The 72,089-nt window shown below is 42.9% G+C and overlaps 1 protein-coding gene across 1 annotated transcript; it reads right to left on the bottom strand.

Moving 5' to 3' along the window:
• Nucleotides 1–20,355: 20,355 nt before the first annotated feature.
• On the bottom strand, nucleotides 20,356–26,958 carry LOC127293129 (uncharacterized). Its single transcript, XM_051322685.2, has 7 exons — nucleotides 25,299–26,958; nucleotides 23,402–24,698; nucleotides 22,942–23,221; nucleotides 22,051–22,158; nucleotides 21,648–21,926; nucleotides 21,076–21,219; nucleotides 20,356–20,969 (listed from the first exon to the last, which is right to left on the bottom strand). Exons 1-7 carry the CDS (start codon nucleotides 26,272–26,274, stop codon nucleotides 20,781–20,783), a joined length of 3,273 nt encoding a protein of 1,090 aa, XP_051178645.1. The 5' UTR covers nucleotides 26,275–26,958; the 3' UTR covers nucleotides 20,356–20,780.
• Nucleotides 26,959–72,089: the final 45,131 nt, after the last annotated feature.

Below are 72,089 nucleotides of genomic sequence, written 5' to 3'. Positions count from 1 at the left end.
TCACTCCGTAAATTATCCGTGTTATCGTTTTACTTGCTCGGGACGAGCAGAACTAAGCTTGGGGATGCTGATACGTCTCCGACGTATCGATAATTTCTTATGTTCCATGCCACATTATTGATGTTATCTACATGTTTTATGCACACTTTATGTCATATTCGTGCATTTTCTGGAACTAACCTATTAACAAGATGCCGAAGTGCCGATTCTTTGTTTTCTGCTGTTTTTGGTTTCAGAAATCCTAGTAAGGAAATATTCTCGGAATTGGACGAAATCAAAGCCCGGGGGCCTATTTTCTCACGAAGCTTCCGAAGTCCGAAGGAGAGACGAAGAGGGGCCACGGAGGGGCCACACTATAGGCGGCGCGGCCCCCCTTGGCCGCGCCGGCCTGTGGTGTGGGGCCCCGTGCCGCCTCTTGACCTGCCCTTCCGCCTATAAAAAGTCTCCGTGACGAAACCCCCGGTACCGAGAGCCACGATACGGAAAACCTTCCGGAGACGCCGCCGCCGCCGATCCCATCTCGGGGATCCAGAGATCGCCTCCGGCACCCTGCCGGAGAGGGGAATCATCTCCCGGAGGACTCTACGCCGCCATGGTCGCCTCCGGTGTGATGTGTGAGTAGTCTACCCCTGGACTATGGGTCCATAGCACTAGCTAGATGGTTGTCTTCTCCCCATTGTGCTATCATTGTCGGATCTTGTGAGCTGCCTAACATGATCAAGATCGTCTATCTGTAATTCTATATGTTGCGTTTGTTGGGATCCGATGAATAGAGAATACTTGTTATGTTGATTATCAAAGTTATGCTATGTGTTGTTTATGATCTTGCATGCTCTCCGTTACTAGTAGATGCTCTGGCCAAGTAGATGCTTGTAACTCCAAGAGGGAGTACTTATGCTCGATAGTGGGTTCATGCCTGCATTGACACCAGGACAAGTGATGAAAGTTCTAAGGTTGTGTTGTGCTGTTGCCACTAGGGATAAAACATTAGTGCTATGTTCAAGGATGTAGTCACTAGTTACATTACGCACCATACTTAATGCAATTGTCTGTTGTTAGAAACTTAATACTGGAAGGGGTTCGGATGATAACCTGAAAGTGGACTTTTTAGGCATAGATGCAGTTGGATGGCGGTCTATGTACTTTGTCGTAATGCCCAATTAAATCTCACTATACTCATCATGATATGTATGTGCATTGTCATGCTCTCTTTATTTGTCAATTGCCCAACTGTAATTTGTTCACCCAACATGCTGTTTGTCTTATGGGAGAGACACCTCTAGTGAACTGTGGACCCCGGTCCAATTCTCTTTACTGAAATACAATCTACTGCAATACTTGTTCTACTGTTTTCTGCAAACAATCATCTTCCACACAATACGGTTAACTCTTTGTTACAGCAAGCCGGTGAGATTGACAACCTCACTGTTTCGTTGGGGCAAAGTACTTTGGTTGTGTTGTGCAGGTTCCACGTTGGCGCCGGAATCCCTGGTGTTGCGCCGCACTACATCCCGCCGCCATCAACCTTCAACGTGCTTCTTGGCTCCTCCTGGTTCGATAAACCTTGGTTTCTTTCTGAGGGAAAACTTGCTGCTGTGCGCATCATACCTTCCTCTTGGGGTTGCCCAACGAACGTGTGAAATACACGCCATCACTGCGGCAATTGTGGCTCGGGCACTTGAACGTGTCAGACAGCTTCCTACGAGGCTGCGGCATAGTCAAATGACAGTAACTGGAACAGGAAGAATTAAGCTGGAAAGGAGAGAAGTACAGTATAATCGGTTCCAAGAACTGGGTGCAGGGCTAGGTGATACGTCCAATTTGCATCACTATTTTATATCATAATTTGCTGTTATTCATTGATATATTTCATATTGGGACACAATACTTATGTTATTTCATCTATTTTGCATGTTTCATCATTATTGGAGGATCAAGCACCGGAGCCAGGATTCTGCTGGAAAAAGCACCGTCAGAATGCAATATTTCGGAAGATCAACTGTGGAAGGAAATTATACCAAAAATCCTATTTTTCAAGATGACGAAGGAAGCCAGAAGGAGGAGCTGAGAAGGCCCAAGGTGGGGCCAGACCACAGGTCGGCGCGGCCCATGGCCTGGCCACGCCACCTTGTGGTGTGGGGGCCCCACAGCCCCTTTCGCCTCCTTTTCTTCGCGAAACCCTTCGTCCCGAAAACCTAAGCTACAGAGGGTACCTCGCGAAGAGCCACAGCCGCCTCTGCGGGGCGGAGAACACCAGAGAGAAAAGAGCTCTCCGGCGGGCAGGAATCCGCCGGGGAAATTCCCTCCCGGAGGGGGAAATCGACGACATCGTCACCGTCATCGAGCTGGACATCATCTCCATCACCATCATCATCATCTCCACCATCATCACCGCCGTCTCCACCGCTGGACACCGTCACCGACGTAGAAATTTGGGTTTGATCTTGATTGTTTGATAGGGGAAACTCTCCCGGTATCGATTTCTACTTGTTGTTGATGCTATTGAGTGAAACCATTGAACCAAAGTTTATGTTCAGATTGTTATTCATCATCATATTACCTCTGATCATGTTCCATATGATGTCTCGTGAGTAGTTCGTTTAGTTCTTGAGGACATGGGTGAAGTCTAAATGTTAGTAGTGAACTATGGTTGAGTAATATTCAATGCTATGATATTTAAGTTGTGGTGTTATTCTTCTAGTGGTGTCATGTGAACGTCGACTACATGACACTTCACCTTTATGGGCCTAGGGGAATGCATCTTGTACTCGTTTGCCAATTGCGGGGTTGCCGGAGTGACAGAAACCTAAACCCCCGTTGGTATATCGATGCAGGAGGGATAGCAGGATCTCAGAGTTTAAGGCTGTGGTTAGATTTATTCTTAATTACTTTCTTGTAGTTGCGGATGCTTGCAAGGGGTATAATCACAAGTATGTACTAGTCCTAGGAAGGGCGGTACATTAGCATAGGTTCACCCACACAACACTTATCATAACAATGAAGATTATTTAGCCGTATGTAGCGAAAGCACTAGACTAAAATCCCGTGTGTCCTCGAGAATGTTTGGTCATTATAAGTAAACAACCCGGCTTGTCCTTTGCGCTAAAAAGGATTGGGCCACTCGCTGCAATTGTTACTCTCGCACTTTACTTACTCGTACTTTATTCAACTGTTACATCAAAACCCCCTGAATACTTGTCTGTGAGCATTTACAGGGAATCCTTCATCGAAACTGCTTGTCAACACCTTCTGCTCCTCGTTGGGATCGACATTCTTACTTATCGAAAATACTATGATACACCCCCTATACTTGTGGGTCATCAAGACTATTTTCTGGCGCCGTTGCCGGGGAGTGAAGCGCTATTGGTAAGTGGAATTGGTAAGGAAAACCTTTACTGTTTGTGCTGATTTTATTTACTTTCTTGCTATAAGTCATTATGGAGAGATCTTCTCTTCAATTTCTATTTGGGAAATCTACTACTACTGCAACGGTAGTGGATGAGGCGCCAGGTGAGGAAGTGATACCATATAAAATACCTATGAAAATTATTGAACGTGTTATGGATAACCGCTATGAAGGGGATGGAACTGTCCACCCTGGAGATCATTTATTGTTCTTGCATGAATTATGCGGTTTATTCAAGTGTGCAGGTATTGCTATGGATGAAGTGAGGAAGAAACTATTCTCTATATCACTGTCTGGTAAGGCGGCGCATTGGTATAAATTACTGGATAATGGGGATTCTCTTGAATGGAATGATATTGTGCCCCGGTTTTATTCTAAGTTCTATCCTCCAAGTGAAATTCACAAAGATCGTAACCGCATATATAATTTCTGGCCTCATGATGGAGAAAGTATTGCCCAAGCTTGGGGGAGACTGAAGTCTTTAATGCTCAAATGCCCCATTCATGAGCTTCCTGGTAATGTTATTATTGATAATTTCTATGCAAGACTTTCTTTTCAAGACAAGACCTTGCTGGATACTTCTTGTTCTGGATCATTTACACGCAACAAAGAAGAGTTTAAAAGGGACCTTCTTGATCGAATCCAAGAAAATACTGAAGGTTGGGAGAACGACAAGGATAGAGAATCAGGTATAATTTATGATTATAAATGCATTGAAGCTTTAATGGATACTGATAAATTTCGCAATATGAGTGCTACATATGGTCTTGATTCTCAAGTTGCTGCAAATCTTTATAAAGCTTTTGCCTCTCATTATGAATTGCCTAAGAAGAATTTTGATAAGTACCATGAACCGTATAAAGATAAAATTGATTCATCTATTAATAAATGCGTTGTAGTTGAAACTGCTGATCATGTTATTCCTGAAGCTTATATTGAAAAAACTCCTTTCCCTGCTAAAATGAAGGAGTACTCTGTTATAAATAGTGCGGTTCATAAAAGTGAAAAGAAACCTGTAGAACCTGAAGAACAAATAAAAGTTGAACCTCTTTGTTGCAATAGTTAAAGATCTTGTGACTGAAAATGTGGAGGATGGTCATATTATTTTCTGTGAAGATGCTTCTAATATTGTTTCACATCCTAATAAACCCAAACAAGTTAGTGTTCCTATGCTATCTGTTAGAATTGGTGATCATTGCTATTATGGTTTATGTGATATTGGTGCAAGTGTTAGTGCTATTCCTTATGAGCTTTACACGGAGATTATGCACGAAATTGATTCTTGTGAACTTGAAGATATTGATGTGGTTATTCAGCTGGCTAATACAGAAACTATTTCTCCAATTGGTATTGTTCGAGATGTAGAAGTTCTATGTGGTAAGATTAAATATCCTGCTGACTTTTTGGTACTTGCTTCTGCTGCTAGTGATTATTGTCCTATCATTTTTGGTAGACCTTTTCTAAATACTTGTGGAGCTATTATAGATTGCAAGAAAGAGAAAATTTTGACTAAATTTGCTGGTGAATCTTAGGAGTTTAACTTCTCTAAATTTACCAAAACTCCTTATAAAGCCGATTTGCCTAGTGATGATTTTAAAATGGAGCAGTGTGCATCTATTGTTCTTGTTCCTAATAATCCTTTGCAGCAACATTTGGAGAATAGCGAGAGTGAAGTTTTTAGGAAAGAAAGAGATGAGCTTGAGGAAATTTTTCTTCGCCAACCTATTCTCAAGCATGATTTACCGGTGGAAGATTTGGGTACAACACCGCCACCAAAGGAAGATCCTGTTTTTGATTTAAAGCCTTTGCCTGATAATCTTAAATATGCTCATATTGATGATAAGAAAATATATCCTGTTATTATTAGTTCTAAGCTTTCAGAGATTGAGGAAGAAAGGTTATTGGAAATATTGAAGAAACACCGAGGAGCTATTGGCTACACTCTTGATGATTTGAAGGGGATTTCTCCTTCTATTTGCCAACATGCTATTAATATGGAAGATGATGCAAAGCTCGTTGTTGAACATCAGCGTCGTCTAATTCGAAGATGAAGGAGGTGGTAAGGAATGAGGTATTAAAACTTCTTGAAGCTGGTATTATATATCCTATTGCTGATAGTAGATGGGTCAGTCCTGTGCATTGCGTTCCCAAGAAAGGAGGAATGACTGTTGTGCCTAATGATAATGATGAGCTCATCCCTCAAAGAGTAGTTGTAGGGTATAGAATGTGCATTGAATTTCGAAAAGTTAATAAAGTTACTAAGAAAGATCATTACCCTTTACCATTTATTGATCAAATGCTAGAAAGATTGTCTAAAAATACTCATTTTTGCTTTCTTGATGGTTATTCTGGGTTTTCACAAATTGCTGTTAAAACTAAAGATCAAGAGAAAACCACTTTTACTTGTCCCTATGGAACTTATGCTTATAGGCGTATGCCTTTTGGTTTATGTAATGCTCCTGCTACTTTTCAAAGATGCATGTCTGCTATTTTTCATGGCTTTTGTGAGAGTATTGTGGAAGTATTCATGGATGATTTTTCCGTCTATGGGAATTCTTTTGATAGTTGCTTGCGAAACCTTGATAAAATTTTGCAGAGATGTGAAGAAACTAACCTTGTTCTTAATTGGGAGAAATGCCACTTTATGGTTAATGAAGGAATTGTATTGGGACATAAAATTTCTGAGAGAGGTATTGAAGTTGATAGAGCTAAAGTTGAAGCAATTGAGAAGATGCCCTATCCGAGGGATGTTAAAGGTATTCGTAGTGTTCTTGGTCATGTTGGGTTTTATAGGAGATTTATTAAAGATTTCTCCAAGATTTCAAAGCCTCTTACTAATCTTCTTCAAAAAGACGTACCTTTTGTTTTTGATGACGATTGTAAGGAAGCTTTTGAAACTCTTAAGAAAGCCTTAACAACTGCTCCTATAGTTGAACCTCCTGATTGGAACTTACCATTTGAAATTATGTGTGATGCTAGTGATTTTGCTGTAGGCGCTGTTCTTGGACAGCGTGTAAATAAAAAACTAAATGTTATTCATTATGCTAGTAAACTCTTGATGCTGCTCAAAGAAATTATGCTACAACTGAAAAAGAATTATTAGCTGTAGTCTTTGCTTGTGATAAATTTAGATCTTATATTGTTGATTCAAAAATTACGATTCATACTGATCATGCTGCAATTAGATACCTTATGACAAAGAAAGATGCTAAGCCGAGGCTTATTAGATGGGTACTTCTTTTGCAAGAATTCGATTTACATATTGTAGATAGGAAAGGTGCTGATAATCCTGTTGCTGATAATTTGTCTAGATTGGAAAATATTGCTTATGATCCTGTTCCTGTTAATGATAGTTTTCCAAATGAACAATTGGCTGTAATAAAGGTGAGCTCGCGAGACAGTCCTTGGTATGCTGATTATGCTAACTTTATTGTTTCCAAGTACTTGCCTCCAACCTTTTCAGCTCAGCAAAGGAGGAAATTCTTTTATGACTTGAGGCATTATTTCTGGGATGACCCACACTTATATAAAGAAGGAGTGGATGGTATTCTACGAAGGTGTGTTCCCGAATATGAACAACAAGAGATATTGAGTAAATGTCATGGTAGTGCTTATGGAGGACATCACGCCGGAGAAAGAACCGCGCAAAAGGTTCTACAATCAGGTTTTTATTGGCCAACTCTCTTCAAGGATGCGAGAAAGTTTATTTTATCTTGTGATGAATGCCAAAGGGTTGGTAATATCTCCATACGTAATGAAATGCCTATGAATTATACTCTTGTTATTGAACCATTTGATTGTTGGGGATTTGACTTCATGGGACCTTTTCCGTCTTCAGAAGGTAACACTCATATACTTGTTGCTGTTGATTATGTTACTAAATGGGTGGAAGCCATACCTACAAAAAGTGCTGATGGTGAGACCTCTTTAAGAATGCTTTTAGACATTATTTTTCCTAGATTTGGAGTGCCTAGATATATTATGACTGATGGAGGTTCTCATTTTATTCATGGAGGTTTTAGAAAAACTCTTGCTAGGTATGGTATTAATCATAGAATTGCTTCCGCTTATCATCCTCAAACTAGTGGGCAAGTAGAATTATCAAATAGAGAGATTAAATCTATCTTGCAAAAGACTGTTAATAAAACTAGAAAGAATTGGGCTAGTAAATTGAAGGATGCACTATGGGCTTATAGAACTGCTTATAAAAATCCCATGGGAATGTCACCTTATAAAATGGTTTATGGGAAAGCTTGTCATTTACCTTTAGAACTAGAGCACAAAGCTTATTGGGCAGTTAGAGAATTAAATAAAGATCCTAAACTTGCTGGTGATAAGAGGTTGTTGCAATTAAGTTCTCTAGATGAATGGAGAAGTGAAGCTTATGAAAATGCTAAACTCTTTAAAGAGAAAGTTAAAAAATGGCATGATAGGAGGATTATCAAAAGAGAATTTAATATTGGGGATAAAGTCCTATTGTATCGGTCTCGTCTCAGATTCTTTGCAGGGAAATTACTCTCGAAATGGGAAGGACCATACGTTGTTGAGGAGGTGTATCGTTCAGGAGCAATTAAAATTAGCTCTCTCCAAGGCAATGCCACACAAGTGGTGAATGGACAAAGACTCAAGCATTATATCTCAGGTGATTCTTATAATGTTGATGTTGATATTATTCGAGTGGAAACACCGGAGGCTTTCATCAAAGGACAAATTGACAAATCCGCTGAATTCGACTTTGAATAGGTAACAGTACTGGTAATGAAAAGTTCGCAATTTACTTTCCGAACAATATTTTTGCTGTTTTTGGAAAATATGAAAAATTACGAGTTCGAAACGGAGTGGAAAAGACGCACGAGGGCGTGCCACCATAGGCCGGCGCGGCCTGGCCTGGGCCCGCGCCGCCCTATGGTCTGGCCGCCTTGTCACCCCTTTCCGACTCTGGTTCGATCTGGTACTTTCCTTTTGCCGTGAAAATTTTTGCTATATAATCCCCCGGACCCCTGGAGGTCCGTATATCGTTTTCTCGACGTGTTTTGTTTCGAGCTGTTTCTGCCAAGATCTGTTTTCAGTTTAGAAGCACCATGGTCTCCAAGAACAAGGGCAAGGAGTTTCCGGATGAAGATAATCGAGATCTTGGGTGGAAAGAGGAGGACAAGGACGTCAAGGAAGAGGATGAAGAAGAGGTGGAGGAAGATTCGCGCGCACACCCGCGTGCTACCATCGCAAGCATCAAGGTGGTGGACAACCCTTTTAGTGCAAACAAGAGCGCAAGAATTCGCACTGGAGGAGCGGTTCCACGTCATTACCTAGCTCCGAAAACATCTTTATCAGGCATTCACCATCCCTTCCACAATCTAATTTTCAATAATCAAATTGAAGGGACTCCCAAGGCAGCATTGCCTAGCAATTGGGATATAGATCGCTCTAACACTGCAGGAAGGAGGAAGCCTGAGGGTGAAGAGTGGGGAAATAACTCCAAGAGTTGGGACTCGCCGTCGGACAGACTTCTTAACTGCGTCGAGCACAATTCGGAGATGATACGCAATCTCACATACAAGATTGATGAGCTTCAGGAGCTTATTGAGAAGCTTGTCAGGAATTCATCACCACCATCGCCGAAGGAGTAATTCATCATCGGTATTGGCATCCCCTTGGTTTGTTCCAAGCTTGGGGGAGTGCCGCGGTATCACATCATCACTACCTTTTACTTTTTATTGTCAAGTAGTGTTATATCATGAGTAGGGAAGTTATCATATAAGATGGGTTGCAGTTTGGAAGTATCTCTCCTTTAGTTGGTTATCTATGTATCCCTTGGTGTGAGTTATCGTTATGGAATATTAATGAGAAGTCTTATCATTTACATATTGCACATCTTATTTTAGTTTGCAATCTCTATTATATGATTTACCTTGTTGTTAGTATTGGTATCACTTTGGGAGCATTGAATAAATCTATTTGGTTTTGGCAAACTTAGCATTGGTCAATAGCAACAACACTTTGAGGTTTAAGTAGAAAAGAGAAATACATGTAGTTATTTCATTGTCTTTCTTTCTTGTTAGCTCATAGCTTATTATTCTGAAGTTAAAATTGTTTGTGCTTACAAGGAAGATGCATGATTGTTTCTATCACATGTATATTTGTTTGTTTCCTTCAACTCTTATGCTTGCTAATTAGCCTTGCTAGCCAAAGATTTGTACTGAGAGGGAATACTTCTCGTGCGTCCAAACCTTAGCCCAAACCTATGTCATTTGTGTCCACCATACCTACCTACTACATGGTATTTTCTGCCATTCCAAGTAAATACTTCATGTGCTATCTTTAAACAATTCAAAACTTAGTATCTCTTATTTGTGTCAATGTTTTATAGCTCATGAGGAAGTATGTGGTGTTTTATCTTTCAATCTTGTTGGGCAACTTTCACCAATGGACTAGTGGCTTCATCCGCTTATCCAATAATTTTGCAAAAAGAGCTGGCAATGGGATTCCCAGTCCCAAACTAATTAAACTAATTAGACACTCCTCCATGTTATGTGATTGATGGACGGCACCCGAAGATTCGGTTAGCCATGGCTTGTGTAAGCAAAGGTTGGGGGGAGTGTCATCATAATAAAACTAAAATAAAAAGGCACTCCTTCATGGTATGAGATTGTTGGCAGGCACCCGAGGATTCGGTTAGCCATGGTTTGTGAAAGAAAGGTTGGAAGGAGTGCCATACAAAATAAAAATAAAATGGGAGCCGCTCTTTGAAGGTTGTCTGGCAAGGGGGTTAGAGTACCCGCTACCAGTCGTTGACAACAACAAACACTTCTCAAAATGTTACTTTTATTATCTCTATATGATTTCAAAACTGAAAAAGCTCTAGCACATGATTTAATCACTGCTTCCCTCTGCGAAGGGCCTGTCTTTTATTTTATGTTGAGTCAGTAAACCTATTTCCCTCCATCTCAAGCAAGCATTTGAGTAGTTGTGATCAAACCATTATATTGTGATTTGCTTCATCATGTCTTTTATTCTTCCTTGTTTAGTACAAGTTTTATCTGAATGAATATAGCTTTGCAAGTTCTCAATGATCATGAGGAGACTATTATGATTGAGTATGCAAGTTGTGCAATATAAACTTTAACATGAGAGCGCTGCTCAATAGATAAATATAACATGTTAATTGTTCTCTGACCAAGAACGAAGTTTGCCATCACCAACTATGATTTCTTATGCACCTTTATTTGTGATTACCTTATACTTGTTTCAAGTTGAATTATATGAGGAAGTTGTTTACTAGAATGTCTTGTGTGAATGAATATGATGCTTCTTGTCCGTATTTTATTTATCGACTCTTCACTCCATAAACATGTGGTCCTGTTCTATCGAGTTCGTTTCGCTTGGGGACAAGCGAAGTCTAAGCTTGGGGGGAGTTGATACGTCCAATTTGCATCACTATTTTATATCATAATTTGCTGTTATTCATTGATATATTTCATATTGGGACACAATACTTATGTTATTTCATCTATTTTGCATGTTTCATCATTATTGGAGGATCAAGCACCGGAGCTGTGGATTCTGCTGGAAAAAGCACCGTCGTAACGCAATATTTCGGAAGATCAACCGTGGAAGGAAATTATACCAAAAATCCTATTTTTCAAGATGACGAAGGAAGCCGAAGGAGGAGCTGAGAAGGCCCAAGGTGGGGCTGCACCACGGGCCGGCGCGACCCATGGCTCCGGCCGCGCCACCTTGTGGTGTGGGGGCCCCACAGCCCCTTTCGCCTCCTTTTCTTCGCGAAACCCTTCGTCCCGAAAACCTAAGCTACGAGGGCACCTCGCGAAGAGCCACAGCCGCCTCATGGGCGGAGAACACCAGAGAGAAAAGAGCTCTCCGGCGGGCGTGAATCTGCCGGGAAATTCCTCCTCCGGAGGGGGAAATCGACGCCATCGTCACCGTCATCGAGCTGGACATCATCTCCATCACCATCATCATCATCTCCACCATCATCACCGCCGTCTCCACCGCTGGACACCGTCACCGCCGTAGCAATTTGGGTTTGATCTTGATTGTTTGATAGGGGAAACTCTCCCGGTATCGATTTCTACTTGTTGTTGATGCTATTGAGTGAAACCATTGAACCAAAGTTTATGTTCAGATTGTTATTCATCATCATATTACCTCTGATCATGTTCCATATGATGTCTCGTGAGTAGTTCGTTTAGTTCTTGAGGACATGGTGAAGTCTAAATGTTAGTAGTGAACTATGGTTGAGTAATATTCAATGCTATGATATTTAAGTTGTGGTGTTATTCTTCTAGTGGTGTCATGTGAACGTCGACTACATGACACTTCACCTTTATGGGCCTAGGGGAATGCATCTTGTACTCGTTTGCCAATTGCGGGGTTGCCGGAGTGACAGAAACCTAAACCCCCGTTGGTATATCGATGCAGGAGGGATAGCAGGATCTCAGAGTTTAAGGCTGTGGTTAGATTTATTCTTAATTACTTTCTTGTAGTTGCGGATGCTTGCAAGGGGTATAATCACAAGTATGTATTAGTCCTAGGAAGGGGGGTACATTAGCATAGGTTCACCCACACAACACTTATCATAACAATGAAGATTATTTAGCCGTATGTAGCGAAAGCACTAGACTAAAATCCCGTGTGTCCTCGAGAACGTTTGGTCATTATAAGTAAACAACCCGGCTTGTCCTTTGCGCTAAAAAGGATTGGGCCACTCGCTGAAATTGTTACTCTCGCACTTTACTTACTCGTACTTTATTCAACTGTTACATCAAAACCCCCTGAATACTTGTCTGTGAGCATTTACAGGGAATCCTTCATCGAAACTGCTTGTCAACACCTTCTGCTCCTCGTTGGGATCGACATTCTTACTTATCGAAAATACTACGATACACCCCCTATACTTGTGGGTCATCACTAGGTTTATGAGGAGAGGGAAGTAGGTGCTGCCTTCAGTCTCTCCTCAACGTGGCTGGCTTTGCTAGTTCAATGCCACTGAGTGGAACAACTCATGGTGTATATATAGCTGAGATATTTTTTCTTTAGTTACAAAACAAAAGTTGGAAATTTGTAATCAGTGGCCAAGAGATAACTTTTCTTGGCTCCACATGATAAACTGACTGTATGGAACATTGGTTGATTTAATTGGGTCCATCTAAATGTGGACAAACGTAACGTTCAATTTTAAGTTCACCTTTTTATACCTCAAATTTAGAAAGAAGAAAATCTCAAATGAATCAGGAATAACAAGACCTGCATTCAGTTACAATTTTGCTAATCCTTCAAACTTAAAAGCCTGAAGTACAAGAAAAAAGAAGTTGTAATAAATCTGACAGTACGAGAACTTGTTCAACCTCTCTCTGAATGAACAAGGTACATTCTGTACGGTAAAACAAACATTAATGCGGTGTGTGCCATGCATGGTGACCGGACGAAAAGGGAGCGGACAAAACAGAAAAAGGAATACAGCGGTGTCTGTCATAGCTAGAGGGTAATCCTTGCCCTTTTTTCTTCCGTCACATAGCTAGATGTAAACAAACATAGCCAGGTAAATAATTTATGCATGGACACAGGGTGAGAGATTCAGGAAGTAAACAACTAACCGTCAAACAGCAGATTGATTTGTAGAGGATGAACTGCTAGACCTTTTGGTTCTGCACAGGTTGGAACAAACAATTAATTGAAGCAGCCAAGGAACCAGTAATTGAGAACAAGGAGAGGATGAACAATGAATAGTTTAATCAGAAATCTTAATCTGCAGAAAACATAAAACTCACCGTCAAACAGCAGTTTGATTTGGAGAGAATGAACTGCTAGACCTTTCAGGTTCTGCACATGTTGGAACGAACAATTAATAGGAGCAACCAAGGAACCAGTAATTGAGAACAAGGAGAGGATGAACAATTAATAGAAATCAAATTAGAAAAAAGAGATATCGAAGAACAGAAGAACTTTGATCGGAATAGAGGGGTGGGACGTACAGTTTAGAAAGAACTGTCTATGCCTGTGATTGAAAGAGCGGGGTGGGAATATAGGGGTGGTCGAGCAGGTGGTCGAGCAGTTATTCCACCCACGATCGATCCCACTTCACCTGTTCCCACGTTGCTTTTAAGGCCCAGGGAAATAAAACACTTAACTTCCGGCCTAGTGGGCTTGTTCTGTTTTCCCCAAGGCCCAGGGAAGTAAAACACTTAACTTCCAGCCTAGTGGGCTTGTTCTGTTTTTTCCAAGGCCCAGGGAAGTACATATTACTTTGCAAAAAATGAACAATTAAAATCAGTGAAAATTGAACTGGCAGTAGAAAAAATGCAGGACCAAATAGTCAATCAGAAAGTGTACCCCCTGCACAATCCCACTATACAATCCCTTCACACAAGAGTTAGTGTACCCTCCTACTGCCAGATTGAGAAATTTTATCCTGGCACACATGAACTAAGACTAAGAAAGACAAATGATTGAGGAACAGAGACACTCCTCCTTTATCAAGAAATTTACAGATACCGAGAATCAGAGCAAAAAACTTAAAATATCGCTCAATACTGAGAAGAAAGAAACAGAGAGACCCTCCTCCTTTATCCGGGCTTGGGACCGGCTACCGAGAATATGGTAGGCGGAGTTACCCCCCAAAACCCAAATAAAAAAAAATCAGAAATATAGTCTGCATAATAGATACTGCGACATATATAGTCATACAAGCGGCCAGGGTAGCGAATTGACATAAACACACAATGGGCACACACAAATTGTAGACTAAAACAATTATATCATATGATAAAGATTATATCATATGATATCAACTGAAACTTCAATACCACCACGGCCGCCCTGGTTGAAAAGAATGAGAACAACATTCCCAGATTCAAAGTTATACTCCTTAGCAAACTCCGACCAGCTGGAATCGAACTTCATCCTTCCATCAGTAGTAGTGTAGTATGCACCCTGAGGGTGGTAGCCATAGTCATCAACAAAAAAACATGCCTCCCCGCTTTCAGAGATATTCAAGGACCTAACAACTTCCTTCGGTATACGCTGAATAATAAAAATTAAATTATATATGGGAAGGATATAAAGGATAACTAAGATTACATAAAGAAAAGGATAATTATACCAGTCCATTGCCCTTCAAATCAGTATTCGTCAAGGTGTGCACAAAAACAACACCAAGACCAAGACCACGCTCACGGAGAAGTTGTTCCTTCTTCAATGTTTGAGCAGTAGTAAGCATAACACCTTTAGTGTGGACAACTGCAGTTGGAATTTCTGCATACAAATTTAAAATTAATAAAAGAATAAAAAAAAGAGGAGATATAACATCAGTTATATTAAAAAAATGGGCAACACATGGTAAAGGAGAAAACAGAATTACCATCGACACGATGCTTTTCAGTGCCATCAGGACCTTCTGCAAAAATCCCAAACAGTTCAGGAGCACTATCAAACCCAAACATGATACAGTCACCAACTTTCAGGTCGTAGTCATGAAGAAATTTTTGGTATCCACTTCCAAAAACACGTGTCTTCGAACTGCCTTTCTTAACATGAAATTTGTACTTCACTTCATCCGATGTAACGACAAAAAAGACATTACCAACAAGGTTGTTGAACTGCCTCCTCACAAAACAAGGCACAGTCTGAAAAAACAGTAGAACAAAAATGCAGAAAATAAGGATATAGTCTACAATCTGTCAACAAAAAAGATACATTCTAAAAAAGGATATATACCATAAAGTCATCAAATCTGCTTCCAAGATAACAACGAAATGAACTGAGAGTCTCCCGCCTCTCATGACAATGATTGCCCATCGAACCACAAACAACACAGTTCATCCTGTGTATATTTAGCAATTACCAAAGCTAGTAAAAAATACAGGTAGGTAGGGCATATTCATAGAAATCTATCCATAGATCTGAAACCATACACATATATCCATAGATCTGAACAAACAAGATTATTCAGAGGACAAAAAGGATTTTCAACAAACAGAGAAAAAGGAGGTGAGGTGAAGTAGTGACATGTAAAAACATATTTTCCTACCTCTCAAAACAAACAAAAATCTTCAGAGAGAAAAGAGTTTTTCAGCACAAAAGAGAGAGAAAGAAGATGAAGGAGACTTGCTTCATATTTGTTGATATATGAGAAAATATGAGACTTATATTTGTTTCTTGATTGTTTCTTGTTCAACTTGATTTAATACAATTACTGTATATGGTAGTGCAATTATATATTCAGCTAGATTTTAGTTTTCTACCTCGCATAACAGCTTTTGTACTTTTGCAAGATATATGTTTTGCTGCCGACTTATAGAGCATGAAGCAACACGACCTAGTTGCTTTAGTTTGCCGGTCAACCTGGCAGAGATCTCATTTTGCCAGTACTTGATGATTTATTCCTCCGTTACTGAAATTATTCTTGCCAGTACTTGATGATTTATTCCTCCGTTAGTGTAATTAGTCTCCAGTCTTGTCCTCTGAGCAAACCCGTCGTGTCGTCTCCAGTCTTGTCCTCGGTGTCGGCTAGCCAGGTGATCCGGCCAGGTCCAGATCCAGTTGACATGAAGAACCATATGTTAACTGGATCTTGGATCTTGGAATAGGCTATTGCAAAATCCGGGTGTTTGATCTCCTCCATGATACATGTGTTAGCTAGGGCGCATCTAGTGGTGGCTGGTGTGGCCTGGCCAGGATCTGTGTGAGTATGTTTTGGTCGCCGAAAACGCGGTGCTGCTTCGGATCCATCGGTGGCGTGGTTTGGCCGTGTTTGCCAATACTTGAAGATTTATTCCTCCGTTACTGAAATTATTTTTGCCAGTACTTGATGATTTATTCCTCCGTTAGTGTAATTAGTTGTTACATCTTAATTGCTCAATATTATTTATTCCAACATCTGTTGTTTGACACATTCAAGATTGGTTCCTTGTAGGTAACTGATCCGGCAATCGATAGAACATCGGCCGAGATTGCGTGTACACTTGAGAAGAAGTTGAAAGCAGTTGCATCTACTGCTAAGAAGAGGAAGGGTGCAAGTCAGAAAGACACTGCTTAGATATTGTCATCAGATTCTTTGCATAGTTAATGCATAGTTCTTTGGATTAGTAGATTATCGCATAGTTCTTTGCATAGTTCTTTATCAGTGTTACATAAAATGCAAAACTGCTTAGACAAATGCCTCCAAAACAACATTGACTTATACCTGCCTGTGCCTGTTAGTACTGTAATATGACTTATACCTGTCTGTGCCTATTAGTACTGTAATTTGACCAAATCTGTGCCTGTTAGTACTGTAATGTTAATAGTACTGTAATATGACCACTGTCATGCTTGTAGTTTTAGGGGCATTTTGTTTACTAGCTTGTAAAGACATTTAGAGGCACTTTTCAAACTGCCTCTAAAAACATTTAGAGGCACTTTTCAAACTGCCACAAACTTTAGAGGCAAAACACTAAGTGCCCCTGAAAACCTTTAGAGGCACTTTTCAAACTGCCTCTAAAAACATTTAGATGCACTTTTCAAACTGCCTCTGAAAACATTTAGAGGCACTTTGGAAACTGCCCCTAAAAACATTTAGAGGCACTTTCGAAACTGCCCCTAAAAACATTTAGAGGCACTTTGGAAACTGCCCCTAAAAACATTTAGAGGCACTTTCGAAACTGACCCTAAAAACATTTAGAGGCACTTTCGAAACTGCCCCTAAAAACATTTAGAGGCACTTTCGAAACTGCCCCTAAAAACATTTAGAGGCACTTTGGAAACTGCCCCTAAAAACATTTAGAGGCACTTTCAAAACTTTTCATTTAGGGACACAAGCATCCGAGGCACTTTTCATAGTGCCCCTAAAAGTAATTAGGGGCACTTTGACTACCTATTGGGGCACTTTGAAGTGCCCCTAAATATGGACCGTACAGTAGTGCCGTGTGCGTCACGTCGACCGCGCCGTAACATAGCTGATCACGTACCCTCGCTGAAGCTCACTAGCTTCCACGCGAGAGATGCGCAACGAACGTGGTCTGGTCGCGTTGTGGTGGACGTTACTGCTTATTAGGTTCCGTACGTGTTTAGCATCGATCCGCCAGAAAAAACAGGCGTGCGCGACGGAACGTCATCGCCGCCAGCACTACTCAGCTTACCTCGCAGCCCAACGTACATAGGTCCTGGCCTACTGCTGTGCACGCAAGCAGGTAACGCGACCGCGAACTATCTATTTACCCTCTGTAGCATTTCTCTTCGACCGTACCGTACAGTTAGAGACACGGCCACGGCAGGACATTTATACATCAAGATTAAATTTACATGAATCTGTGGTATTCTTTTGGACGGAAGGAATACATGTATTCCTCTTGGAGGGTGGTTGTACCCTCAACTAACCTGAATTCAAACCACAAGTTTGACATACGTGTGTCTCGTAAAGTCAGAGCTTTTGTCGATTGACTCGTGGGACTCTACTGAATTCCAGCATGGGTGTGATAGATTGCTGACGTGAAACTGGACCTCTATAAGTGCTCTACATGGCCGGATCAAAGCTATTCTAAAAACGAGATCCATTGGAGTGGGAAGTACTCAAGATGTAGAAGAGGACTCAAGCAGGTTTGGTCCTCTTTCTCTGATGTGTTCTTAGAACCCACTACCCTCCCTCCTAAAAGACCATGTGACCATCGGATTCACCTCACGATAGTCAACCAGTGAATCAAAGGCCTTATAGGTATTCACACCACCGGATGAAATTGAAGCCATAATCAAGGAGTTACTCTAGAATGGTAGCGCATATCGAAGAGTTGGAGACTTCCTGCCACTACAGAAAAAAGCTGTTGATGGATCAATTTCTGTAGGTGGGTCTCAACTCGGATCGAGACATTCGGATTTGCCGATGAAGAGTACTGCCTTGGAGGGGTAGGGGTTGTAGGGGAAGAACCAACCTTTTCGGGTTACGGGAAGTCCTATCGAGCGACTGGACTAAAGCAATAATCAAAAAGTAAAAACAACAACCTACCGACCCAGCGCAGTGCCTATGAAGAATAGTGAATGTAGACCGGATAGGAATAGGACTCTTTAGGCGGAGTGGCTTTCTCGAGGCCTTTCTTCTTCAAAACTAGAAATTCGTTTTTTCAAACGAAACAGGGCTATAGCCTTTAGAAGGCCAATTGACATTTACTTTTTATAGTTTCAGTTGCTTACGAAGATCCAAGTCCAGCTACTTACGAAGAAGGGCAAACAGACTACGCCATTCCCATCCCTGCAAGCGAGGTGTTTGTGGTGATTTCGTCACTTTCAAGATCCAATCCACCGAATCAGTCTTTCGGAGGTGCTCATAAAGGTAGGGTGTGCGTATGTACGTTTATAGGAGTGAGTGTATACGCGTTGTATGTGTGCGTCTATGTTTGTACTATGTTTCTATAAAAAATTAAGGAGCGAGAGCACAACACTAAAACAACGGCTCACCCTACCGGCATCAAATAAGCTCATGCGAATATGCGCCGGCCAAAAAAAACAAAGATCAGCCTCATGCTGAATCTCCCCCTAGGAATAGGATTGCCGAGGGTGTTACGTGCTTTCTTTTGAAGACAAGAGCACTACGCTCATTTAAAATTTCCCACGAAGCGAGGAGCTTCACATAAGCTGAGCCTTTGAGCTTCATCATGATGTGCCACCAAGAGAAAATAGATTGCCCCGCCAAGCCTCAAGGTCGATGAAATGGAGCCCGAGCCAATCCTTGATTATGCCCCAAAGTCTCATGGGTATCTGTAATGAATAAGCAGGTGGTGATCTCAAAAAGAAAAAGAAAAAGGAAAGAAAAAAGAGGTGATCCACCGATACATGTACACGTTTGCAAAGCGGGTAAACCGCATAATTCGGCCATCCCCTCTTATAGAGACAGATGGGGGTTCAAATCCTATCCAAGCGAAAAACTTGATTTTGGGATGATCTCAAATCTTCCAAACCGAGGAGCTTATAAGCGAGCATGTTGCTCCCATGAAATATTGCTTTGTATGTGGATTTAGCAGAATATTGCCCATTTTCGGTTAGGTAGGTTCCAAGCAATATTCGTCCACCACACAATCTTGAAGATTGACATGCCAAAGTTGGATCCGAAGTGAGCGGATGTTGTCCATTGAAAAGTCCACTTTTAGGGCTTCTTTGATTCAAAGGATTTGCATAGGAATTGTGTAGGATTTAGTTCCTATGGGAAAAATTCCTTTACATGTTGTTTGATTCCTAGGAACATATCCTATAGGAAAAATTCCTATAGAAATCTTGTAGTGTAATTCCTATAGGAAAAAAACATTAGCTCATACCTCATGGAAAAATTCATTTGCTACAATCAAACAAACTTCATCTTCCTATAGGTTTCAAGTAGACATGTCATTTCAATCATATACCTTTCCTATTCCTATGCTTTTCCTATCCTTTAAATCAAAGGAGCCCTTATGTTGGAGATTCATCCTTCATTATTTAGAGCTAGCTTGACATTCCATTTCTTCATTGTAGAGATCTTGTAGATAAGGGAGCAATATCTTTAAGCTTTTTACCATCTAGCCATGGCGGCTCTCAAAAGTGAGTTTTCTCTCTGCTCCCCTACGAAATTGTAGTGGTGCCATAAAAAGAGCTCACTTTTACCCCTACTGTCAGTATCATTGCGAGGGTTGTTTCCAAGCCAATCCAAATCTTTTGAGCTCGTGTTTTCAATTCAGAAGTCCGACGCCACATCTTGTATGTTCTCTTCTGTCAAAGAACCGAAATATACTTGTTACTCGTAGGAAAGGGGAATGGACAAACAAGCACGCGGTGCAAATTGACCACCATTTTTGCTGCAGTCCTTAGCTGACTATTCCGAGAAGAAAAGTGACTATATGACTGGCTCAAGAAACGGCATGACTGGTATGCTTCTCTGCAAAACAGGCTTGGAAGGCAATTTACCCAAGCACTTGATGGGTGATGGTGCAAAGATATACAGAACCTTGGGTTAGAGCCATAAAAGAAGTGCACAGCATGGCACAAGGTTCAACAATAATCACACACCATGTACAACATGACAGCCCTATTCCTAGAAAAATGGGTTTCAAAAGTATATCTAACCAAATGGCCTGTTACATTGGAGCCAGAAATAGACAAAACCGGAGTTATATTTTACACCACAACACATGGCTGCATTTCTAGTACAGGGAGCAAAGACCATCCCAGCTGTGACACATCATGATGGGTTTGAATCAAGATTGCGCTTCAATTCTGAACTTGATCGGTGCTCTCGGGTGGTCTGTGGTAGAACAAATCCTACTATCTTGATCCATCAAAACTTTTTTTCATTGTGCTTACGTGCCAAGATATGTTAAGGCACTCAATATAGTGCAAACATGACAATCCAATAGCAACCGTGTCATGATGATATTGGCTCGTAGGGGAAGGATAGCCACGGGTGTTTCAATGCTTCTAAGGCGCTTGGACGCTTTTTTGGATTTACCTCGAGAAGGTATGCAACAAACTCAATGAAACCTTGATCAGCCATGGGCAAGCGGTGCCGCAATGATGTCTTCTTCGGAATCAAGTATTCCAGCCTGCTACTTTCCTGAAGTGCAACAAGATGCAACTTAACTTAGAAATGATAGTTTTAAGGACGAACCTGAACCAGGATTGTCTGAGTAAAAAAAGAAACATAACTGAAGAGTTCAAACCTGATTCCTTTCATACAGCATGTGATTCTTTGTGAAGTATTTGTAAGTATCACGCCCCTGTGCAAGCATAGCTTGTTCTATGGAACCAATGATGCCCATCACACGTGCAAGTAATGTCGCAGGAGAATCGTTTTGAAAAAGAACCTGAAGAGCACAGATCAATAGAAAGTTTAGCTGACATATTCTACAGGTTTAACGAGCGGTAATGTTAAATCTATTTTACTATTGACAACCAATCATATAGCACAGAAGAGTGAAAATATACTCCCTTCGACCCTAAATGCTTTTTGTTATATGAGTACTGTTCTATACTCCCTCAGACTCTCAGTACAGACCAACAGCATTTTGTTAGAGAACATTAGACCAACAGGTATTAAATGCAGTATTTTATTTACTGTGGTAAAGACAGAACAGACAGAGGGAACAACAAAGAAATATGTAGCCAACGAAAAAATCTGGTTATTTATTTAACTGTGTGGGCTATCTTTCGACTATATGTTGCTAGAAGATTGTTACAGAAACACAAAATCACAGATAAGAACTGTACTCATTGGGGCGAGATAACCACTTACATTTCCAGTGCAAAGTTCTGCTAGAATACATCCAAGTGACCATACGTCTATCTTTTTGTCATAAGGTAGGCCCAGTATAACCTCAGGTGCCCGGTAAGATCGCGATTGAACGTACGAGCATAGATGATCAGTCTCAAAACAGCTACTGCCAAGGTCAATGACCTTTATTTCACATCTACTATAGCTCTTTACCAATATGTTCTCTGGCTTCAAATCGCAATGAATAAGACCAAGTCCATGCAGAAACTGCAGCGACTCCAGACACTGAATAGCTATTGACTGCAAAAAGGGTCCATCAACGAAATAGATCAATAACTGACGTGAAAAGTTGATTCATGTCAAATTACTTTGTGAAAACATTGAATCAGCATCAATGAATGCCACAGCTTAATGATATTGATACCTGCAATCTTGGCATCGTAAAGTAAACCTCGCCTCCTGATTCTCTATTGAACTTTTGAAACTCATACAAATTTGCCTTTAGAAGTTCACAAACTATCAACAAATGTTCCTGCAAAAAAATAGTTCGACTAAGTTCTACAGAAAACATAACTGATTTTTTAATAGGACGCACCGACCTAAATTTGCCAAAGCCATAATTTAAAATGGCTAAGAAAGCAAGTAAGCAACCCAATGGTTCTAATGACTTGAAGAAGAATCTCAAAGCAATTTTTTAGGTCAGATAAACTGAACTCCTAAACCTTCACACTACAAACAAATATCCTCCAATCATGTTTGAATTAAGTTCTACACCAAAACATGCTAGATTTTATCACAAGATGTAAAGGGCTTAGATCATTTGGCAAACGCCAATGATTGTAAAAAAATCAACAAAAACAGTTATTATACTGGATCAAATTGTACAAGAATGTTCAACCCAGCCTTTATGCGTCGAAACTATGAAATGTTAGTCTACATAAAAATCAATGGCAAGATAACTGGAGGCGATAGGTTTATAAGAAAAAAAGGGGGAATTGTAGAGCAAATGTCTCAAAAATTAACATTAAAAGCATATCAACGGGCATATTCGGTGCCATAATATGTTTAAAGAAATCCTCAATTTAACAGTTACAGAAAGTACACCATATGTATAGAAACATCAAGATCTCAAATGCACCAATAATGCAATGTAAATATCCGCAGCTTCAGTAAACTTCATTTAAAGAAAATGCTTTAGTAAAATAAATGAGATCCTAAAGGTCAACCCTACAATAGAAAAGGTGACGAACTCTATGTTCCATGGGAACTAAATAACACCAAAAAGGGATTAAGAGAAGATAAAGCTCATATTTACCCGATAGTAGAAGTAATCATATAGACGAAGAAGGTGGTACTTGTCAGCAGGGTCATGCTTGTTAACATATTTCAGAAGCTTAATCTCATCAAGGCTCTGGTCGAAAAAATCTTTGTTATTCTTAATGATTTTAACACACACATCCATTCCTGTGTGTAAATCATGTGCCTGGATAGCCTTGCTGAATGCTGCTGATCCCAAATACTCCGTGACATGGTAACGACCAGCGATAACAGAATTGAGAACAACATGGAAATTTTTGTCTTCTTCAAAACCAGTTCTGTTACAATATTTACAGGAGATGATGTCAGAACAAAGGCACTTCGGAGAAATAAATAAACAGTATGCCACTATAAACGTAAACGTCAAGGACCAGTAGATAAATAGGGCTCACCATTTCCCTTTAAGCTTTAACCAACATCAGGAATAAAAAGAAGTAATCAAGGACTACAAAAGGTACCTGTTTTTCCTATGTACAATCTTCAGATTGAAAGTTTCAAATTCTTCCTCTTGGGCCTTTATCTGCCTTACTTGTTCTTGCAATGCTGCTGCTTCCTCATCATCTAGCGTGGTTCCAGTCTCCTCTTCTTGTGCATCATCTAGTTTGTGATGGCGAGCATTCATTGTCTCCTCCACTTCATCGTAAGCATTATTCAAAGCAGACGATGCACTTGAATTTCTTGATCTAATAACATCAGAAGTCATTTCATCTCGAGAGCTCCTTATGGAAGACACACTGTTCTTTTTCTTCCATGTGGCTAGTGTATCATCTGATACTGTGCCATTTTGACAGTCATCGGGATCATTAATTGAATACGAATCATCCTTCTTTGACCATGAAGACTTAGCATCTGATTCAGCAATTTTTCCAGAATGCAATGGCGGTGGAAAAGAAAATCCACCATCAGCATAAGCTGCTCCTGGTGGCATATTGCCCTTTTGGATATCATAGTTCATTTGGTCCTGTCTTGTTCCATTCGCATTAACCCTTTTCTTTTCGGTTTCTTGCTGAGAGTGTCTCTTTCCACTAACACTCAGATTACTTTCATTGAAGTACTCTATGTCTCCTTCACTGCTTCCTCCAATCAAACTTTCACGCACCTCGCTTCCAATGTCGGCGGCATCACTGCTTATACCAACACCAATTGACCTTACTGAACCATGCTGGTCATCCTCAACAAAAGGATCATCAGGATGAGGTCGTTCAGAATCATTAAGGAACTTCCCATTGCCTAACATGCCAAGTTCACTATTCTGTGAAACAAAACCCTGCCAGACTGGTTCAGAATGCATCAAATTTAGTTCTTCTGAATCCAAAAGTTGACCATCATACTGAGCTATCATATCATTATCAGGAATTCCATGTCCTCTTGGCCCCTCCGAAGTACCTATCTGTCCAATGCTCTTCCCATGAAAGTATTGCTCACCAGATATGTAGGAATCCTCTTCAACAAATGATTGGTCATCGTCATCATCTTTCGTAGGACGATCATGTCTGTCAGGGCCACTAGTGTGACCAGTTGCCTTCTCATTGTCACTAGGATAGTCAATCTCATGTGCAAGAAACCAGGTTTCATCCTCAATTGGTTGTCGGGTGTAGCCAACATCATCGTCGTCATCATACTCATCAGAGTCCCAATACTCATTTGGATATCCAAGCAAATCATCACCAATTGAATCAAAAACCATGTCAGGAGTATCCTCTGCAATACCTTGACTGACAGATAACCAACTACTGCCGACTGTGCGTCTTCCACCTGTATGTGTTAACACATATGTCAAACCTTAAGTACCGAATGATTAGCCAAAGCTCAGGTAAGCGACAACATAAACAATATTTCATTGTTGCAAATTTGCATATCCGTATTATCAAAGATGAAATTCACATACAGCTGAGTTCTTAATTTTAAAAACCTAGCATAAGATGTACAAGCAAATGTGAAATGGCTGCTAAATATCCCTTTACAAAAAATACGAAAACGCAAATTTAGAATGACATGTGAAAACGTCGCCAGAATAATCTACAAGAGCACATACTCTCAAAGACAAGTTTCCTTTAAAAACTTGAACTAGAGCCCATTTATTCATTTTTTTTATCACGTAACAAACAAATTATTGGGTTATCTAAGTATCTAACATTGCAGTTCCCTGAGGCAAGCATGAGCAACACAAATGGCAGGTTATGTACATAGAAACAGAATAAGTTTCGTTGATAATTAGTTGTAAGACGAACAAGTAAAGAATCAAACAGGATGATGGTGTTGCTTGAGAGTAAGGTACTCTTTAACTTTCAGCTTGTGTTGCAATTATAAGGCGATAACGTTGACATGTCACTGTTAAACTAGTAAGCAACATACCTGTTGATGTTATGTCCTGCCCAATTGGAACATTAAGATAAGAGCCAATCATAAAGACATGGTCAGTACTAGGGTCGTTGGTTCCAGATCCATGGTGATCAATCTTTTCCTCCCAGTTCATATTAACAAGCTTATCCTCAGACTTGAGCCGCACAGGAGGCAGCCTGGGGAACTCCTCGCGCTGGCTATTTCCCATGAGCTGCAGATCGAAGCAACGGTCAGCAACGTGATCTACCTGCCTCGTTGCTGCTTTTCCAGAACCATCGGAACTGACGCTCTTCTTCTTCGTGTCTTTCCTCTCATTTCCATCATGGTGCGTGCTATGGTAGCTAGATGAGGGGATTTCTGTAGGAAACGGAAGCACCGTCTTAACTGCGTAGCCATTCAAGGGCTCCTCCTTTTCCGGAACCGGATTCTTATCACTCGAGTGGCCTGGCTCATTGGCTTCACTTCTCCCTGCAGCATCAACCTTCCCCTTCCCTCTTCCAAAGGAGACCTTTTGCTCCAGCACCGGACCCGGCTGCTCGGTTCCAACACCGCGATCCCTCTTCTCAGGTAACACCGCGCCACGGCGATGCCTTGGCACCTCCTCGGACACCAGAAGCTCCGCCAGTTGCTCCGCGGTGCTGTTGGCGATGCTGAAGTTCCACGGGTACAGATCCCCTGTGCTGCTCTCCAGAGGCAGGCCAATCCCCACCCCCTTCTTGCCCTCAGACCCATTAGGCAGGCCTCCAACGTCAATCTCCTTCACAATGAACTCCCTCGACGAATCTGCGCTTCTCACTGACGCGGCGCCTCTCGGCCCTGCAGCGGAACCCACCTCGGAGTCCTCGTGCTCGTCGTCCCCCTTGGGCTCCGCCGCGCGCCGCTGCACCGTCGGCCCGTTGGCGGTGAGCTCCCCGCGGAGCGCGGCCTCGGCCTTGGCGAACCGGTTCTTCTTGAGGAACTCCAGCACCAGATCGATGTTCTCCGCCATGTTTCCCTCCAATATCAAGCTGGCCCAGCGGCAGAGCGTAGGGGAATGCTTACCGGGGCCGGCGGGAAGCTAAAGGCCGCGCCTTTGGGAGCGTGGAGCCGGGCAAATCGGCCGAATCGAAGCTTGAAACCCTCGGGGGCTTGCGGGGCCACCCAATGCGGCGGCGCTGCCGCACGCAGATCGGCGCCGCTCCCCCGGAAACCTCGCGAATCGAGGCCGAGAGCTCCCTCCGACAGCGCTTCCGAAGCAAGAGCAAGAACCAATCCCTAAGGCGAAGAAGCGAAACCGCGGGCGGCGGCTCCGCGCAGCGAGCGAGGAAGCGAGCACGAATCCGCGGGGGGGCGGCGACGCGGGAGTCGCGGAAACCCTAGCCGTCCCCTCAACCCCAGCCCGTCCGCCGCGAGAGGGGGAGGGAGGAGCGGGCAGGCAAGGGCAGAGGAGGATGGGGAGGGAGCAAGGAGGGGGCGGGGGCAGTGGGCCCGGAGGTCAGCGCGGGCCGGCGCGCGGCAGATCGAGGGCCCGTGCGGAGGATCCGGCGGCGGCGGCGGCGGGGCGGCGGCGGTGGAGGGGAGGCATTGGGGATCAGGGCGCGGCCGGCGTGGCTGGGGACAGCATATTCGGAGCAGTGGTGGTGTGGTAAGAAACGGAAAGATCGACGGAAAGAAAAAGAAATGTTTTTTCTCTCCCCACTCTTGCCCTGATTTTGATTTGTTTTTGCTTTCGTTTTCGGCGCTCTCGTGGTTTGCGCTCGTGAGAGGGATTTGTGGTGGGGGGAGATAAGCTTGTGTGGGTACGTTGCAATTGGGCGGCCGTTCAAAATTGGTCCCTCGCCGTCGCCGTGTTTGTGACCGTTTGGCCGGCGCCTTCATTGGCCTCGCACCGATTACCCTAGCCAAAAAGTATCCCAGGTATCTCGTTGTAAAGTGCACCTCCGATAGGGGCTTAAGATGTGCATCTTTGTTTTTAAAAATTATGCATCTTTATTAGGATTCCACCTAAAAAATAACCATGTAGGGTGGACTCCATTCCATAGCAGCTAGGGAGATCATGGCCACTTTACTAACCAGCATGATTTGTTCAAAAAAACTAACCAGCATGACCGAGATTTTTTTTCCAAGTAAATTACGCGACAAGAGCTGAGAAGAGGGGTTTTGTGGTTTAGTTGGATGACTTGTGGACCAAAACGGACAGCCTACCTACATGTTGGCGAGATGAATAGGGTGGGTAACCCGGAAAGTATCATTTGCTCGTGAGCACCAGTGCTCTCGTCGTTTAAATAAATTTAAAATCATGGTTTAAAAGTTCTAAAAAAATCTGAAAATAATTCTGCACATAGTTAGTGTTGTATCCCACAAGCATGTAAAATCGTGACTTGAAATTCTTTGTATTGTGGGCTACACAAAAATGACAAATCTGATAAAATTTGGGGATTTGAAACATACTTCTACAGATCTACATTTTTGTTATTTTTTTACAGCTCAGAATACAAAGTATCTGGAATTGATATTTTACACGTTTGTGGGATAATTCATGAATTACATCCGAATATTTTTTTTCAAATTTTTTAAGACTCACAGATATGGTTTTAAATTTTTTGAACTAATCAGGAGCACTGGAGCTCGGGAGCACGAAATCTGCGTTCGTGGGTAACCCTAAAATTTCCACAGATGTGGAATGAAATGGGATGCCCGAAAAAATATGTAAATTTGTTTATGTGCCACTAGGACTGTCAATGGCCTGTTACAGCATCTCTAACAGATGCCTTATTTTAGGGCAACAAAAACAGGTATAGGGCACCTGTTTTTGCCTTATATGGCACCTAATTTTTATTTTTATTTGCTTTACCAGATGCCCTATTGTAGGGCACGTCGTCTCCAACAGCTGCCCTATTTTAGGGCACCAATGCTGCCGCCTTCTTCTCCATATTTTGCACATTTGCATACATATGTCAAACAAAATAATATGCAGATGATCCAAAATAGTATCAAACAAATAAAACGTAAATTGTACTTCAATTATTATAACATAATATGAATAGTTCATCAAATAGTTTGTCAAGCAACCCACAAATCAACAGACAATAGAAAATTGTTCATACACAACAACACAATAGCAACATCGAATCAAGTACATGGCCTAGCCCTTGTCGTCCATTCCATGCCCACTACTCCTCCACAAGATCCTTTTGAAGTCCGGAGAAACTTGTCGGAGGACGAAGTCCTCGCACGTCAGGTCGTCAGACGAGCAAGATCCTACACAATAGTCGATGGACAGCTCTATAAACGAAGTGCAAACGGGGTATTTCTGAAATGCGTCTCCAATCAAGATGTCATCAAAATCCTCAGAGAGATCCACCAAGGTGATTGCGTGCATCACGCCACTCCCAGGTCTCTCGTTGCAAAAGCTTTCCGGCAAGGTTTTTATTGGCTAACAGCTAAAGAAGATGTTGAAAAGATAGTTAAAACTTGTCGTGGTTGTCAGTACTATGCTACTCAACCAAACGCTCCGGCTCAGGAGCTGAAGACCATCCCTATCACTTGGCTGTTTGCGGTCTGGGGGCTCGATATGGTCGGAAAATTGAAGAAATCATCTCCTGTCGGTTTTGATTACCTCTTGGTCGCTATTGACAAGTTCAGTAATTGGATCGAGGCAAAACCGGTGAGAAAAGCCGACGGTGCTATGGCACTAAAATTTGTTCAAAAGAAGCCTAGTGACCGGGTGTATACATGAGCACGCATCCATTGATTGACACGTGTCACATCTAGCAATCCACTGTTACCATCATTGTTGGGTTAGCAAACCACATCAACACTAACAACACTTCCAAATCACGTAGGATCCTACTTATTGAATTCAAATAGTGGGCCAGATGCACTTTCAAATCACGTAGGACCCACGCCAAGTACGCTTAGCGATGGATAAGGCAACGTCAAGGCAACAAATCCAATTGACGAGAACCAGATCTCAACGCAGATAGTGTGGCATCTAGAGGGTGCTCACGTATACACCTAGTCACCAAATCCCCTCTCAAAATTTGTTTGCAGCCTCGTAGTGAGATACGGCATCCCACATAGCATTATCACAGATAATGGCACAAACTTCGCACATGGAGAACTAAAGGACTATTGCAATGACGTAGGAATCCATCTTGACCTTGCCTCTGTGGCTCATCCACAATCCAATGGGCAGGTCGAGCAAGCCAACGACCTCATACTAGCCGGAGTCAAACCTCACCTTGAAGAACCGCTGCAGCGAGCAGCCAGAGCTTGGGCTGAGGAGTTAGATTCTGTTATGTGGAGTTTACGAACTACCCCTAACAGATCGACTGGATTCACACCTTTTTTCCTAGTATACGGATCTGAAGCTGTGCTCCCCTCCAACATCATCCATGATTCCCCGAGAGTTTCCGCCTACAATGAAGAAACCGCTGACGATGCTCGACAGCTATCTGTGAACCTGCTCGAAGAAGCTCGGAACCTAGCTGACCAACGTTCCACCATCTACCAGCAGAAACGCCGACGCTATCATAGCCGTCGAGTTCGGAACCGCTCGTTTAAGGAAGGTGACATGGTCCTCCGCCTTCGGTGGGTGAAAGAGCATAAGTTGCAATCTCCATGGGAAGGACCTTTTGTCGTCAGCAAAGTGCTGCACAACGGATCTTACTACCTCGTTGATATTCGCGAGTTAAAAGATATACCTGCCAATTGGCACCGGAAACGCAAGAGAGAGGTTCCGGGTGACGTATACGATGAAATAGACCGTCCCTAGAATATAGCACAGTTACGTCCTTTCCACACTTAGCAATTTTCGCATTACATACTTTGTAATAGATATGATACATGATCAATGAAATAAAGCATATGGTTCACTCTTTGAGTCTTTTACCTCCTTTAGTTGTTCATTTTTTGGATCGTGTATATTTTCCGACTAAAACCGCAAAGTTGGACGTTTTCGCCTAGGCGTATATAAAAGTTATGATTTTTAAAATCGTCCTTTAGGACGTGAGCTTAAGTTTTCTCGTGGATAAGTCTTTTCTTTGCAAACTTATGGATTCCTGGTAGTGATTTCTGGCACCTCGGCTGGGGGCTTGTTACCGCGGTTATTGACGGATTGCCACTGGGCTTCGTCGTCGTCGGTGAGTGTTTCCGGCTAAAAGTCTTTCGGCTCATTTAAGGTCAAATAAGTAAGCCGGAAAAACTTAGAAACTAGCACTTGCTTTTCAAACAAACGAAACGTGCACACATAATTTAAATGGATTGCAGGATAAGTTTTTTCCGCCCACATGCACTCGTTTTGTCCTAGCTACTTCAAATACTTAAAGTTTTATTACAAACCCACGAAGGGGCCAAAATGATGCATCTCATTGTTTTTCAGGAATCACTCGGAAGATTTCGGATTGTCGTCAGAGGCTTGGTACATGTCGTCCTTGCCGGAAGCATCACCGGAGTCATCGTCTGACTGATGCTCGCTGGACCCGGAGCTTTCCGCCTCGTCCTGTTCCTCATCGTCAGAAAAACCGGCCGGAGGATCATGCTTCTTGTACCACGACGAGTTATCTACTGCCGGGCAAAGAGCGTGTCAAAACCTTGAGTTTCCGCGAGAGCTTGCTTGATGTTGGTGCCCTTGGGGACTCCGCGTGCGATTATCGCGAAGTCCATGGCGGGAAAGTAGGCTTTGCACATGGCCAAGGCAATTGAGGCAGCTCCGCAAGCTGAAGACTCTTGCCAGTCCCCGATCAGATCCGGCACTAGCTTCATCATCTTTGTCATTTTATCAATGACTGTAGTGCGGGCCCTCTTCAGGGACAGCCTTTGGGCAATGCCACGGCAAGCTTCGATGAGATCATCAATTGAAATTCGGGATTCTTCATAGGCTTCAGTCCTGGAAAGTCCGGAATCTTCTCTCCATTCAAATCTGAGACACGCTGATACACAAAAAATCACGCGCTCAGATTTCGAGTTGGGAAAAGAAAAAGAATACAAAGGACATGCCGAAAACGTGAAATCCTTACGGAAGATCAGCTCGTCGACATCCGCCGCCTCCGCCTCAGCAGTCTTAAGCTTAGACACCAGAGTCTTAATTCTGTTGTTGCTGGTCTTGAGCTTTTCGGCCACCTCCACCATCGCCTGAGCGTGCTTGTCCTCTAGCTCCTTTTTGGTTTTAGTCTCACGTTCGTGAGACTCTTTGAGGGATTGCTTGAGGGATTCATGCTCAGATTCCAAGACTTTGAGCTTGGCGGAGATGTCATCGATGGGGGGGCGCTTGGCAAGTTGTTCTGTAAGGTGGAAAGGCAAGTTCAAAGGTAAAAAAAACATATTCAATAATAGAGAGCACGTTGAGGAACCTATAGTAAGGCGGAAAACATACTCTCGTTGTTTTTCAAACGTGTTTCAAGGTGTATGATGGCCTGCCGATCCTCCAATTCCTTCTTGTTCAGCCGCTCGATTTCCGCCTTCTGCTCCAGCACCAGCGTCCGCATGTCTTCGTGCAGTTGACGGGTGCTCTGTGAAGCAAGTTAGAATGGTTAGCCGGAAATTTAAAATCTAGGGGGCTGGACGCGAAGTTAAAGTTCTTCTTGTGCTAGGAAATTTCAAGTTTCCACCAAGATCCAACTAGGATAATACAGTTGAAGCATCGATTCACATATTTCACTCGAAAAAATCTAAATCTATGCTTGGGGGCTAGTGTTACCTGGCGCACGGCTTTGTTATTGGCAAAGAAGACCTGGAGATTGTCCTCTAGGGTTGCGAGGTCTTGTTGCTCCGTGATACGTCTCCAACGTATCTATAATTTCTTATGTTCCATGCTAGTTTTATGACAATACCTACATGTTTTATTCACACTTTATAATGTTTTTATGCATTTTCTGGGACTAACCTATTAACAAGATGCCACAGTGCAAGTTCCTGTTTTCTGCTGTTTTTGATTTCAGAAAAGTTGTTTTATAAATATTCTCGGAATTGGACGAAACAAAAGCCCACGGCCCTATTTTCTACGGAGTGTTCCAGAAGACCGAAGAGGAGTCGAGCAAGGCCAGCAGGGGGCCCTCCCCATATGGCGGCGCGGGGGGGCCCACTGCCGCGCCGAGACGTGGGGAGGGAGCCCCCTGGCTCCCCCGACGCTGCCCCTTCGCCTATTTATTCCTTCGTCCCCGAAAACCCTAGTACCGAGAGCCAAAATACCAGAACAGTTCCAGAGACGCTGCCGCCGTCAACTCTAACTCGGGGGGTTCAGAAGATCTCCTCCGGCACCCTGCCGGAGAGGGGGAATCATCGCCGGAGGGCTCTACATCACCATGCCCGCCTCCGGACTGATGCGTGAGTAGTTCATCCTTGGACTACGGGTCCATAGCAGTAGCTAGATGGTTGTCTTCTCCTATTGTGCCATCATGTTTAGATCTTGTGAGCTGCCTATCATGATCAAGATCATCTATTTGTAATGCTACATGTTGTGTTTGTTGGGATCCGATGAATATGGAATACTATGTCAAGTTGATTATTGATCTATCATATATGTGTTGTTTATGATCTTGCATGCTCTTCGTTGCTAGTAGAGGCTCTGGCCAAGTTGATATTTGTAACTCGAAGAGGGAGTATTTATGCTAGATAGTGGGTTCATGTCTCCATTGAATCTGGGGGAGTGACAGGAACCCCTAAGGTTGTGGATGTGCTGTTGCCACTAGGGATAAAACATCAATGCTTTGTCTAAGGATATTTGTATTGTTTACATTACGCACAGTACTTAATGCAATTGTCTATTGCTTGCAACTTAATACTGGAAGGGGTGCGGATGCTAACCCGAAGGCGGACTTTTTAGGCATAGATGCATGCTGGATGGCGGTCTATGTTTTTTGTCGTAATGCCCTAAGTAAATCTCATAGTAGTCATCATTATATGTATGTGCATTGTTATGCCCTCTCTATTTGTTAATTGTCGAACTGTAATTTGTTTACCCAACATGTTATCTATCTTATTGGAGAGACACCACTAGTGAACTGTGGACCCCGGTCCATTCTTTTATATCTGAAATACAACCTACTGCAATCATTGGTCTCTTTTGTTTTCTGCAAGCAAACATCATTTTCCACACCATACGTTTAATCCTTTGTTTTCAGCAAGCCGGTGAGATTGACAACCTCACTGTTAAGTTGGGGCAAAGTAGTTTGATTGTGTTGTGCAGGTTCCACGTTGGCACAGGAATCCCTGGTGTTGCGCCGCACTACACTCCTTCACCAACAACCTTCACGTGATCTTCATCTCCTACTGGTTCGATAACCTTGGTTTCTTACTGGGGGAAAACTCGTTGCTGTACTCATCATACCTTCCTCTTGGGGTTCCCAACGGACGTGTACTTTACCGTCACAAGCAGCTACTTTTCTGGCGCCGTTGCCGGGGAGATCAAGACACGCTGCAAGGGGAGTCTCTCACACCCAATCTCTTTACTTTGTTTATTGTCTTGCTTTATTTTATTTTCTGTCTTGTTTGCTTTCTTTATATCAAAAACACAAAAAAATTAGTTACTTGTTTTACTTTATTTAATTCGGTTTTGCTTTATTTATTTTTATTATTGCTAAAATGAGTACTCCTGAGAACACTAAGTTGTGTGACTTCACTAGCACAAATAATAATGATTTCATAGGCACTCCTATTGCTCCACCTGCTTCTACAGCAGAATTTTATGAAATTAAACCTGCTTTACTAAATCTTGTTATGAGAGAGCAATTTTCTGGTGTTAGTACTGATGATGCTTGATGACCCACAAGTATAGGGGGTGTATCGTAGTATCTTCGATAAGTAAGAATGTCGATCCCAACGAGGAGCAGAAGGTGTTGACAAGCAGTTTCGATGGAGGATTCACTGTAAATGCTCACAGACAAGTATTCAGGGGGGTTTGATGTAACAGTTGAATAAAGTACGAGTATGTAAAGTGCGAGAGTAATAATTGCAGCGAGTGGCCCAATCCTTTTTAGCACAAAGGACAAGCCGGTTTGTTTACTTATAATGACCAAACGTTCTCGAGGACACATGGGATTTTAGTCTAGTGCTTTCGCTACATACGGCTAAATAATCTTCATTGTTGTGATAAGTGTTGTGTGGGTGAACCTATGCTAATGTACCGCCCTTCCTAGGACTAATACATACTTGTGATTATACCCCTTGCAAGCATCCGCAACTACAAGAAAGTAATTAAGAATTAAATCTAACCACAGCCTTAAACTCTGAGATCCTGCGATCCCTCCTGCATCGATATACCAACGGGGGTTTAGGTTTCTGTCACTCCGGCAACCCCGCAATTGGCAAACGAGTACAAGATGCATTCCCCTAGGCCCATAAATGGTGAAGTGTCATGTAGTCGACGTTCACATGACACCACTAGAAGAATAACACCACAACTTAAATATCACACCATTGAATATTACTCAACCATAGTTCACTACTAACATTTAGACTTCACCCATGTCCTCAAGAACTAAACGAACTACTCACAAGACATCATACGGAACATGATCAGAGGTGATATGATGATGAATAACAATCTGAACATAAACTTGGTTCAATGGTTTCACTCAATAGCATCAACAACAAGTAGGAATCGATACCGGGAGAGTTTCCCCTATCAAACAATCAAGATCAAACCCAAATTGCTACGGCGGTGACGGTGTCCAGCGGTGGAGACGGCGGTGATGATGGTGGAGATGATGATGATGGTGATGGCGATGATGTCCAGCTCGATGACGGTGTCGATGGCGTCGATTTCCCCCTCCCGGAGGGAATTTCCCCGGCGGATTCCTGCCCGCCGGAGAGCTCTTTTCTCTCTGGTGTTCTCCGCCCGCAGAGGTGGCTGTAACTCTTCGCGAGGTACCCTCTGTGGCTTAGGTCTTCGGGACGAAGGGTTTGGCGAAGAAAAGGAGGCGAAAAGGGTCGTGGGCCCCCCAGACCATAGGCCGGCGCGGCCAGGGCCTGGGCCGCGCCGCCCTAGGGTGTGGGCCCACCCTGGCTCCTCCTGGCTCCTCCTTCTGGCTTCCTTCGTCATCTTCAAAAATAGGATTTTTGGTATAATTTCCTTCCAGAGTTGATCTTCCGAAATATTGCGTTCTGACGGTGCTTTTTCCAGCAGAATCCTGGCTCCGGTGTTCGATCCTCCAATAATGATGAAACATGCAAAATAATATATCAATGAATAACAGCAAATTATGATATAAAATAGTGATGCAAATTGGACGTATCAACTCCCCCCAAGCTTAGATTTCGCTTGTCCCCAAGCGAAACTGAGCTCGATAGACATGACCACATGTTTATGGAGTGAAGAGTCGATGAATAAAATACGGACAAGAAGCATCATATTCATTCACACAGGACATTATAGTAAACAATCTCTTATAACTCATATTGAAACAAGTATAAGGTAATCACAAGTAAAGGTGCATAAGAAATCATAATTGGTGATGGCAAACTTCGTTCTTGGTCAGAGAACAATTAACAGATTATATCTCATTGAGCAGCGCTCCCATGTTAAAGTTTATAAGGCACAACTTGCATACTCAATCATAATGGTTTTCTCATGATCATTGATAACTTGCAAAGCTATATTCATTCAGATAAAACTTGTACTAAACAAAGAAGAATAAAAGACATGATGTAGCAAATCACAATATAATGGTTTGATCACAACTACTCAAATGCTTGCTTGAGATGGAGGGAAATAGGTTTGCGACTCAAAGCATAAAGTAAAAGACAAGGCCCTTCGCAGAGGGAAGCGGGGATTAAATCATGTGCTAGAGCTTTTTCAATTTTTGCAATCATATAAAGAGAATAAAAGTAACATTTTGAGAGGTGTTTGTTGTTGTCAACGATCGTAGCGGGTACTCTAACCCCCTTGCCAGACAACCTCCTAAGAGCGGCTCCCATATTATTTTCATTTTGTGTGGCACTCCTTCCAACCTTTCTTTCACAAACCATGGCTAACCGAATCCTCGGGTGCCTGCCAACAATCTCATTCCATGAAGGAGTGCCTTTTTATTTTAGCTTTATTATGATGATGACACTCCCCCCAACCTTTGCTTACACAAGCCATGGCTAACCGAATCCTTCGGGTGCCGTCCATCAATCACATACCATGGAGGAGTGTCTATTTAGTTTAATCAATTTGGGACTGGAATCCCATTGCCAGCTCTTTTTGCAAAATTATTGGATAAGCGGGTGAAGCCACTAGTCCATTGGTGGAAGTTGCCCAACAAGATTGAAAGATAAAACACCACATACTTCCTCATGAGCTATGAAACATTGACACAAATAAGAGATACTAAGTTTTGAATTGTTTAAAGGTAGCACATGAAGTATTTACTTGGAATGGCAGAAAATACCATGTAGTAGGTAGGTATGGTGGACACAAATGGCATAGGTTTGGGTTAAGGTTTGGATGCACGAGAAGTATTCCCTCTCAGTACAGGTCTTTGGCTAGCAAGGTTAATTGGCAAGCATAAGAGTCGAGGGAAACAAACAAACATACATGTGATAGAAACAATCATGCATCTTCCTTGTAAGCACAAACAATTTTAACTTCAGAATAATAAGCTATGAGCTAACAAGAAAGACAATGAAACATCTACATGTATTTCTCTTTTCTATTTAAACCTCAAAGTGTTGTTGCTATTGACCAATGCTATGTTTGCCAAAACCAAATAGATTTATTCAATGCTCCCAAAGTGATACCAATACTAACAACAAGGTGAATCATATAGTAGAGATTGCAAACTAAAATAAGATGTGCAATATGTAAATGATAAGACTTCTCATTAATATTCCATAACGATAACTCACACCAAGGGATACATAGATAACCAACTAAAGGAGAGATACTTCCAAACGCAACCCATCTTATATGATAACTTCCCTACTCATGATATGATACTACTTGACAATAAAAGTAAAAGGTAGTGATAATGTGATACCGCGGCACTCCCCCAAGCTTGGAACAAACCAAGGGGATGCCAATACCGATGATGAATTACTCCTTTGGCGATGATGGTGATGAACTCCTCCCGAGCTTCTTAATAAGCTCCTTCGTCTTCAGTTTCTCAGCTTGACAATTCTGCACTAAGATTCGAAGAGATTCATTGTTATCCGAAGTTGGCGATGACGACCTTGTGACGCGAATCGAGTGGTATTCAATCATTCTTCGGAGACGGCAATTCTCCTCCTGGAGTATCTCCACTTCTCTTCGTAGAGCCCGATATTGATCACAAAACTCATCGGTAATCCGTATGACTTCTTCCATCATGGGGAAAGAGTCGAGGCTAAGAGCGGGTGGTAAAGGTCCCTGCAGGTTATGAGAAAAAGAACGTCGAGTGTCAACAGATCCCACCAAGATTTGCTTGCTTCCTCCGGCTTGCTGCTCTTGTCTTGATGGCACCTCCTTCTCTTCCTCCAAAAGCCCCTTGCCCTTGTTGTTGGAGGCCATGGTGCTTCTAAACCGAAAACAGATCCTGGCGAAACAAACAAACAAAACACGTCGAGAAAACGATATACGGACCTCCAGGTCCGGGGGATTATATAGCAAAATTTTCTCGTCAAAAGGAAAGCACCGGATCGAACTGTAGTCGAAAGGGGCGACGAGGCGGCCAAACCATAGGCCGGCGCGGGCCTGTCAAAGCCGCGCCGCCCTATGGTGGCACCCCCTCGTGCGTCCTTTCCACTCCGTTTCGAACTCGTAATTTCTCATATTTTCCAAAAACAGCAAAAATATAGTTCGGAAAGTAAATTGCGTACTTTTCATTACCAGTACTGTTACCTATTCGAAATCGAGTTCTGGCGGACTGTCAATTTGCCCTTTGATGTAGGCCTCCGGTGTTTCCACTTGAATAATATCAACATCAACATTATAAGAATCACCCGAGATATAATGCTTGAGTCTTTGTCCATTCACCACTTGCGTAGCATTGCCTTGGAGAGAGCTAATTTTGATTGCTCCTAAACGATACACCTCCTCGACAACATATGGTCCTTCCCATTTCGAGAGTAATTTCCCTGCAAAGAATCTGAGACGAGACCGATACAATAGGACTTTATCCCCAATATTAAATTCTCTTTTGATGATCCTCCTATCATGCCATTTTTTAACTTTCTCTTTAAAGAGTTTAGCATTTTCATAAGCTTCACTTCTCCATTCATCTAGAGAACTCAATTGCAACAACCTCTTATCACCTATAAGTTTAGGATCTTTATTTAATTCTCTAACAGCCCAATAAGCTTTGTGCTCTAGTTCTAAAGGTAAATGACAAGCTTTCCCATAAACCATTTTATAAGGTGACATTCCCATGGGATTTTTATACGCAGTTCTATAAGCCCAAAGTGCATCCTTCAATTTACTAGCCCAATTCTTTCTAGTTTTATTAACGGTCTTTCCCAAAATAGATTTAATCTCTCTATTTGATAATTCTACTTGACCACTAGTTTGAGGATGATAAGCAGAAGCAATTCTATGATTAATACCATACTTAGCAAGAGTTTTTCTAAAACCTCCATGAATAAAATGAGAACCTCCATCAGTCATAATATATCTAGGTACTCCAAATCTAGGAAAAATAATATCTAAGAGCATTCTTAAAGAGGTCTCACCATCAGCACTTTTTGTAGGTATAGCTTCCACCCATTTAGTAACATAATCAACAAGAACAAGTATATGAGTGTTACCTTCCGAAGACGGAAAAGGTCCCATGAAGTCAAATCCCCAACAATCAAACGGTTCAATAACAAGAGTATAATTCATAGGCATTTCATTGCGTCTGGAGATATTACCAACCCTTTGGCATTCATCACAAGATAAAATAAACTTTCTCGCATCCTTGAAGAGAGTTGGCCAATAAAAACCTGATTGTAGAACCTTTTGCGGTTCTTTCTCCGGCGTGATGTCCTCCATAAGCACTACCATGACATTTACTCAATATCTCCTGTTGTTCATATTCAGGGACACACCTTCGCATAATACCATCCACTCCTTCTTTATATAAGTGTGGGTCATCCCAGAAATAATGCCTCAAGTCATAAAAGAATTTCCTCCTTTTCTTGAAATGAAAAGGTTGGAGGCAAGTACTTGGAAACAATAAAGTTAGCATAATCAAGATACCAAGGACTGTCTCATGAGCTCACCTTTATTACAGCCAATTGTTCATTTGGAAAACTATCATTAACAGAACAGGATCATAAGCAATATTTTCCAATCTAGACAAATTATCAAGAACAGGATTATCAGCACCTTTCCTATCTACAATATGTAAATCAAATTCTTGCAAAAGAAGTACCCATCTAATAAGCCTCGGCTTAGCATCTTTCTTTGTCATTAGGTATCTAATTGCAGCATGATCAGTATGAATAGTAACTTTTGAATCAACAATATAAGATCTAAATTTATCACAAGCAAAGACTACAGCTAATAATTCTTTTTCAGTTGTAGCATAATTTCTTTGAGCAGCATCAAGAGTTTTACTAGCATAATGAATAACATTCAGTTTTTTATCTACTCGCTGTCCAAGAACAAATACAAAGAAAATCACTAGCATCACACATAATTTCAAAGGGTAAGTTCCAATCAGGGGGTTCAACTATAGGAGCAGTTGTTAAGGCTTTTTTAAGAGTTTCAAAAGCTTCCTTACAATCGTCATCAAAAACAAATGGTACATCTTTTTGAAGAAGATTAGTAAGAGGCTTTGAAATCTTGGAGAAATCTTTAATAAATCTCCTATAAAACCCAGCATGACCAAGAACACTACGAATACCTTTAACATCCCTCGGATAGGGCATCTTCTCAATTGCTTCAACTTTAGCTCTATCAACTTCAATACCTCTCTCGTAAATTTTATGTCCCAATACAATTCCTTCATTAACCATAAAGTGGCATTTCTCCCAATTAAGAACAAGGTTAGTTTCTTCACATCTCTGCAAAACTTTATCAAGGTTTCGCAAGCAACTATCAAAAGAATTCCCATAGACGGAAAAATCATCCATGAATACCTCTACAATACTTTCACAAAAACCGTGAAAAATAGCAGACATGCATCTTTGAAAAGTAGCAGGAGCATTACATAAACCAAAAGGCATGCGTCTATAAGCATAAGTTCCATAAGGACAAGTAAAGGTGGTTTTCTCTTGATCTTTAGCTTTAACATGACAATTTGTGAAAACCTGTAATAACCATCAAGAAAGCAAAAATGAGTATTTTTAGACAATCTTTCTAGCATTTGATCAATAAATGGTAAAGGGTAATGATCTTTCTTAGTAACTTTATTAACTTTTCGAAAATCAATGCACATTCTATACCCTACAACTACTCTTTGAGGAATGAGCTCATCATTATCATTAGGCACAACAGTCATACCTCCTTTCTTGGGAACGCAATGCACAGGACTAACCCATCTACTATCAAGAATAGGATATATAATACCAGCTTCAAGAAGTCGTAATACCTCATTCCTTACCACTTCCTTCATCTTCGGAATTAGACGACGCTGAGGTTCAACAACGAGCTTTGCATCATCTTCCATATTAATAGCATGTTGGCATATAGACGGAGAAATCCCCTTCAAATCATCAAGAGTGTAGCCAATAGCGCCTCGATGCTTCTTCAATATTTCCAATAACCTTTCTTCCTCAATCTCTGAAAGCTTAGAACTAATAATAACAGGATATATTTTCTTATCATCAATATGAGCATATTTAAGATTATCAGGTAAAGGCTTTAAATCAAAAACAGGATCTTCCTTTGGTGGCGGTGTTGTACCCAAATCTTCCACCAAGAATCATGCTTGAGAATAGGTTGGCGAAGAAAAATTTCCTCAAGCTCATCTCTTTCTTTCCTAAAAATTTCGCTCTCGCTATCCTCCAAATGTTGCTGCAAAGGATTATTAGGAACAAGAACAATAGATGCACATTGCTCCATTTTAAAATCATTACTAGGCAAATCAGCTTTATAAGGAGTTTTAGTAAATTTAGAGAAGTTAAACTCATAAGATTCACCAACGAATTTAGTCAAAATTTTCTCTTTCTTGCAATCTATAATAGCTCCACAAGTATTTAGAAAAGGTCTACCAAAAATAATAGGACAATAATCACTAGCAGCAGAACCAAGTACCAAAAAGTCGGCAGGATATTTAATCTTACCGCATAAAACTTCCACATCTCGAACAATACCAATTGGAGAAATAGTTTCTCTATTAGCCAGCTGAATAACCACATCAATATCTTCAAGTTCACAAGAATCAATTTTGTGCATAATCTCCGTGTAAAGCTCATACGGAATAGCACTAACACTTGCACCAATATCACATAATCCATAATAACAATGATCACCAATTTTAACAGATATCATAGGAACACTAGCTTGTTTGGGTTTATTAGGATGTGAGACAATATTAGAAGCATCTTCACGAGAAAATAATATGACCATCCTCCACACTTTCGGTCACAAGATCTTTAATTATTGCAACAGAGGTTCAACTTTTATTTGTTCTTCATGTTCTACAGGTTTCTTTTCACTTTTATGAACCGCACTATTTATAACAGAGTACTCCTTCATTTTAGCAGGGAAAGGAGTTTTTTCAATATAAACTTCAGGAATAACATGATCAGCAGTTTCAACTACAACGCATTTATTAATAGATGAATCAATTTTATCTTTATACGGTTCATGATACTTATCAAAATTCTTCTTTGGCAATTCATAATGAGAGGCAAAAGCTTTATAAAGATTTACAACAACTTGAGAATCAAGACCATATATAGCACTCATATTACGAAATTTATCAAGATCCATAAAAGCTTCAATGCATTTATAATCATAAATTATACCCGATTCTCTATCCTTGTCGTTCTCCCATCCTTCAAGATTTTCTTGGATCCGATCAAGAAGGTCCCTTTTAAACTCTTCTTTGTTGCGTGTAAATGATCCGAACAAGAAGTATCCAGCAAGGTCTTGTCTTGAAAAGAAAGTCTTGCATAGAAATTATCAATAATAACATTACCAGGAAGCTCATGAATGGGGCATTTGAGCATTAAAGACTTCAATCTCCCCCAAGCTTGGGCAATACTCTCTCCATCATGAGGCCAAAAATTATATATGCGATTCCGATCCTTATGAATTTCACTTGGAGGATAGAACTTAGAATAAAACCGGGCACAATATCATTCCATTCAAGAGAATCCCCATTATCCAAGAATTTATACCAATGCGCCGCTTTACCGGACAGCGACAAAGAGAATAGTTTCTTCCTCACTTCATCCATAGCAATACCTGCACATTTGAATAACCCGCATAATTCATGCAAAAACAGTAAATGATCACCGCGATGGACAGTTCCATCCCCTTCATAGCGGTTATCCATAACACGTTCAATAATTTTCATAGGTATTTTATATGGTATTACTTCCTCACCTGGCGCCTCATCCACTACCGTTGCAGTAGTAGTAGATTTCCCAAATAGAAATTGAAGAGAAGATCTCTCCATAATGACTTATAGCAGCAGTAAATAAAATCAGCACAACAAGAAGGTTTTCCTTACCAATTCCACTTACCAATAGCGCTTCACTCCCCGACAACGGCGCCGTAAAATAGTCTTGATGACCCACAAGTATAGGGGGTGTATCGTAGTATCTTCGATAAGTAAGAATGTCGATCCCAACGAGGAGCAGAAGGTGTTGACAAGCAGTTTCGATGGAGGATTCACTGTAAATGCTCACAGACAAGTATTCAGGGGGGTTTGATGTAACAGTTGAATAAAGTACGAGTATGTAAAGTGCGAGAGTAATAATTGCAGCGAGTGGCCCAATCCTTTTTAGCACAAAGGACAAGCCGGTTTGTTTACTTATAATGACCAAACGTTCTCGAGGACACACGGGATTTTAGTCTAGTGCTTTCGCTACATACGGCTAAATAATCTTCATTGTTGTGATAAGTGTTGTGTGGGTGAACCTATGCTAATGTACCGCCCTTCCTAGGACTAATACATACTTGTGATTATACCCCTTGCAAGCATCCGCAACTACAAGAAAGTAATTAAGAATTAAATCTAACCACAGCCTTAAACTACGAGATCCTCGCGATCCCTCCCGCATCGATATACCAACGGGGGTTTAGGTTTCTGTCACTCCGGCAACCCCGCAATTGGCAAACGAGTACAAGATGCATTCCCCTAGGCCCATAAATGGTGAAGTGTCATGTAGTCGACGTTCACATGACACCACTAGAAGAATAACACCACAACTTAAATATCACACCATTGAATATTACTCAACCATAGTTCACTACTAACATTTAGACTTCACCCATGTCCTCAAGAACTAAACGAACTACTCACAAGACATCATACGGAACATGATCAGAGGTGATATGATGATGAATAACAATCTGAACATAAACTTGGTTCAATGGTTTCACTCAATAGCATCAACAACAAGTAGGAATCGATACCGGGAGAGTTTCCCCTATCAAACAATCAAGATCAAACCCAAATTGCTACGGCGGTGACGGTGTCCAGCGGTGGAGACGGCGGTGATGATGGTGGAGATGATGATGATGGTGATGGCGATGATGTCCAGCTCGATGACGGTGTCGATGGCGTCGATTTCCCCCTCCCGGAGGGAATTTCCCCGGCGGATTCCTGCCCGCCGGAGAGCTCTTTTCTCTCTGGTGTTCTCCGCCCGCAGAGGTGGCTGTAACTCTTCGCGAGGTACCCTCTGTGGCTTAGGTCTTCGGGACAAAGGGTTTGGCGAAGAAAAGGAGGCGAAAAGGGTCGTGGGCCCCCCAGACCATAGGCCGACGCGGCCAGGGCCTGGGCCGCGCCGCCCTAGGGTGTGGGCCCACCCTGGCTCCTCCTGGCTCCTCCTTCTGGCTTCCTTCGTCATCTTGAAAAATAGGATTTTTGGTATAATTTCCTTCCAGAGTTGATCTTCCGAAATATTGCGTTCTGACGGTGCTTTTTCCAGCAGAATCCTGGCTCCGGTGTTCGATCCTCCAATAATGATGAAACATGCAAAATAGATGAAATAACATAAGTATTGTGTCCCAATATGAAATATATCAATGAATAACAGCAAATTATGATATAAAATAGTGATGCAAATTGGACGTATCAATGCTGCTGCCCATCTTAATAATTTTTTTGAACTTTGTGAAATGCAAAAGTATAAGGATATAGATGGGGATATTATAAAACTGAAATTGTTTCCTTTCTCCTTCAGAGGAAGAGCTAAAGATTTGTTGCTATCTTTGCCTAAAAATAGTATTAGTTCATGGACTAAATGTAAAGATGCTTTCATTGGAAAATATTATCCTCCTGCTAAAATTATATCTTTGAGAAGTAGCATTATGAATTTTAAGCAATTGGATAATGAACATGTTGCCCAAGCATGGGAGAGAATGAAATCTTTGGTAAAGAATTGCCCTATCCATGGACTAACTACTTGGATGATCATCCAAACCTTTTATGCAGGATTAAATTTTTCTTCAAGGAACCTATTGGATTCAGCTGCTGGAGGTACTTTTATGTCCATCACTTTGGGTGATGCAACAAAGTTTCTTGATGATATGATGATCAACTACTCTGAATGGCACACTGAAAGGACTCCTCAAGGTAAGAAGGTAAATTCTGTTGAAGAAACCTCTTTCTTGAGTGATAAGATTGATGTTATTATGTCTATGCTTGTTAATGGTAAATCTCATGTTGATCCTAATAATGTTCCTTTAGCTTCATTGGTTGCTCAAGAAGAGCATGTTGATGTGAACTTCATTAAAAATAATAATTTCAACAACAATGCTTATAGGAATAATTTTGGTAACAACAACTATAGGCCATATCCTTCTAATAGTGGTAATGGTTATGGTAATTCTTATGGTAATTCTTACAACAATAGTAGGAGCGTACCCTCTGATCTTGAAGTCATGCTTAAAGAATTTATTAATACACAAACTGCTTTTAACAAATCTGTTGAGGAAAAGTTTGGTAAAATTGATGTTCTTGCTTCTAAGGTTGATAGTCTTGCTCTTGATGTTGATCTTTTGAAACTGAAAGTTATGCCTAATGAATTTAAAGATACTAAGTCATTTGCTACAACAAATGCTATCCAAGTTCGAATTAATGACAATATTAGAATGATGGCTGAATTGCATGCTAGGTGGGAAAGAGAAGAACAACTTGCTAAAGAGAATAATATAGCTAGAGTTTGGACTATTACCACCACTAGTAATGTTGATGCTTCACATGTTGCTAAACCTCCTACTATCAATGGTAAAATAATTGGTGTTGGCAATGTTTCTACTTCTACTACAAAGCGTGCAAAATTGCCTGAAACGGCTGAAACTGTTTGTGATAAAAGTGCTGAAATTTTTCAAAGTGTTGGGGACAATGGTCCCATTGCTTTAGATCATAATGGTTTTGATTTTGATAATTGTCATATTTCTGAAGTTATTAAGTTCTTGCAAAAACTTGCTAGAAGTCCTAATGCTAGTGCTATAAACTTGGCCTTTACAAAACATATTACAAATGCTCTCATTAAAGCTAGGGAAGAGGAATTAAAACTTGAAGCTTCTATCCCTAGGAAGTTGGAAGATGGTTGGGAGCCCATCATTAAAATGAAGGTCAATGATTTTGATTGTAATGCTTTATGTGATCTTGGTGCAAGTATTTATGTTATGCCTAAGAAACTTTATGATATGCCTGACTTGCCACCTTTGGAATGTTGTCATTTGGATGTTAATCTTGCTGATAATTCTATAAAGAAACCTTTGGGGAGAATTGAAAATGTTCACATTACGATTAACAATAACCTTTTCCCAGTTGATTTTGTTGTTTTGGATATTGAATGCAATGCATCTTGTCCTATTGTTTTGGGAAGACCCTTTCTTCGAACCATTGGTGCTATTATTGATATGAAAGAAGGAAATATTAAATATCAATTCCCTCTTAAGAAAGGTATGGAACACTTCCCTAGAAAGAGAATGAAGATGCCTTTTGATTCTATTATTAGAACAAATTATGATGTTGATGCTTCTTCTCTTGATGTTACTTGATTTTCACTTTCTGCGCCTAGTTGAAAGGCGTTAAAGAAAAGCGCTTATGGGAGACAACCCATTAATTTATTTCTGCAATTTTTGTTTTATATTTGAGTCAAGGTGCTTGTTAGTACTGTATCAATACCTTTGTATCTTTATTTTCTTGCATTGTTGTGCCAAGTAAAGTCTTTGATAGAAAGTTGATACTAGATTTGGATTTCTGCGCAGAAACAGATTTTTAGCTGTCACGAATTTGAGCTTTTCTCTCTGTAGAAAAATCTAAAAATTCTGAAAAAATTCATGAGTAATCCTCAGATATGTACATAACTTTCGCTCAACTGGAGCTTTTCCATCTGAGCATGTTAAGTGCCTCGAAAAAATTCGTCTTTACGGACTGTTCTGTTTTTGACAGATTCTGCCTTTTATTTCGCATTGCCTCTTTTACTGTGTTTGAGTGGATTTTTTTGCTCCATTAAATTTCAGTAGCCTTGGGTAATGTCCAGAAGTTTTGGGAATGATTGTGTCCTTGCTGAACATGTGAATTTTTGATTATGCACTAACCCTCTAATGAGATTGCTTTGAGTTTGGTGTGAAGGAAGTTTTCAAGGATCAAGAGAGGAAGATGATATAATATGATCAAGAAGAGTGAAAAGTCTAAGCTTGGGGATGCCCCCGTGGTTCATCCCTGCATATTTCAAGAAGACTCAAGCGTCTAAGCTTGGGGATGCCTTGGGCATCCCCTTCTTCATCAAACTTATCAGGTCACCTCTAGTGAAACTATATTTTAATTCCGTCACATCTTATGTGGTTTACTTGGAGCGTCCGTGTGCTTTTATTCTCGTTTGTTATTTTAAGTTTTTTTAATAAATCGGACCTAACATGCTTGTGTGGGAGAGAGACACGCTCCGCTTTTTCATTTGAACACTTGTGTTCTTCGTTTTCTTTTTCATGTTTATGGCGAAAGCTGAAACCCCCAACACTTATTGTTATTTGGTTGAAAACAGAAAATGCTTCATGTGGTAATTGGTATATTGTCTTGAATAATTTGATACTTGCCAATTGTTTTGAGCTCTCAACTAGATCATGTTTAAGCTCTTGCATCATGTAGTTTAAACCTATTAGTGGAGAACTACCGTAGAGCTTGTTGAAATTTGGTTTGCATGATTGGTCTCTCTAAGGTCTAGATATTTTCTGGTAAAAGTGTTTGAGCAACAAGGAAGACAGTGTAGAGTCTTATAATGCTTGCAATATGTTCTTATGTAAGTTTTGCTGTACCGGTTTACACTTGTGTTTGCTTCAAACAACCTTGCTAGCCAAAGCCTTGTACTGAGAGGGAATGCTTCTCGTGCATCCAAAACCTTGAGCCAAAACCTATGCCGTTTGTGTCCACCATAACTACCTACTATGTGGTATTTTTCTGCCATTCCAAGTAAATACTTCATGTGCTACCTTTAAACAATTCAAAACTTTATTACTCCTTATTTGTGTCAATGTTTTATAGATCATGAGGAAGTATGTGGTGTTTTATCTTTCAATCTTGTTGGGCAGACTTTCACCAATGGACTAGTGGCATATACATCCGCTTATCCAATAATTTTGCAAAAAGAGCTGACAACGGGGTGCCCAGCCCCAATTAATTAACTTTCATTAATAATTCTCTTCACATGTTTTGCCCTGATTTATCAGTAAGCAACTTAATTTTGCAATAGACACTCCTCCATGTTATGTGAAATGTTGGAAGGCACCCGAGGATTCGGTTAGCCATGGCTTGTGAAAGCAAAACGTTGGGAGGAGTGTCATCTATAAATAAAACTAAAATACATGTGTAAACAAAAGAGAAGAGGGATGATCTACCTTGCTGGTAGAGATAACGTCCTTCATGGGAGCCGCTCTTTGAAAGTCTGTTTGACAAGGGGGTTAGAGTGCCCACTACCATTCGTTGACAACAACAAACACCTCTCAAAACTTTATTTTTATGCTCTCTATATGATTTCAAAACTTCAAAAGCTCTAGCACATGATTTAATCCCTACTTCCCTCTGCGAAGGGCCTTTCTTTTACTTTATGTTGAGTTAGTTTACCTACTTCTTTCTATCTTAGAAGCAAACACTTGTGTCAACTGTGTGCATTGATTGTTACATGCTTGCTTATTGCACTTATTATATTACTTTGTGTTGACAATTATCCATGAGATATGCATGTTGAAGTTGAAAGCAATTGCTGAAACTTAAATCTTCCTTTGTGTTGCTTCAAAACCTTGTATTAAGAATCTATTGCTTTATGAGTTAACTCTTATGCAAGACTTTTTGATGCTTGTCTTGAAAGTACTACTCATGAAAAGTTTTTGCTATATGATTCAGTTGTTTAGTCATTATCTTTTTGTTAGCAAACTATAGACCATTGCTTTGAGTCACTTCATTGATCTCATATGCTTTACAATAGTATTGATCAAGATTATGTTGGTAGCATGTCATTTCAGAAATTATTCTTTTTATCGTTTACCTACTCGAGGGCGAGTAGGAACTAAGCTTGGGGATGCTTGATACGCCTCCAACGTATCTATAATTTCTTATGTTCCATGCTAGTTTTATGACAATACCTACATGTTTTATTCACACTTTATAATGTTTTTATGCATTTTCTGGGACTAACCTATTAACAAGATGCCACAGTGCAAGTTCCTGTTTTCTGCTGTTTTTGATTTCAAAAAAGTTGTTTTACAAATATTCCAGAAGACCGAAACAAAAGCCCACGGCCCTATTTTCTACGGAGTGTTCCAGAAGACCGAAGAGGAGTCGAGCAAGGCCAGCAGGGGGCCCTCCCCATATGGCGGCGCAGGGGGGCCCACTGTCGCACCGAGACGTGGGGAGGGAGCCCCTGGCTCCCCCGACGCTGCCCCTTTGCCTATTTATTCCTTCGTCCCCGAAAACCCTAGTACCGAGAGCCAAAATACCAGAACAGTTCCAGAGACACCGCCGTCGTCAACTCTAACTCGGGAGGGTTCAGAAGATCTCCTCCGGCACCCTGCCGGAGAGGGGAATCATCACCGGAGGGCTCTACATCACCATGCCCGCTGCCGGACTGATGCGTGAGTAGTTCATCCTTGGACTACAGGTCCATAGCAGTAGCTAGATGGTTGTCTTCTCCTATTGTGCCATCATGTTTAGATCTTGTGAGCTGCCTATCATGATCAAGATCATCTATTTGTAATGCTACATGTTGTGTTTGTTGGGATCCGATGAATATGGAATACTATGTCAAGTTGATTATTGATCTATCATATATGTCTTGTTTATGATCTTGCATGCTCTCCGTTGCTAGTAGAGGCTCTGACCAAGTTGATACTTGTAACTCCAAGAGGGAGTATTTATGCTAGATAGTGGGTTCATGTCTCCATTGAATCTGAGGGAGTGACAACAACCCCTAAGGTTGTGGATGTGTTGTTGCCACTAGGAATAAAACATCAATGCTTTGTCTAAGGATATTTGTATTGTTTACATTACGCACAGTACTTAATGCAATTGTTTGTTGCTTGCAACTTAATACTGGAAGGGGTGCGGATGCTAACCCGAAGGTGGACCTTTTAGGCATAGATGCATGCTGGATGGCGGTCTATGTTCTTTGTCGTAATGCCCTAAGTAAATCTCATAGTAGTCATCATGATATGTATGTGCATTGTTATGCCCTCTCTATTTGTCAATTGCCCAACTATAATTTGTTTACCCAACATGTTATTTATCTTATTGGAGAGACACCACTAGTGAACTGTGGACCCCGGTCCATTCTTTTACATCTGAAATACAACCTACTGCAATCATTGTTCTCTTTTGTTTTCTGCAAGCAAACATCATTTTCCACACCATACGTTTAATCCTTTGTTTTCAGCAAGCCGGTGAGATTGACAACCTCACTGTTAAGTTGGGCAAAGTAGTTTGATTGTGTTGTGCAGGTTCCACGTTGGCACCGGAATCCCTGCTGTTGCGCCGCACTACACTCCTTCACCAACAACCTTCACGTGATCTTCATCTCCTACTGGTTCGATAACCTTGGTTTCTTACTGAGGGAAAACTCGCTGATGTACTCATCATACCTTCCTCTTGGGGTTCCCAACGGACGTGTGCTTTACCGTCACAAGCACTCCGTCTCCGCCGATCCCCACACTTCATTCATCAAGTTGGCCATTTCCGCATGATGTTGATTCAGGGGAGCTTTTCGAAGAACCAGAAACAAATGTGGGTGCATTTGGGGCGTACCGGTAGCACCCCTTAGCAGCAATTTCTTTGTGGCATCATTAGTTGTAGCTTCAGCCGAGGTGGTTTCGGGCTCTTCAGGCGGAGGTTTGGACGAGGAGGCGTCTTTGCCGGAATCTGCGGTGACCTCCGGGATGTCATCAAGATTGATGACGTTCTTCGGATCTGGAGCTGTGTAATGTCCCAGGTTTAGAGACGATCGAGGGGTAGATTTTAGAAAGGGATGTGCATTGCATGGTAAATTCTGGGGAAATTTCGCGCTTTTAAACAAAAACTGCATCGGAGGGGGACAAGTTTCTCTCTCGACACCTTACAGGGTTAGGGTTTCGAGAGTGCGACAAACTTGTTTCTCATCTAACTAAACTAGGGTTTTGAGAAGAGAGGGGAGAGTTTGCATCACAACTTAAGTTGCATGATTGAATTCAAACCTAAGTTGAATTTGATTTTCAAATTCAAACATCAAATAAATATCTCATAAATTCAATTGTGAGGAAATTCATTAAGTAAATTATAAATAATAAACAATATGAACAATTAAAATAAAGTAAAGCTCATTAGAGAAAACTTTGAGCTTTATTGATCATCACACAATTTACATTGTCATTACAATATTCATAAAGAAAATAAATGAATAATACAACACATTACAAGAATTGCTTAAATAGAAAAAGAAAAAGAAGATTACAATCAATGACCTATCCTAAACTACAAGTCTAGTTTCATAAGATGCTTGAGCCTGATGATTTTCATCTTCACTTGATTATCCTCTTGATTCCCTGCACACAACAAAGCAAAGCAACAATTATGCCAAGTGGCATTGCCACTTGGCAGGTTAGAAAGAAAATGGCAACAGAGAGGATATGCTCACAGCTCTGCCGAGCTGATCTACTCACAGTCAAGTACCAAGCCAGGTACCAAGCACTTGGTACACACACAGCCAAACTGCTCACCAGGCAGTGTGCATGCTCAACAGCACACACAGGCCAGTGAGTCACCACAAGCTGCAGGCCTTGTTGTCGACCAGAGAGGAAGGAGAAGGCCACATAAAAGCCTCCACAGTAAACCCTAAGCCATATCCATCGACAGGCTACACTGGGTAAGTCCACCAGAAACCAAGAACTCAAGAATAGGAAGAACAACACTGCTGTTCAACCTGCTCACACCATCACAACATCAATTCAAGCACCACAGGCTTGCAAGGAGGAGCAGGGCAAGCATAAGCTCAACACTGAAGAAATCCTCTACACCAACAAACAATCTAGGAGCTGGAGTGAGGTATAAACCAAATCAACCTGAGCAAAACCAAGTTTTGCTCATAAATAAGCATACAATGCATCACAGGAGCACAGAAGGGTAGAATACCCTGTTTGTGTCATCATTTGGCTGCAAAGCCATTTGGTGCAAGCAAATATGGATAAAGACCATTAGGCAATCATCCTATGGGAACAGCAGTTATGCAAATCAATGCATAACTGAAGAAATCCAGCAAAAGATGAAGTCTCAGCTAGCCTAGCCCACACACTTAGCACCTACAGCTATTTATGCCATCAGACTATAGACAATTACTTGTCTATATACTTTGTCAACATCAAAAGGTCACTGGAAGTCCAATATTGGATCAAGCCAGTGAACAGCTATTCCATTCCAGCCAGCAATCACAAACCATGGCAAATCACAGAGAGGGGAGCAACCAGGACAGCATCACAAGTGCTGCCAGGGCCACCTCAACCCTGAGCCAGCACAAGAACCTACACATCATTATCCATTTGGATTCAGTAGAGGGCTAGGGTACACAACTGAGTGTTGGCATCCATCTAGCCCTGTCACATTTAATAGGATGATCACAACTGCAAAGCAGCTCACATCACTTATCCACTTCAGTAAAATTCAGGCAATACAGATAAGTGAACAAAACAAATAAATCAAAGCACCAGGGCTTTGCTGATGATCCAATGGATCACTGCAAGCAACAGCAGTTGCTTAAGCCAACAACAGTACACACCAGGCCAAGCCTCACATGAAGCACAAACGACCTTTGGTTGAGCACCAGTGAATCACAGAGAGAAGCACACACTTGCTCACAAGCAAGTAATGATAAATTGATCATCAGAGCATCACTTGCTCTTGCTACAGGTCACCATAGCCAAGCATAGCATCAACACATGAACCAGACAATAAGATCAGCCACAGGACATGAACCAATACATCACAGATAATCAAATAAGCTAGATATCAAAGTATCCAGTAGCAGTTCATCATGGGATAGGGCTGTACAGGCACAGCTATGCTCAGTGGAGTATCCCCATGAATTAGAGCACACAGAAAGGCATATCAGAGGCACTGACACTTGCAAATTTGCAAGGATTATACACAGTAATCACAGCCAGGGCAAATAGTTAAATACACTTGATGATCTAGCAGTAATAGCATCAAGGACAAGATCACAGAGATAGAATTAAGCAAGAATTGCAAACATAAGCAAGCACAGAGCCTAGGAATCTTGCACAGAATCATGTATAGCATGGCAGGATAGCACAACAGTAGTAACCATGGCAGTAGTAGGCCAGCAGATTTACAAAGAATAAATAAGATAGTCATGGCAAGCATCTCAACATGGAGATGCAGGCCAGTGGCTGAGCAAGACGAAGGGGATGAGGAGAGAAGTGAGCAGAGCAGACAGGGAGAGTAGGAGGCGATGGATACTCACCGGGGAAGTGAAGCGCAGGGCACGGCCATGGCGGCCACGGCGGCACACGCCGAGGGCGCAGCAGCGCCAGGCCAGGCCAAGCCATGGCAGCGCCACGGCACCAGCATCACCACGGTCAGGCACGGCGGCGCCACGGCATCTAGAGCGTCGGTGGCGACGAGATCGCCACGGCACTCCACGCCAGGCAACCAGAGCGAAGGAGGGCAAGACGAGCAGGCGGCGCTTCACAAATCGCCGCGGTGGATCTGAAGCGCCGTTGAACGGCGGTTCAGATGCGCCATATCTCGCCGGCGGCGACGGCCGGAGATGGCCGGAGCAATTCAGAGAAGACGGCGGCGACGCGGGTGTTGCGAGAGCGTGGGCGAGGGCTAGGGTTCGTGAGCGAGTGGAGGAGAAGGGGTCGGTGCGACCGACCGAGCCCAAGTGTGGCTCGGGTTAGGGTTAACCACTGGGCCACCCTGACAGGTGGGCCCAGGGGCATTTTTGGTATTTCACAAATTCCAAATAAGGCAGAAACTTTGAAAATACATAACAAATTATTAATAACTCTAAAAAAATAATTAAAAATATGAAAACCACTCAGAATAAAATTCTCTATCATAATAAAATATGAAATGGAATTTTTGGAGATAAACAAGAATAAGTTCAAATTTGATGAATTAAATAATCATTTAAATCACACATGTTATTTTCAATAATGAAAATAAGTCCATAAATTCATTTGGACTCTAAAAACACCTTGACAACATTTCAAGGTTGTATTTTGCCCTAAACAGAGTATCCCTAAAATTGTTCTTAGTATTAACCTCTCACATAAAATAATAAAACATCGGAAGGGGGGAACAAACCCTAAAAATGGAAAGCATGCATAATTGCTTCTTTAACCATTGCCCTTATCGGACAATGATGCTATTTTTCAGCAACAGAGGACAAGGGTCATCCGCACCATCCAACCGCAACACTTTGCGGTGTTCGTGCAAGTTCATCACTTGCTCATGTCATTTGAGTATTTCTATCAAATTACTTGCAAAATACTATGGTTATCACTACTGCATAAAAAATCAAAACCACTATTTTCATAACTATGAATATGACTATGTGGTTGGCAATGGAACCATGGATTGTGTTGATATGGTGGAGGTTCCATTGCAAGGGTTTATATCCATCTAGGATTAAACAACAAATGTCGCCAGTGATTCTTGTGCCGTAATACCCGTGTTAACCATAAGATCTGGAGTGGGACGGAATAGTCAACCGTATTTCCACCTCTTGTACATCAACGGATTCGCTTACCGTAGACGGTTGTATCTTGCGGAGCAATTGGTGGGTGGGGAGCCCCTTCTAATTCCCCACGGTATAGCTGTTGCTTACCATAGCGGTTGCTGCTTGCGGAACAATTGGTGGGTGGGGATCCCCTTCTAATTCCCCACGGTAATGTGGTCTATGATGGGTTGCAGCTACCGGCGAAGGAGTTTGGTTCAATCCCAGACTATCGTTGTGGTCGGGGTCCACCCTGAAATTACGGGAATAATGGGACCGGCGAGGACCCAGGGTCGGGGTTTGCAACAAAGGGTGGGTGTATGAGGTAGCGGAGGAATATGATTGGCTATGACCTTATACCGGGCCTCACACCGAAGGAAGTGTGAACGGGAAAGCTGCCCGGTTGGCACCAAGGTTAAGATCTCTTATGGGTAAAGCAACACACCTCTGCAGAGTGTAAAGAACTGTGACCTGTCACTCCCTGTTCCGGGATATGGAACTGCGAACGCGGCCGGAAAGGAGCTCCATGAAGTTCTAGTAAACCGGTGAAAGCTGACGGACATAGCTCTTTAAAATAAAAGCAATCTCTTGAAGAAATGTTTATCAAAACCTGCATTGGTATTAGACTTTCTGGTCTAATATCGTAGCTAGTGCATTAAACACCTCTTATCTATAATGAACTTGTTGAGTACGCTCGTACTCATACCACTCTTAAATCCCTTGCTTAGATTGTCTGAATCGTCTGGAGGAGGACTACGTCAACAATGAAGGAGCCGAGATCATCGACTATGAAGAACCAGACCTCTCTGGAGGTATAGAAGGCGTAGACTACCTCATCGTCTACGGATCCGGGGAGGCTTCCGGAGGAGATCAAGCCTAGAGATATCCAGTAGTAGTAGTAACCGAGCAGCCCGAACTCTTAGTATTTAGCTGCTCGAGGAAATAAATGTTTAACTTAATGAGACTCTTATATTGTAAGCTAAGTTGGGTTCGCCTCGAACCCATGAGTATTCCTCTTAGGACCCAAGAGGAGCTCCAAGATGACATGTGTATGATAGTTGTAATAATAAGTGAATGAGTTATGGACCCTGCTATGTTCTGTTGTACTACTCCGAGGGATGTAATATTTGCGGAATGGTACTTCGTGAATGTTATATCAACGACTGGCATACTACAACATGAAGTGGTATGCAGGGTCACCACAGTTGGTATCAGAGCAAAAGCTTTGACCTTAGGTTGGAACCTAGTAAATGGGACGAAAACATTAGGAGTCAAATAGGATTAGTAAAGAATTCTCTAAAAATATGGTGTATATTCACTTGAGAATAAAACTATCATATCTTTTAGTGCGATAATTCTTTATTATCTCTATTATGATGCATTATTACTAATCTTATATTCTTTCTATTTCTACAGCCAACAATGGCAAGTTCACGCCTGGGACGAAATGTGAAAGTGAAGCCGTCAAACCTGAGTGAATATGACGGAGGACTTGCAGACATTCTTCGTGCCATGTTACTTGAATTTGGGTGCGATCCCCAAATCCAAGTGATGAAATACTGGTACTATGATGGACCAGTATTGGCAAAGTGTAGGGTAGGGCTAAGACTTCCCGAATCCTTGGGAATGAGCATAGTTATGCCAGCAGGTGAGGCTAGGACTATCAACACAGCCTACCATATAGCCATAATGAGAGCCATAACCGATATTCGGGAGCATAAGACGAAAGAGCTTATGGGTTCCGAATTCACACACATTCCTCATATGGGAGAGGAAGATGATCCTATGCTTAACCACTTCAGATATGCAAAACGCAAACCAGCAGAAGCCGCTAAGTATATGGATAACAGCCGCAACTTACTGTCATTGTTATATCAACTGAACCGTCATCTGACGGGAGCGATTGATACAATGCTAGAGGAGTTTACTGAACCCAAGGAGGAGATTAGGGGGAAAGAACCTATGGAGAATGTGGTGCACACACCCGTTTACTCAGCTGGTGACTACATTAGTATTGACCCGCTTGAGCGTGAAACTACACCTGTTACACCTGGGAACTATCTGGGAAGTTCCTATGGGGGATATGAGGGCGGAGAGGAATCCGGAAACAATCAGCGTTCCGAGACTCCTATAGAAAATTCCACGGGTTGGCGTTGGGGATCTGATACTGGAACTCATAGTACTTCTATGTATTATGATGGGGAGATGAATGATGACGCCACAACCCAGAACCAGAGTTATCCTAGTAATGAAGGAGTTGATGGAGGGCATCCGACACAGGTTGAGTCGGGTATGAGTGTTGGTAACACATATGGCGGAGCTACAGGGGAGTACACCCGATGGGTGGACTATGATGCACTTAACGATCAGTTTGTGAACACTGATTTCTCCCTAGGATCATCATCTGATTCTGATTACCAGCCGACGGGGAGACCTTATGTTCCAGGGTCTATCAGGAGGACGACACGTTCGACCGGATGGAAGCCTGGGATGTACCGGGAGTGAAGATCGACTAGAGTCCACCAAGGGAGGCGAGGCTATAATACACAAGTACCACGTGTATTATAGTATGTAATATTTGTATAAATTTGTACATATAATTTAATAAGTGAGTTTGCATACTCACATCGACTTGAGTATTGTAATAAGACCACTTAAGTATGTATATACATGGTATATGTTTTGTATGATTTGGAATTGCTTCTTGATTTCCATTGCGTGACTAGTTCTGTGCACAAAGTTGAGCTCAGAAAACTTGCGCATGGAGTAATTATGAGTATCATCTTGTGTTGCAGAACTAGGGGGTTATGTCGGGAACGTTAGAAGAGGAGACCGAAGCGCAGCGCATGGAGCGCGAAGCAAAACAAAAGGAAGAGGCTGAGGGAGCAGCCAGAGATCAGTTTCCACCACCACCACCACCCATGGGCCATGACGCAGCAGAATTTCATCCAGTACATGCAGTTGGTGGAGGAAAGACAACGTGTTACGTTGGAGCAGCAGAACAAATTCTTTCAAGAGCTGCTGCAACAGAACCGGGTGGAGAGACCCGAGAATCCGGGAGTCACCTTAGCAGACTTCCAAAACACCAAGCCTATATCTTTCGCATACGCGCCCGAGCCAATGGACGCGGAAGATTGGCTTGTGGATACTGAGCGAAAGCTCAATACCGTTGGATGTAACGACCAAGAGAAGGTCCGTTATGCTACCCATCTGCTGTGTGGACCTGCCGCATCATGGTGGGACAATATCGTAGCCGTTTATCCGGCTGGAAAGGTATTTACATGGGAGGAGTTTGCGAGGAAGTTCAGGGAATCCAATGTCCCTGAAAGTATTGTGGAACTGAAGCGTCGAGAATTTGAAAGTCTCGAGCAGAAGGACAAGGCCATCCTGACCTACGTCAGGGAATTTTCCAAGCTGTCCCGGTATGCGGTTGAAGAAGTCAACACCGAGGACAAGAAGAAGAAGAGGTTTCTGAGGGGGTTAAGTCCCCAGTTCAAAGTACAGCTCTGTATGATGAGAGCGACGGAGTTTCAAGAGTTGGTGGATGCTGCCATCACTCTGGAAGATGATTTCAAACAACTGCAGGAGGAGAAGAGGAAAAAGGCCAAGTTTGAGCCTAAGAGATATGTCAGTAACAAGCCTAATACTGGCTTGAGTTTCAAACCAAGGTACAACAACAACAACAACAACAACAACAATAATAATAGGAGGAACCAAGGAAACCAAGCCGCAAACCAGATTGTTTGCCGCATTTGTGGGTTTAGAGGGCATCTTTCACAAGATTGCCGGAAACCCAAGATAATATGCTTTGGGTGTCGTCAGGAGGGGCACATGCTGAAGGACTGCCCCAAGAGAAACACTGGAGGAGGTCAATCCGGAGGAGGAGGAAGTCGAGGAGGAAACACCGGAGGGAACTGGAAGAATAAGAAGCCCTTCGGCAAGCTGAACTGTACCAGTCTGGAGGAGGTGGTCAACTCCGATCAGGCGGTGATAGGTACGCTCCAGATACTCACTCATCCTGGCAAAGTACTTTTTGATACTGGTGCAACTACATCATTCATTTCTCAACAATTCATCATCAAACATGGGATTAGTTGCACTAAGTTAGACACACCCATAACCATACTTTCTACGGGGGGAACGATAGTAGTAACTCACACCAAACAAAAACAAGTCATCATGATCAATAAGTGCGCGTTTGACGCGGACCTGTTCATTTTACCGATGAAGGACATTGATGTCATTCTTGGTATGAACTGGTTGGAAGCTAATGGAGCATTGATCGACTGTGTGAACAAGACGGTGTCTTTGAAAAGCCCCGATGGAAGTAGAATGATCTACCAAGGCGACAAACATACACAGATTGAAGTGGAGCTACGGCTGAACAGCATGAAGGAGGTGAAATTAGAGGATATACCTGTAGTAAATGAATTCCAGGATGTATTTCCTGCGGAATTACCTGGTATGCCACCAGATAGGGAGATAGAATTCACTATCGACCTAATTCCAGGAACAGCTCCGATTGCTAAGGCACCATACAAGATGGGGCCCAAGGAGTTGAAAGAACTTAAGGAGCAACTGGATGACTTAGAACAAAAGGGATTCATACAAGAGAGTGTTTCACCATGGGGATCACCTGTCATCTTCGTGGATAAAAGAGATGGAGGAAGAAGGATGTGCGGAGACTACAGGAATCTGAACAACGTCACAATCAAGAATAAGTATCCACTTCCAAGAATACAAGATCTATTTGATCAAGTTAGAGGTGCGGGAGTCTTTTCCAAGATTGATCTAAGATCCGGTTATCACCAGATAAAGATCAAGAAGGAAGACGTTCCGAAAACTGCCTTTGTCTCAAGGTATGGACATCATGAATACCTTGTAGTGCCTTTTGGATTAACCAATGCCCCAGCAATATTCATGAATCTCATGAATAAGATCTTCATGCCATATCTAGACAAGTTTGTCATCGTATTCATCGATGATATCTTGATATATTCCAAGAACAAGGCCGAACATGCTGAACATTTAAGGTTAGTGTTGCAAACACTAAGAGAACATCAACTCTATGCCAAACTCAGCAAGTGTGAATTTTGGCTAGATCAAGTGGAATTTCTAGGTCATGTCATTAGTAAAGATGGAATAGCTGTTAACCCGAGCAAGGTAGCAGCAGTTCTAGAATGGGAAGCACCCAAGACTGTCAAGGAAATCCGAGGATTCCTAGGAATGGCAGGATATTACCGGAGATTCATTGAAGGATTCTCTAAGATAGCAGGACCAATGACAAAGCTGTTAAGAAAGAACACACCATTCGTGTGGTCAGAGGAGTGTGAGAAGAGTTTTCAAACTCTGAAGGAGAAACTCACCACGGCACCGGTGTTAGCAGTTCCGGAAGTTGGCAAGGATTACACCGTGTACTGTGACGCATCCAAGCATGGATTGGGTTGCGTACTCATGCAAGATCGGAAAGTGATATCTTATGGATCGAGGCAACTCAGACCTCATGAAGTGAATTATCCAACACATGACTTGGAACTAGCAGCAGTTGTATTTGCACTCAAAACTTGGAGACATTTTCTCTATGGAGCCAAGTGTGAGCTCTATACAGATCACAAGAGTCTCAAATATTTCTTCACTCAGAAGGAACTCAACATGAGGCAGAAAAGATGGCTTGAGCTAATCAAGGATTATGATCTGACAATCAATTACACTCCAGGGAAGGCCAATGTTGTAGCAGATGCCTTGAGCAGGAAGAGCACCGGAGGAGTGGAACAAGTAATCTCACCGGAGTTGAGGAAGGAAATAAGTCAAGCCCAAATACAACTTTGGGAGAAGGAAGCCCATGAAGGATTATCGGCGTTGCAAGTAGCCGATGAGTTAAATGTTAACCTGAAGAATGAGATAATGATGGGTCAGCTGGACGATCCATTTATCGTTGAGGAGATGAGAAGAATAGATGAAGGAAGACCATCCGAATTTCACCGCAGAGAATCTAGATCATTATGGTTCCAGAAAAGAATTTGCGTTCCGGATATTGCTGAAATTAAGGAAGTAATACTCCGGGAAGCTCATCAAACACCATATTCCATACATCCGGGAAGTACAAAGATGTACATGGATCTAAAGGAGTTATTCTGGTGGAACAACATGAAGAGAGAAACAGCACAATATGTGGCGGAATGCCATACCTGCCAGAGAGTGAAGGCTGAACACCAGAGTCCAGCAGGAAAGTTACAACCTTTACCTATTCCAGAGTGGAAATGGGAGGAAATAGGGATGGATTTCATCACCGGACTACCCATGACCAATAAAAAGAAGGACATGATATGGGTAATCGTGGACCGGTTGATGAAGAGCGCCCACTTCTTAGCGGTAAATCAGCAGGATAAAGGAGAGAAACTCATCGATCTTTACATCAAAGAGATCGTGAGTAAGCATGGAGTACCTAAGAAGATAGTGTCGGATCGAGGATCCGTGTTCACATCAGCATTCTGGAAGCAACTACACGAAGCTTTAGGATCCAAGTTGGACTATAGTACCGCTTACCATCCCCAGACAGGTGGACAAACCGAGAGAACCAACCAGATCTTAGAGGATATGCTTAGGGCTTGTGCCCTAGACTTCGGAGGATCATGGGAAGAACACTTACCACTAGCAGAGTTTTCATACAATAATAGCTATCAAAGCAGCATCAAGATGGCACCGTTTGAAGCTTTGTATGGAAGGAAGTGTAGATCACCGATATGTTGGTATGAAGCCGGAGCAAGCAAAGAGTTCAACCCTGATTATGTCAAGGAAAAACAACAAATCATTGACATTATCAGAGATAGGCTCAAGATAGCCCAAAGTCGACAAAAGAGTTATGCCGATCAGAAGAGGAGAACATGGGAGCCAAGAGTTGGAGACATGGTATATCTTAAGGTAAGCCCGATGAAAGGACTCCAGAGGTTTGGAGTAAAAGGAGAGTTGAGCCCTAGATACATCGGACCTTTCAAGATACTGAGTCAGAACCGAGGTTTAGCCTTTGAATTGGATCTACCGGGAAGGCTAGCTCAAGTTCACAATGTATTCCATGTGTCACAACTCAGGAAATGCTTAAAGACCCCAGATGAGCCAGTATCACATGCTGAGCTCGAGTTACAACCAGATTTGACTTACATCGAGAAGCCAGCCATGATTCTCGAGGAGAGCTGGAAACAACTCAGAAATAAAGCTATCAAGTACTGCAAGATACAATGGAAGCATCACCCCGAGAGGGAAGCCACCTGGGAAAAAGAAGAAGACCTGAGGAAAACATACCCCGAAATTTGTTCGTATTACAACCACAACTTCGGGACGAAGTTTTCTTTAAGGGGGAAAGGCTGTAATGTCCCAGGTTTAGAGACGATCGAGGGGTAGATTTTAGAAAGGGATGTGCATTGCATGGTAAATTCTGGGGAAATTTCGCGCTTTTAAACAAAAACTGCATCGGAGGGGGACAAGTTTCTCTCTCGACACCTTACAGGGTTAGGGTTTCGAGAGTGCGACAAACTTGTTTCTTATCTAACTAAACTAGGGTTTTGAGAAGAGAGGGGAGAGTTTGCATCACAACTTAAGTTGCATGATTGAATTCAAACCTAAGTTGAATTTGAATTTCAAATTCAAACATCAAATAAATATCTCATAAATTCAATTGTGAGGAAATTCATTAAGTAAATTATAAATAATAAACAATATGAACAATTAAAATAAAGTAAAGCTCATTAGAGAAAACTTTGAGCTTTATTGATCATCACACAATTTACATTGTCATTACAATATTCATAAAGAAAATAAATGAATAATACAACACATTACAAGAATTGCTTAAATAGAAAAAGAAAAAGAAGATTACAATCAATGACCTATCCTAAACTACAAGTCTAGTTTCATAAGATGCTTGAGCCTGATGATTTTCATCTTCACTTGATTATCCTCTTGATTCCCTGCACACAACAAAGCAAAGCAACAATTATGCCAAGTGGCATTGCCACTTGGCAGGTTAGAAAGAAAATGGCAACAGAGAGGATATGCTCACAGCTCTGCCGAGCTGATCTACTCACAGTCAAGTACCAAGCCAGGTACCAAGCACTTGGTACACACACAAACCGGCTCACTGTGCGGTGTGCATGCTCAACAAAGACACACAGCGTTGAGTCACCACAAGCTGCAGGCCTTGTTGTCGACCAGAGAGGAAGGAGAAGGCCACATAAAAGCCTCCACAGTAAACCCTAAGCCATATCCATCGACAAAGCTACACCGGTAAGTCCACCAGAAACCAAGAACTCAAGAACAGGAAGAACAGCACTGCTGTTCAACCTGCTCACACCATCACAACATCAATTCAAGCACCACAGGCTTGCAAGGAGGAGCAGGGCAAGCATAAGCTCAACACTGAAGAAATCCTCTACACCAACAAACAATCTAGGAGCTGGAGTGAGGTATAAACCAAATCAACCTGAGCAAAACCAAGTTTTGCTCATAAATACGCATACAATGCATCACAGGAGCACAGAAGGGTAGAATACCCTGTTTGTGTCATCATTTGGCTGCAAAGCCATTTGGTGCAAGCAAATATGGGTAAAGACCATTAGGCAATCATCCTATGGGAACAACAGTTATGCAAATCAATGCATAACTGAAGAAATCCAGCAAAAGATGAAGTCTCAGCTAGCCTAGCCCACACACTTAGCACCTACAGCTATTTATGCCATCAGACTATAGACAATTACTTGTCTATATACTTTGTCAACATCAAAAGGTCACTGGAAGTCCAATATTGGATCAAGCCAAAGTGAACAGCTATTCCATTCCAGCCAAAGAATCACAAACCATGGCAAATCACAGAGAGGGGAGCAACCAGGACAGCATCACAAGTGCTGCCAGGGCCACCTCAACCCTGAGCCAGCACAAGAACCTACACATCATTATCCATTTGGATTCAGTAGAGGGCTAGGGTACACAACTGAGTGTTGGCATCCATCTAGCCCTGTCACATTTAATAGGATGATCACAACTGCAAAGCAGCTCACATCACTTATCCACTTCAGTAAAATTCAGGCAATACAGATAAGTGAACAAAACAAATAAATCAAAGCACCAGGGCTTTGCTGATGATCCAATGGATCACTGCAAGCAACAGTAGTTGCTTAAGCCAACAACAGTACACACCAGGCCAAGCCTGTATGAAGCACAAACAAAGACTTTGGTTGAGCACCAAAGAATCACGAGAGAAGCACACACTTGCTCACAAGCAAGTAATGATAAATTGATCATCAGAGCATCACTTGCTCTTGCTACAGGTCACCATAGCCAAGCATAGCATCAACACATGAACCAGACAATAAGATCAGCCACAGGACATGAACCAATACATCACAGATAATCAAATAAGCTAGATATCAAAGTATCCGAGCAGGTTCATCATGGGATAGGGCTGTACAGGCACAGCTATGCTCAGTGGAGTATCCCCATGAATTAGAGCACACAGAAAGGCATATCAGAGGCACTGACACTTGCAAATTTGCAAGGATTATACACAGTAATCACAGCCAGGACAAATAGTTAAATACACTTGATGATCTAGCAGTAATAGCATCAAGGACAAGATCACAGAGATAGAATTAAGCAAGAATTGCAAACATAAGCAAGCACAGAGCCTAGGAATCTTGCACAGAATCATGTATAGCATGGCAGGATAGCACAACAGTAGTAACCATGGCAGTAGTAGGCCAGCAGATTTACAGCAACAGCGCATAGTCACGGCAAGCATCTCAACATGGAGATGTAGGCCAGTGGCTGAGCAAGACGACGGGGATGAGGAGAGAAGTGAGCAGAGCAGACAGGGAGAGTAGGAGGCGATGGATACTCACCAGGGAAGTGAAGCGCAGGGCACGGCCATGGCGGCCACGGCGGCACACGCCGAGGGCGCAGCAGCGCCAGGCCAGGCCAAGCCATGGCGGCGCCACGGCACCAGCATCACCACGGTCAGGCACGGCGGCGCCACGACATCTGGAGCGTCGGTGGCGACGAGATCGCCACGGCACTCCACGCCAGGCGACCAGAGCGAAGGGGGGCAAGACGAGTAGGCGGCGCTTCACAAATCGCCGCGGTGGATCTGAAGCGCCGTTGAACGGCGGTTCAGATGCGCCATATCTCGCCGGCGGCGACGGCCGGAGATGGCCGGAGCAATTCGGAGAAGACGGCGGCGACGCGGGTGTCGCGAGAGCGTGGGCGAGGGCTAGGGTTCGTGAGCGAGTGGAGGAGAAGGGGTCGGTGCGACCGACCGAGCCCAAGTGTGGCTCGGGTTAGGGTTAACCACTGGGCCACCCTGACAGGTGGGCCCAGGGGCATTTTTGGTATTTCACAAATTCCAAATAAGGCAGAAACTTTGAAAATACATAACAAATTATTCATAACTCTAAAAAAATAATTAAAAATATGAAAACCACTCAGAATAAAATTCTCTATCATAATAAAATATGAAATGGAATTTTTGGAGATAAACAAGAATAAGTTCAAATTTGATGAATTAAATAATCATTTAAATCACACATGTTATTTTCAATAATGAAAATAAGTCCATAAATTCATTTGGACTCTAAAAACACCTTGACAACATTTCAAGGTTGTATTTTGCCCTAAACAGAGTATCCCTAAAATTGTTCTTAGTATTAACCTCTCACATAAAATAATAAAACATCGGAAGGGGGGAACAAACCCTAAAAATGGAAAGCATGCATAATTGCTTCTTTAACCATTGCCCTTATCGGACAATGATGCTATTTTTCAGCAACAGAGGACAAGGGTCAGTCCGCACCATCCAACTGCAACACTTTGCAGTGTTCAGGCAAGTTCATCACTTGCTCATGTCATTTGAGTATTTCTATCAAATTACTTGCAAAATACTATGGTTATCACTACTGCATAAAAAATCAAAACCACTATTTTCATAACTATGAATATGACTATGTGGTTGGCAATGGAACCATGGATTGTGTTGATATGGTGGAGGTTCCATTGCAAGGGTTTATATCCATCTAGGATTAAACAACAAATGTCGCCAGTGATTCTTGTGCCGTAATACCCGTGTTAACCATAAGATCTGGAGTGGGACGGAATAGTCAACCGTATTTCCACCTCTTGTACATCAACGGATTCGCTTACCGTAGACGGTTGTATCTTGCGGAGCAATTGGTGGGTGGGGAGCCCCTTCTAATTCCCCACGGTATAGCTGTTGCTTACCGTAGCGGTTGCTGCTTGCGGAACAATTGGTGGGTGGGGATCCCCTTCTAATTCCCCACGGTAATGTGGTCTATGATGGGTTGCAGCTACCGGCGAAGGAGTTTGGTTCAATCCCAGACTATCGTTGTGGTCGGGGTCCACCCTGAAATTACGGGAATAATGGGACCGGCGAGGACCCAGGGTCGGGGTTTGCAACAAAGGGTGGGTGTATGAGGTAGCGGAGGAATATGATTGGCTATGACCTTATACCGGGCCTCACACCGAAGGAAGTGTGAACGGGAAAGCTGCCCGGTTGGCACCAAGGTTAAGATCTCTTATGGGTAAAGCAACACACCTCTGCAGAGTGTAAAGAACTGTGACCTGTCACTCCCTGTTCCGGGATATGGAACTGCGAACGCGGCCGGAAAGGAGCTCCATGAAGTTCTAGTAAACCGGTGAAAGCTGACGGACATAGCTCTTTAAAATAAAAGCAATCTCTTGAAGAAATGTTTATCAAAACCTGCATTGGTGTTAGACTTTCTGGTCTAATATCGTAGCTAGTGCATTAAACACCTCTTATCTATAATGAACTTGTTGAGTACGCTCGTACTCATACCACTCTTAAATCCCTTGCTTAGATTGTCTGAATCGTCTGGAGGAGGACTACGACAACAATGAAGGAGCCGAGATCATCGGCTATGAAGAACCAGACCTCTCTGGAGGTATAGAAGGCGTAGACTACCTCATCGTCTACGGATCCGGGGAGGCTTCCGGAGGAGATCAAGCCTAGAGATATCCAGTAGTAGTAGTAACCGAGCAGCCCGAACTCTTAGTATTTAGCTGCTCGAGGAAATAAATGTTTAACTTAATGAGACTCTTATATTGTAAGCTAAGTTGGGTTCGCCTCGAACCCATGAGTATTCCTCTTAGGACCCAAGAGGAGCTCCAAGATGACATGTGTATGATAGTTGTAATAATAAGTGAATGAGTTATGGACCCTGCTATGTTCTGTTGTACTACTCTGAGGGATGTAATATTTGCGGAATGGTACTTCGTGAATGTTATATCAACGACTGGCATACTACAACATGAAGTGGTATGCAGGGTCACCACAAGCTGCAAAGGAGGAGGCCTTAGGCGGAACCTCCACTTCCGGAGTGACAGGCATAGAGGCAGGCGAGAGCTTGGTCTTCTTCTTGGGGGGCTTGCTTCCGTCAATTTTGTTGCACAATAAAAAGAGTGTGACACTTAGCATATTTTGAGTTAAGTTGCACAAAGAGAGTAAGTCGGAAGCTAAGTTTTTACCCAGGCTTGTTGAAGAATCGCTCGAGGCTAGCGTGCGAGCTTTTGCTGGTGTCGATTTCCTTGAGGCATTGTTTCTCTTTCTCGACCTTCTTGGTGGCCCCGGCGCTGGGAGTCTCGCGCGCACATTTGGGCACCGACCCGGAGGCTGTTCCTCTCTTCCGCTAAGTAGGAGGACGGCCCTCAGGAATTTCCGCGTCAGATGCGGCTTCCGGGTTCGTGGTGCCGGTGTGCGGGACCCGGGTCAGGTTCCCAAGGTCTTTTTCCTCGAGGGCTTCGAGCTGAACACACAAGATGAAAGTCCTTACACAAATGCACGGGCATAAAAAGGAAATGATGATTAGTCGGAAGACTTACCGCGGTACCGGCACCCTCCGTGTATATGTCAAAATGACACGCGTGAGTATGAACGTCGCGCGGGATTTTGATCAAAACCCGGAGCCGCTTGTCCAGGGTGTTGGAGGAAAGGTTATCCTTGGTGGCGCGCATGGTGTCATCGCAGCCGCTGTATTCGAACATCAGACGTTCGCGGTGCTGGAGGGGTTGGATCCGCTTGGTAAACCAAGAGAGCGTCAGGTCCTTCCCCGATAGCCCGGATTTCGTCAGCTTGCAGATACACCTAACCATCCTTGTCAGCGTTGGTGACTCAGAGATGTGTGGGCAGTTGGTCCGAGCGGGGGTCTCGCTGGCGGGTCCGTCTTTGAATGCCGGCAGAGTCTTGGGGCTGGCCGGATCCGTGATGTCCTTCACGTAGAAGAATTCGCCAGACCAGTACCTCACGGATTCGTGACGATCCATGTGGGGGTAGACGCGACCGTGGCGGATCTTGAAAGTGATACTTCCGCAGGTGGCGAGTGAAGAGGTCTGCGAAACCGTCTCTTTCTTGACGGAGAAAAAATATTGAAAGAGGGCCAAATCAGGTTTTACCCGAAGATGACCCTCGCATAGGGCAACATGGTTGGCGATGTTGAGGATGCTGTTCGATGAGATGTTGTGGGGTTGCAGCTTGTAGGTCTCGAGGATTTCCGAGAAGAAACCGCTCGGAGGCAGCGAAAATCCGCGCTCCACCAACGCCCTTGTCAGCACCCATTCTCCAGCTTTGGGCGCTGGGCTTAGGGAACCCGGAACCACTCGCCAGGATCCGGGTTTAAGAAATCCTTCCACCTCGAGGTTGTGGAGCTCATTTTCTGTGGTGGTGCAGGGCCACCATTGCCCCTTGACTTCGCCTTCGCGAGACCGGGCTTTAGACTTCTTGGCGGCGGCAACCTCCTCCACCTTCTTATGCATTTGTTCCTTTCCGGGTAGATTCGTCGGGTTAGGATTGGCTCCTTGAATGGTTTTGTCGGATCCTTTGGTAGGATCCAACTGGACGGGGATGAATGGCGGAGGGGCGGAGGAGATAGGCGTATCCGCGATTGGCTCCGTTTGCAATGGAGGCGGAGTAGACAAAGACATCTACAGATGAATGGAAACTAGCTTAGTCAGAACCATTGCTACACACTAGTCATCCCTAGTGATGCCGATGAAAAAGCTCGAAGATAGGAAGCTTATCGGAGATGGCTGCTGCGGTGGTCGGAGGCGCCGGCGATGAGGTTTTTGCTGCGGTGGCTCGCCGAAGTTAAGAACACGATGAACTCGACGTGGCGGCACAGGCTCTAGTGAAACTCCAGCGAAACTCCGGCAGACTCAGGCATGGCGGAGGCAGGAACTCGATGGCGGCGCTCGAGTGAGAGGTGAAAACGGGGGAGAATGAAGTGATTACAGTGTGCGGTGAGGATATTTATAGGCGCCGGATGAGATTCGTGCTCCGCATCCTTTGGTCGGAACGCAAGCGACGCACCGTTGGATGATGGACACGTGTCGAAAGCCCTAGCGGTAAAAATGGATAAGGATTAAGTTACCGTTCAAATTACTCGAAAATGGCGCCAAGATTGACGGAACCGTTTAAACCTCTCGAGGTTCCGGGTAAGAATTCAAAAGACGAGCCGTCATCTCTGCAGGGTAATAACCCGGAGACTCGTTGTAATAATGAGGTCGATAGATGAAGTCCCGCGGGATGAAGGATTAAGAAGTTGGAGTTCTTCAAGTTTCCCCATGCTTCCGAGAAGTTTGTCAGACGAAGATAATTCGAGCAAAGCGAAATAAGAGGTGAAACTCAGAGAACTCAGGGGGCTACTGTTGTGGGTATACTTCATGGTTGTACCATCAACGGTGGCTAGATCCGGCAAGCCCAGGTGGCCCAAAGATGCTAATGGTGGCCTATGGCCCATCGGGCGGCCCAGTTGTTGTAGATCAAGATGGATGAAGTCCAGCCCAGGAACGAGGAGTTGGATCCACCGACCAACCCTGGAAGTCGGATCTGGCCTGGCCCATCATAGGTAGCCGGATCTAGTACGGCGTATAAGGAAAGGCAGATCCTTGACGTGCACGGTAATGTAATATTCCGTAGTTAGGCAACTTGTATTCTGGCTAGGACTCTCCGTGTAAACCCTAGATCCTGGCGCCTTTATAAGCCGGATCCCGGGAGCCCTAGAGGCACAACCACAACTCATTGTAACAAAACAAAAGCACCCAGATAATTCCAGACAAGCAGCAGTAGGCCCTGTCATCGAGCAGGTGTTCCGAAGCTGGGTAAATCGTGTACCACCGTCCCGAGGACTCTGTGAAAGTGCATGGAGCCCCCATGTGTGGTTTTCGTAATTAATGACAATCCCTATGGACTAATGTTTGCATTGAGTTATATTTATAGGAGTTGTTCATAGGCAATGCTTGAACCATATGTTGGCTTCAAGATTGCAATAAGAAGCAAATGAAGAAGATCAAGTGTCAAGTATGTCTTGAAGATGAAGATGAAGTGAGCTCTCAAGGTTAACTTCAAGACATCAACAAAATTAAGTGCAAGTTCAAGATGATCCAACTCGAAGAGATCATAAGCTTGAAGCTTGCCATGAAGAAATGAAGTGCAAGTTCAAGATGAGCCATCTCAAAGAGATCCTTTGCTTGACTCTTGCCATCCATATGGTGATCATGGATATGTGAAGATGCGCCGAAGAAGATGCTCTCCCATGGTGGATTATGGGGGAGCAATCCATATGGTGATCATGGATATGTGAAGATGCGCCGAAGAAGAAGCTCTCCCATGGTGGATTATGGGGGAGCAATCCACAAGACTTCGTCAAGCAAGCACAATCAAGAAAGGTGTTCCATCTTGTCGTCCTCTTTCCAACAAAATTGGTTTCACTCTATTCGGAGCTACCAATCTTAAGTTTTGGATTTTACAAGGTAGAAGGTCTATATCACCAGGCCGAATATTTGCAAAATATCCGGGCCCTGAAAATCGGCTAAGGACTTTTGGCGAAGTGGTTCAGTGATACCCTGGATAGGGGCCGGATTTTTGGCCGGACTTTTGCCCGGGCCGGATATTTCAGGGGGGCCGGATTATCCGGCCCTCTATTTGTCCCAACGGCTCGATTTTCTTGGGGGGTATAAATACCCCCTTCTTCGTCCTTGGGCTGGTGCTTCTTCCACTCTCTCTCTCCTCCATTGTTGATATTGAGAAGCTTGCCCTTTCTCTCTATCGCTCCATGATTCTTGCCCCTTTTTTGAGGGAAAAGAGAGAGGAGACACTACAAGAAAAGTTCTGATAGACAACGTCTCAAAATCGTCCGCTAAGGGGTATTTTTCGTCGCCTATGGGCCTAACCCGACGATATGGGTTCTGTTGTGGAAACTGCGTCAGGCAAAGTCCTACGACGATTTTTTCGGTCCGTCGCGCTTGGGCGCCCTTCCGCCACGGAAAATCGGACCGTTGCCCAAGTGTTTCCGGGAGCCCGTTGACTGCTGACGTCATGCAAACTGACACGCGGCGTTAACCGGCTGAAACCCCGTGGTAGATGGTAGGCCCACACGAGGCCTGCCACGTCTTAAGCGGGCCGGCCCATTAAGTTTGCGGGCCGGGCCAGCTGACTTAGTTTGACCGGTCAACTATATAGCTGGGCTGGTCCATTAGTTACGTGGGCCGGGCCTAACCTCTAAGGTTGACTGGTCAAAACTTTAATGGGCCGGCCCACTAAGTATGTGGGCCGGGCCGAATGCACTCGTTTGACCTGGTCCAACAGGCAACGGGCCGGCCCACAAGACATGTGGGACCCACTTTCCTGGTATCGGGCCGGCCCATTTACAAAGTGGGGTCCACATTAAAGCAACTGGGCCGGCCCAAGAAGTTATTGGGCCGGCCCAATTAGCATGTGGGTCCCACTTTCCTGCTATCGGGCCGGCCCATTTAGTACGTGGGGTCCACATTTGATCAAATGGGCTGGCCCAACAAGCCGATGGCGGGCCAAAAGCACCGGTGGGTCCCACTTTCTGTTAAAGGGCCAGCCCATTTAGTATGTGGGGTCCACCATATAGCAAGTGGGCCGCCCAACAAGATAGTGTCTTAGGGCCAAAAACACAGGGGGTTCCCACTTTCCCCATAAAGTGCTGGCCCATTTAGTATGTGGGGTCCACCATATAGCAAGTGGGCCGGCCCAACAAGATAGTGGGCCGGGCCAAAACACTGGTGGGTCCCACTTTCCTGTTAAAGGGCCGGCCCATTTAGTATGTGGGGTCCACCATATAGCAAGTGGGCCGGCCCAACACGCTAGTGGGACGGGCCAAAAACATAGGTGGGTCCCACTTTCCAGTTAAAGGGCCGGCCCATTTAGTATGTGGGGTCCACCATATAGCAAGTGGGCCGGCCCAACAAGATAGTGGGCCGGGCCAAAAACACAGGTGGGTCCCACTTTCGTCTTAAAGGGCCGGCCCATTTAGTATGTGGGGGCCACCACAAAAGCAATTGGGCTGGCCCAACTAGTTAGTGGGCCGGCCCCGGTGGGTGGGGTCCACCTTAAAGCAAGTGGGCGGCCCAATAAAAGTGTGGGGTCCACAAGAATCAAGTGGGCCGGCCCAATAAGTAAGTGGGCCAGCCCGTTTAGTTCTTGTTTATATCTTAGGTGTAATAGGCGCTTTAGGATTT

The sequence above is a fragment of the Lolium perenne genome, chromosome 4 (genome assembly GCF_019359855.2).
Source record: "Lolium perenne isolate Kyuss_39 chromosome 4, Kyuss_2.0, whole genome shotgun sequence".
In the NCBI taxonomy this organism is placed as follows: Eukaryota; Viridiplantae; Streptophyta; class Magnoliopsida; order Poales; family Poaceae; genus Lolium; species Lolium perenne.
This window is presented reverse-complemented; position numbering and strand designations above follow the sequence as displayed.

Bases quoted from the DNA above. Each gene is read 5' to 3' on its own strand.
- LOC127293129 (XM_051322685.2), bottom strand. From the start codon at position 26,274: ATGGCGGAGAACATCGATCTGGTGCTGGAGTTCCTCAAGAAGAACCGG. The intron at 21,220-21,647 runs GTAAGTGGTTAT...TGTGCTCTTCAG, and splicing joins CAGAACTTTGCACTGGAAAT to GTTCTTTTTCAAAACGATTC. The intron at 20,970-21,075 runs GTTTGAACTCTT...GTTGCACTTCAG, and splicing joins TGCTGTATGAAAGGAATCAG to GAAAGTAGCAGGCTGGAATA.